This window comes from Nicotiana tabacum, chromosome 19 (genome assembly GCF_000715075.1).
Source record: "Nicotiana tabacum cultivar K326 chromosome 19, ASM71507v2, whole genome shotgun sequence".
Classification (NCBI taxonomy): Eukaryota; Viridiplantae; Streptophyta; class Magnoliopsida; order Solanales; family Solanaceae; genus Nicotiana; species Nicotiana tabacum.
In genome coordinates this window covers 68,929,133-69,001,221 of record NC_134098.1, presented here as the reverse complement: position 1 = coordinate 69,001,221, position 72,089 = coordinate 68,929,133, and the positions used below count along the sequence as shown (strand labels likewise).

The window sequence follows — 72,089 nt, the reverse complement described above, 5'->3', positions numbered from 1 at the left end:
TTACGCCTCTCCTCTCGTCGGGAGCTCTCGATCTCCAAAATCACGATCTAAAAGAAAGATAAAAAATGAGGAGTAAGAACGAAACTTTGAACTCGACATAAAAAATGGAGAGATCGAAAAGCTTACCCTAAGAGCGAAGCCGGCTATGCTCCTCGATAAAGTGGCGTCCTTAAGCATCTCAAGGGTTTTACCCTCTACTTCAGAACAGAGGGGACCAAGAGAAGGGACAACGTCCTCAGTGTCAACCAGCAAATCCCGGTCCAAGGGGATCGCAATAGTCCGTGTGGTCCCCTCCAATCTCACCTCAAGTCGGGTAAGTCCTTCCCCCATCATCCTCACTTCCTCGGCACCCATATCGGAGCCCATCTCATAACCTTTTTCAGCTACACCTTTCCTCTTGTGTCGACCCTGGAAGAAGGATCCTCGGCTGGTAGCAAGGCCGATGGCTCATTCCGCCGTAAGTCGTCAGGGACTCTCGCCGACGGCCCCTCAAAATCCATCATGATCTCAGGGGGATACGTACCCTCCTCGGCTCCTGACGATGGCGGAACCGTGGGCAGTAATTCGGCACGGTCTTCAAGTTCTATGGTCATTGTTTCTCAGATGAAGAAATCCCCCATCGCTAAACTCGCTGCCCGAACAGCTCCTTCGCCGACATCCACAGATCGCCTCTTATGGGGAAGCAAGTTATCACCACTCGGCGATGATTCCTCCTCATCTTCCTCGTCTACTAGATGATGCAAAGGGAAAGTTGAAAATCCTGCTGCATGTATAGTCGATGACCGAACAGACCTCACCGCAGCAAAAGGAATAGAAGCAACCTTACTCTTATGAAATGCCTGAGCAGGAGCCTTCGGCCTTCTCGAAGGTCCTCGGTTGAAAAACAAAAATTAGAAGACTGTCACTTCCTGTACAAAATCGTAACGAGCAGGCGACCATGAGGTCAAAACGGTATAGACAAAGGATAATAGTTATGTATAAATATATACATATAGATGAACTCACCGGTGACAGAAGGCGCATGCCCGAGTTTCTTGATAAAGGCCGGCCATTAACGAATCCCCAATGTGTGAGGCAAGACCTGGCTGACCCAGTCATAAATGTCCACGACCAAGGGAGGGGGAAAAGTCTCAGCTGCACGAAGAAGGGACGAAATGTCAGATTACTACTAAAACGGGCAAAACAAATGCTCGACAAAAAGATACTTATGGGTGTAATCCCAAGCCTCAGGGTATCCGCTCACGTTGACCACCACGTCCTCGGTCTTGATGAAGAAGTAGTTGAGCCAGAACTGGCGATTTTCCTTATCGTCCATCTTCACCACCAGACTTTTACTTCCTCGGTGGTGGAGGTGCCGCATTGTCCCTTTATAGAAACTAGGGGTGAAGAGATACATCAGGTGGCAAAGTGAGACCCCACGGCTGGTCAACTCCACATATTTCGTCAACATACGGATAAACTTGTAGATGTAAGGGGAGAGTTGGGCCGGGAAAATGCCATAGTAACGACGAAATTCCTCTACCAATGGGAGAAGAGGAAAGGAATAGCCGACATAGAATGGATACACATAGAACGCGCAATATCCTGGGCGGTGTATCTGTACCATATCGCGCCCCGCTAGAACCAGATCGATATGAGCAGGAATTTTGAACCTTGCCCTAAGCTCAGCGAGATCGACCTCGTTCATCACTGACTCTGAGTCCTCGAGATCATCTTCAGGCAACTTCAAAAAGTCGAATCTAGCCTTTTCACTATGATGGATTATTTCCTCCACCATAGAAAATTTCTCGTCTTCAAGAGCAACAGAAACATCATCGTCGTGAGGAGGCATGTGCACCGCCAAAGGGGTAGGGTTAGTCGCCATACCAGAACTAGAGGGTGCGTTAACCATATTCTTGAGGCAAGATGTTTTAAGCACAGAAGGGTTGAAAGCAACATAAATCACTGGAATCAGGGGAATGGATACATGGTGACAAAGTAAAAAGGAGACAAGGGTTCAATATGGAGAATGAAGAAGGAGACGTAGGGATTCGATATCAAGAATATGCAAAATAAACACAAATGGCCTCAGGTCCTTATTTATAAAATTTCAAGCATCAGGACCGAGAAATCAGGCCATCATTACCCATCACAGGTATCAAAATAGCAGAAGTGCAGGAAACGACACAAAGCATCGGGAAAATGCATCACAATGACGTATGATGTCATGACGTCATTCTGAAACGACGCAACCCCAAAGGTTGCGACTCACGAAAGGTCATGCTGCCACCTCATCTGAAGCGTTATTACCCAACTTTGTTACAACCCAAATTCACGTACCTTAGATCAGACCGTAAGTTAGTCGACGTAAATCCAAGAAGAGATTATCTTTGAAATGATGAGAAGTTAATCCTATTGGTCTTAAACGATACAAGGGTGTATAAGAGTGGTTAACAAGTATTAGAAGTTAAACGAATCAAGGATGTTGTAACCCGTATTTTCGGGTAAAACTAGAGGTGCTTAATTCTCCCAAGAGGTCATGTTTCAATGTATTTGAATTATATAATATCCGTATCATAAGTCTTGAAGTCAAGCGAGTTATGAAACAAAAGTCGACAAAAGTTGTCGCAACTTACGTTTATAATTTTACTTAAACTTTAGGTCAAATGTTACTACGATTTTCTCCCAATGTACTTGAAATTACGGAGTGATATACCCACAAAATTGAAGATCTATGAGTCTAGTATACAATGCATTTAATCGTTTGTCGATACGATCTCGGAATAGAGAGATATTCACGTTTTTGCAAGACTGCGCCAAGCAGCTTTCTATGGGGCCCACATAGGCGGTTTAAGACATATGGATATATATAAGATGCCTCAACCCCATTTTAAGTCATTAGTTTTCAGTATATTCATACCTTAGAACCCTAAAAACACTCTCTCAAGGTTCTCTCATGATCCAAGACCCAAACAAAGGGCAAACAACACAAATCAAGTGTCGGGAATCGCGTGGCGCTAGTAAGTTTCTTGTTCTTCTTGTTGTTGCTGATTTTTGTGTTGTTCCAGCTCGTGTGGGAGGTTGTTTTAAGTGTTTTATGTTCTGTAAATACTCCCTCAAGTTTTTAATATCAACCCTAGGTGATTTCAAGTCTTCTAAAGTAATTATAATGCCGAAAAACCCGAATTGATTGCTAGTTTCGCTTCCTTGCTATTGTGGCAGCATTGGAGGGATATTTCGTTGACAATTAAGATAAAATTGGAGTTTTTATTTCCATTTAAAGGTAATGAACCTCTTACTCTACATGTATTTAAGATTATCCAAGTTTCAGCTAAGTCGTTGAAGCTAGAACTTGTGAAATATATATATCGAAAGGCTTGGTAGTAATGTTGTTGGTTGGTGAACTATTTTGGGAGGCTCAGTATGATTATTGTTTATGTTGTTAGGGATGTTTGGTGATTTTCTTGACTTGTGGGAAGTCATATAAATAGGGGAGGTGTTGTCCGTTTCATCGTAAAATAGGCTGCGGTCGATACATAATAGTTACGACACTTAAACGATAACGATAGTGTCATTTCTCTTATTGTAGACTAAGGAGTCGTGAGATTTGTATAGCTTGAGGTTGGGAAGTTTATACAAGGTATGTGAGGCTATCCCCTTCATTCTTTTTTCACGACTCCGGTGGTACATAATGTAATGAACGAGCTTCCAAAGATACTCTACTCTTAGAAGCTAGCATTACTTACATTGCTGCCCTTCTTATGGAACGATTGATGTTGATGTTACTTCTCTTATTCTTATGTTATCAATGTTGTTGGTACTTTCCGATTCTTATAATATTCTTGATGAAGAGCTAATCCTAATAACGTGTACTAAGGATACCGACCTTACGTCACTCTGAAAGGTTCAAAATATGATTCCAATAAGTCCAACATACATCATATATATGTATCTATTTTACTCTATCGAGCTGTGCTATAGTCGGTCAGGTATGGCACCTATTGTGCAACCACTGATCAGTTGGATTTTATCGAGCTCCACGTGGCCGGGTACGATTCTACCAAGCCCTATGATGGCCGGGTACGTTTTACTGAGCCTATTACGGCCGAGTATGATATGATGATGGTGATGCCCACAGAGGCGTATGTTTTAAAAGTTTATGTATATATATGTATATATCATTTATTTCATGTCAGTAGCCCTCAGAGGTACCCAGATGTCACAGATTGTATATTCCTTATCCCTATTTATATTATTATTCTTACTTATGCTTTCCTGCCTTACATACTCAATACTTTATTCGTACTGACGTCCTTTTTATTTGTGGACGCTGCATGTCGTGCTGCAGGTCCTGATAGACGGGTTACGCAGCTCCCCCACCACAGTAGGCTGTCCAGTTCAGCGGTTATTGGCGAGATCCCTTCTCCGGACTTGCCGTGGTCTCGGTATACATTTTTGTTATAGACATTATGGGTATGTCGGGGCCCTGTTCCGGTAATGTTGCAGCACTTATGTTCCTTTAGAGGCTCATAGACAGGTGTAGACTCATGTATGGTTTGGAATGCCTTGTCGGCTGATTTTTGTTGTATAGTCTTTCATGGCAGCGTGGTAGCTCATACCTTATATATAGTTTCTTGATAGTCTTGTCGTCCCATGTTATGTATGTTCATGCCATTATCTTTCATTGTTGGCTGTTCATGATCCATGTCTACCATTTATATTGATCTCGTCGGCCCTTAAAGATAATAAGGAAGATTAGATAAAATGTACGTTGGTGCTCGGCAAGTATGGCCCGGGTGCTAGTCATGACCCTCCTGTTGGGTCGTGACAAACTTGGTATCAGAGCAAGTCTGTCCTAGGGGTTGTCTATGAGCCGTGTCTAGTAGAGTCTTGATTATGGATATGTAGCGTGCCACATTTATAATCAGGAGGCTACATGACATCTAGGGTTGTTACCTTCTTCCTGAATCTAGATCGTGCGTAGAGTTGAGTCGTAAGTGCTCATATCTAATATTCACCTTGTTTTCTTTCAGCGATGCCTTCGACTAGGAAGCAAGCGATTAGTAAATGGCTTGATACAACTGTGGGAGAGGGTACCATTCAGGTGCCTCCAGCCAGAGCAGGCCAAAGTGAGGCTCAGAGTGAGATGTCGTCTCATATCTCTCCGTCTCCTCCAGAGGATATTAGGAGGCCCCCAGTACATCCAGTTCCTCCGTCTGACACTACAGACCCTGATATGCGCAGTGCAGTGCAGTTGTTGACTAGATTGGTAGCTGCTCAGGCTCAGAGGCAGAATACCGGTGCTGCTGATAAACCGGTTAGTACGAGAGTTTATGATTTTATTAATCTAAACCCTCCAGTGTTTACCGGATCAGACCCCAAGGAGGACCCGCAAACTTTTATTGATCAGGTTCATCGTACATTGCGGGTTATGCATGCTAGTGATACGGAGGCAGTAGAGTTTGCTTCTTATCGGTTACGGGATTTAGCAGTTTTCTGGTATGATAGTTGGGAGAGATCTAGGGGTCCGAATGCTCCTCCAGCCGTGTGGAAGGAATTTTTTGAGGCCTTTCTTCGTCACTACTTGCCAGTTGAGATACGACGAGCTAGAGCTGATAAGTTATTGAACCTTCGACAGGGTAATATGAGTGTACGGGAGTATAGTATGTAGTTTGATTCTTTGGCAAGGTATACTCCCCATATGGTGGCCGAGATGAGTGATAGGGTGCACCTGTTCGTGAACAGGTTGGGACCACATCTGATAAATGAGTGCACAACAGCCTCCTTGGTAGAGGGCATGGATATTTCCCGTATTCAGGCTTATGCCCAGACCCTAGAGGATCGTAAGCGCCAACAAAGGGCAGAAAGGGAGAAGGATAGGGGCCAACATAAGAGGGCGAGATTTGCAGGGTATTATGATGAGTTCAGAGGCAGTATCATGCCCCAGTCTTCAAGGAGTTCGACGCCACCTGTAGCTAGTGCTCCTCCACAGTTTTAGAGGCCTCGGTATGATCGATTTACCTATTCTGGTTCAGGTCAGAGTTCGAGGGCATCAGGCTCACAATATCATAGGGATAATAGTCAGACGAGACCCCCAACACCTCGTTGTGATCAGTGCGGCAAGGCCCACTTTGGACTGTGTCGTCGAGGTTCCGATGTGTGCTATTCTTGCGGACAACCTGGCCATATGATGCGGGATTATCCTAACAGAGGAGGTGATGGCATGGCTCAGGTGACTGGATCTGTGTCTGGTTCTACCTCATCAATTCGACCTCCAGCACAAGGTTTTCAACAGTCGACAGATCGTGGTAGAGGTAGAAGTGTAGTGCCGAGTTTGAATGGTTCTCAAAATCAAACCTATGCTCTAGTAGGTCGACAAGATCTCGAGTCGTCTCCAGATGTTGTTACAGGTATATTGTCTGTGTTTTCTTATGATGTATATGTGCTAATTGATCCGGGATCTACATTATCATATATTACACCCTTTGTGGCTAATAAGTTTGGCGTTGAACCTGAATTGATAAGTAAACCACTTGCGGTATCCACTCCGATAGGAGATTCTGTGATTGCTAGAAGGGTATATAGAGGTTGCACTGTGATGATTTGTAGTCGTCAAACCTCGGCAAATTTATTTGAGTTAGAAATGGTTAATTTCGATGTGATAATGGGAATGAACTGGTTGGCCTCATGCTATGCAAATGTTGACTGTCATACGAAGATGGTTAGGTTTCAGTTTCCTGGTGAACCCATCATTGAATGGAAGGGGAACATTGCTACGCCGAAAGGTAGGTTTATTTCCTATCTTAAGGCAAGGAAGATGATCTCAAAAGGTTACATTTATCATCTTGTTCGTGTTAGGATGCGGAGGCGAAGCCGCCTACTCTACAATCAATCCTCGTGGTCAATGAATTTCCAGATGCTTTTCCAAATGAACTCCCAGGCCTTCCTCCTGAAAGGGAGATTGAGTTTAGCATTGATGCATTGCCTGACACTCAACCGATCTTTATCCCTCCATACAGGATGGCCCCGGCAGAGTTGTAAGAGTTGAAGGCGCAGTTGAAGGACTTGCTGGATAAGGGTTTCATTAGGCCTAGCACTTTACCTTGGGGTGCGTCAGTCTTGTTCGTGCGGAAGAAAGATGGGTTGTTAAGGATGTGTATCGATTATCGACAGTTGAATAAGTTTACTATAAAGAACAAGTATCCATTTCCAAGGATTGATGACATGTTTGACCAACTCCAGGGTGCCAAGTATTTCTCCAAGATTGACTTGCGTTCAGGGTATCATCAGGTAAGGGTTAAGGAGAAGGATATTCCAAAGACGGCCTTCCGGACAAGATATGGGCACTTTGAGTTCTTGGTGATGTCGTTCGGGCTAACAAATGCCCCAACAGCTTTTATGGATCTCATGAATAGTGTATTCAGGCCCTATCTTGATGTGTTCGTGATCGTATTCATTGATGACATTCTGGTGTATTCTCGTTCGGAGGCGGAACATGCGGGCCACTTGCGGATAGTATTACAGACCCTTCAGGATCATAAGTTATATGCTAAGCTCTCTAAATGTGAATTCTGGCTGAACTCAGTAGCATTCCTTGGCCATGTGATATCTGATGAGGGTATTAGTGTCGACACTCAGAAGATCGATGCAGTGAAGAATTGGCCGAGACCTACAACACCATCAGAAGTCCGCAGCTTCCTGGGGCTAGCAGGATATTATAGGCAGTTTGTGGAAGGGTTTTCCTCTATATCAGCACCATTGACTAAGTTAACACAGAAAGCTACCAAGTTCTAGTGGTTTGACGCTTGTGAACGTAGTTTTTAGGAGCTAAAGAATCTATTGACATCCGCGCCAGTGCTCACTCTCCCAGAAGGAACAGAAGGTTATGTGGTATATTGTGATGCCTCAGGTATAGGTTTGGGGTGCGTATTGATGCAACGTGGGAAGGTGATTGCTTATGCATCAAGACAATTGAAGAAGTATGAAAAGAATTACCCGACTCATGATTTGAAATTGGCTGCAGTAATATATGCTTTGAAGATATGGCGGCACTACTTATACGGCGTCCATGTTGACATCTACACAGATCACAAGAGTTTACAATACATCTTCAAGTAGAAGGAGTTGAATTTGAGGCAGCGTAGGTGGCTTGAATTACTGAAAGACTACGACGTCAAGATATTGTACCATCCCGATAAAGCCAATGTTGTGGCAGACGCTCTCAGCCGTAAGTCAATGGGAAGCTTAATACATATTGAGGCAGGTAGACAAGGGTTGACCAAAGAGCTTCACCAGCTGGCCAATATGAGAATCAGATTGTTGGACTCTGATGACGGAGGTGTTACTGTACAGAATACATCAGAATCATCTTTGGTAGCCGAGGTAAAAGCACGGCAATATGAAGATCCTACCTTAGTAAGACTGAGAGAGGGAATTCAGCAGTGTAAGATTACAGCTTTCAAGATCGGATGAGATGGGACACTGAGATACCAGGGCCGATTATGTGTGCCTAGTGTGGCAGGGTTGCGAAAGAAGATTATGATTGAGATTCATCAGTCCCGATATTCTATCCATCCTGGCTCGACAAAGATGTATCATGACGTTAAGGAGCAGTATTGGTGGGATAACATGAAGAAGTCTATTGCAAAATTTGTAGCCCAGTGTCCTAATTGTCAACAAGTAAAGATAGAACATCAGAAACCCGGTGGATTGCTTCAGAATATAGAGATTCCGACCTGGAAATGGGAGGTGATTAATATGGACTTCATTATTGGATTACCTCGCTCTTATCATAAGTTTGACTCCATCTGGGTAATAGTTGATCGACTTACAAAATCTGCCCATTTTCTGCCAGTTAAGACAACTTACACGGCTGAAGATTATGCAAAGTTGTATATCAAGGAGATTGTTAGGCTTCATGGTGTGCTGATATCTATTATATCAGATCGAGGAGCTCAATTTACAGCTAACTTTTGGAGGTCTTTTCAGAAGGGTTTAGGCACACAAGTAAATCTCAGCACTGCATTCCATCCGTAGACTGACGGACAGGCTGAACGTACCATTCAGACGCTTGAAGATATGCTACGAGCATGTGTTCTAGATTTCAAGGAGAATTGGGATGACCATCTGGCACTCATAGAATTCGCCTACAATAATAGCTACCATTCCAGTATTAAAATGGCCCCGTATGAGGCACTGTACGGGAGGAGATGTAGATCACCAGTTGGATGGTTTGAAGTCGGTGAGACAGAATTATATGGGCCAGATTTGATTCACCAAGCCATTGAGAAGGTGAAAGTGATACAAGAGCGACTCAGGACGGCACAAAGCATGCAAAAGTCTTATTCCGATGTCTGACGTCGTGATTTGGAATTCGAGGTTGGTGATTGGGTTTTCCTAAAGATCTCGCCGATGAAGGGTGTTATGCGTTTTGGGAAGAAGGGTAAGTTGAGTCCACAGTATATTGGGCCGTACAAAATTCTTCGATGAATTGGACAGGTTGCTTATGAGTTAGAATTGCCATCCGAATTGAAATTTATCCACCCGGTATTCCATGTATCTATGTTGAGGAAATGTATTGGATACCCTTCTCAGGTCGTCCTTATCAAAGATGTACAAGTTACAAAGGATCTATCATATGAAGAAGTCCCAGTGGCTATATTAGATCGACAAGTCCGCAAGCTGAGAACAAAGGATGTAGCTTTCGTCAAAGTATTGTGGAGGAATAAGAATATAGAAGAAATGACATGGGAAGCAGAAGAGGAGATGAAGTCTAAATACCCTTACCTTTTCCAGATTGAAGATAACGAGGATGCCGGGGGAAAGCAGGACGCATTAGAAGGTGAAACGACTCTATGAGGTAAGCAACAACTTGTGAATAATCTTTTTTTAATACAAAATGGTGATATGCACTTAATGTACATATCCATAATGCTTTGTATAGTCTTCTAAGGCCATAGGTTGGGTTTAACTGCTTGCAAGTTTGGCTAGTGTCCATTTTATAGGGGAAACTCAGCCGGAAATTTCTGTCGGAATCCACGATAAGGTAGACTCCTCATAAACCCTTACATTCGAGGACGAATGTTCCTAAGGGGGGAGGGTGTTACAACCCAAATTCGCGTACCTTAGATCACGCCGTAAGTTAGTCGACGTAAATCCAAGAAGAGATTATCTTTGAGATGATGAGAAGTTAATCATATTGGTCCTAAACGATACAAGGGTGTATAAGAGTGGTTAACAAGTATTAGAAGTTAAATGAATCAAGGATATTGTAACCCGTATTTTCGGGTAAAACTAGAGGTGCTTAATTGTCCCAAGAGGTCATGTTTTAATGTATTTGAATCATATAATATTCGTATCATAAGTCTTGAAGTCAAGCGAGTTATGAAACAAAAGTCGACAAAAGTTGTCGCAACTTACGTTTATAATTTTACTTAAACTTTAGGTCAAATGTTACTACGGTTTTCTCCCAATGTACTTGGAATTACGGGGTGATATACCCACCAAATTGAAGATCTATGAGTCTAGTATACAATTCATTTAACCGTTTGTCGATATGATCTCGGAATAGAGAAATATTCACATTTTCGCGAGACTGCGCCAAGCAGCTCTCTATGGGGCCCACATAGGTGGTTTAAGACATATGGATATATATAAGATGCCTCAACCCTGTTTTAAGTCATTCTTTTTTAGTATATTCAGACCTTATAATCTAAAAACACTCTCTCAAGGTTCTCTCATGATCCAATACCCAAACAAAGGGCAAACAACACAAATCAAATGTCGGGAATCCCGTGGCGCTAGTAGGTTTCTTGTTCTTCTTGTTGTTGCTGATTTTTGTGTTGTTCCAGCTCATGTGGGAGGTTGTTTTAAGTGTTTTATGTTCTGTAAATACTCCCTCAAGTTTTTAATATTAACCCTAGGTGATTTTAAGTCTTTTAAAGTAATTCTAGTGCCGAAAAACCCGAATTGATTGCTAGTTTCGCTTTCTTGTTCTTGTGGCAGAATTGGAGGGATATTTCGTGGACAATTAAGGTCAAATTGGAGTTGTTCTTTCCATTTAAAGGTAAGGAACCTCTTACTCTACATGCATTTAAGATTATCCAAGTTGCGGCTAAGTCGTTGAAGCTAGAACTTGTGAAATATATATATCGAAAGGCTTGGTAGTAATGTTGTTGGTTGGTGGACTGTTTTGGGAGGCTCAGTATGATTATTGTTGATGTTGTTTGGTCTGTTTGATGATTGTTTTGACTTTTGGGAAGTCATATAAATATGGGAGGTGTTGTCCGTTTCATCGTAAAATAGGCTGTGGTCGATACATAATAGTTACGACACTTAAACGATAATGATAGTGTCATTTCTCTTATTGTAGACTAAGGAGTCGTGACATTTGCATAGCTTGAGGTTGGGCAGTATAAACAAGGTATGTGGGGCTATCCCCTTCATTCTTTTTTCACGACTCCGGTTATACATAATGTAATGAACGAGCTTCCAAAGATACTCTACTCTTAGAAGCTAGCATTACTTACATTGCTTCCTTTCTTATGGAACGATTGATGTTGATGTTACTTCTCTTATTCTTATGTTATCAATGTTGTTGGTACTTCCTGATTCTTATAAGATTCTTGATGAAGAGTTAATCCTAATAACGTGTACGAAGGATACCGACCTTACGTCACTCCGAAAGGTTCAAAATGTGATTCCAATGAGTCCAGCATACATAATATATATGTATCTATTTTACTCTACAGAGCTGCGCTATAGTTAGCCGGGTACGGCACCTATTGTGCAACCACTGATTAGTTAGGTTTTACCGAGCTCCACGTGGCCGGGTACGATTCTACCAAGCCCTATGATGGCCGGGTACGTTTTACCGAGCCTATTACAGCCGGGTACGATATGATGATGGTGATGCCCACAGAGGCGTATGTTTTAAAAGTTTATGTATATATATGTATGTATCATTTATTTCATGCCAGTAGCCCTCAGAGGTACCCAGATATCGCAGGTTGTATATTCTCTATCCCTGTTTACATTATTGTTCTTACTTATGCTTTCCTGCCTTACATACTCAGTACTCTATTCATACTGACGTCCTTTTTATTTATGGACATTGCATGTCGTGCTGCAGGTCCTGATAGACGGGTAGACGCAACTCCCCCACCACAGTAGGTTGTCCAGTTCAGCGGTTATTGGCGAGATCCCTTCTCCGGACTTGCCGTGGTCTTGGTATGCATTTTTTTTATAGATATTATGGGTATGTCGGGGTCCTGTTCTGGCAATGTTGTAGCACTTATGTTCCTTTAGAGGCTCATAGACAGGTGTAGACTCATGTATGGTTTGGAATGCCTTGTCGGCTGATTTTTGTTGTATAGTCTTTCATGGCAGCGTGGTAGCTCGTACCTTATATATAGATTCTTGACAGTCTTGTCGTCCCATGTTATGTATGTTCATGCCATTATCTTTCATAGTTGGCTGTTCATGATCCATGTCTACCATTTATATTGATCTCGTCGGCCCTTAAAGATAATAAGGAAGGTTAGATAAAATGTACGTTGGTGCTCGGCAAGTGTGGCCCGGGTACTAATCATGACCCTCCAGTTGGGTCGTGACAAACTTGGTATCAGAACAAGTCTGTCCTAGGGGTTGTCTATGAGCCGTGTCTAGTAGAGTCTTGATTATAGATGTGTAGTGCGCCACATTTATAATCAGGAGGCTACATGACATCTAGGGTTGTTACCTTCTTCCTAAATCTAGATCGTGCGTAGAGTTGAGTCATAAGTGTTCATATCTAATATTCACCTTGTTTTCTTTCAGCGATGCCTTCGACTAGGAAGCAAGCGATTAGTAAATGGCTTGATACAGTTGTGGGAGAGGGTACCATTCAGGTGCCTCCAGCCAGAGCAGGCCAATGTGAGGCTCAGAGTGAGATGCCGTTTCATACCACTCCGTCTCCTCCAGAGGATATTAGGAGGCACCCAGTACATCCAGTTCCTCCGTCTGGCACTACAGACCCTGATATGCGCAGTGCGGTGCAGTTGTTGACTAGCTTGGTAGCTGCTCAGGCTCAGAGGAAGAATACCGATGCTGCTGATAAACCGGTTAGTACGAGAGTTCGTGATTTTATTAATCTAGACCCTCCAGTGTTTACCGGATCAGACCCCAAGGAGGACCCGCAAACGTTTATTGATCAGGTTCATCGTACATTACGGGTTATGCATGCTAGTGATACGGAGGCAGTAGAGTTGGCTTCTTATCGGTTACGAGATTTAGCAGTTTTCTGAAGGGATATTTCGTGGACAATTAAGGTCAAATTGGATTTGTTCTTTCCATTTAAAGGTAAGGAACCTCTTACTCTACATGTATTTAAGATTATCCAAGTTGCGGCTAAGTCGTTGAAGCTAGAACTTGTGAAATATATATCGAAAGGCTTGGTAGTAATGTTGTTGGTTGGTGGACTATTTTGGGAGGCTAAATATAATTATTGTTGATGTTGTTTGGGCTGTTTGGTGATTGTCTTGACTTGTGGGAAGTCATATAAATAGGGGAGGTGCTGTCCATTTCATCGTAAAATAGGCTGCGGTCGATACATAATAGTTACGACACTAAAACGATAACGATAGTGTCATTTCTCTTATTGTAGACTAAGGAGTCGTGACATTTGCATTGCTTGAGGTTGGGCAGTATATACAAGGTATGTGAGGCTATCTCCTTCATTTTTTTTCACGACTCTGATTGTACATAATGTAATGAACGAGGTTCCAAAGATACTCTACTCTTAGAAGCTAGCAGTACTTACATTGCTGCCCTTCTTATGGAACGATTGATGTTGATGTTACTTCTCTTATTCTTATGTTATCAATGTTGTTGGTACTTCCTGATTCTTATAAGATTCTTGATGAAGAGTTATCCTAATAACGTGTACGAAGGATACCAACCTTACATCACTCCGAAAGGTTCAAAATGTGATTCCAATGAGTCCAGTATACATCATATATATGTATCTATTTTACTCTACCGAGCCGCGCTATAGTCGGCCTTGTACGACACCTATTGTGCAATCACTGATCAGTTGGGTTTTACCGAGCTCCACGTGGCCGGGTACGATTCTACCAAGCCCTATTAGGTTTACTAGGGATATGTGTTGAATATATAAGGAAAAAGAAAACGGAAGAAGAGCAGGTAATATTCATAAGATAAGAACACTTTTGAGAAGAAAATTCTCTCTTTTATAAAAATACAAAGATTACCTTTTAATAAAGATTCTTGCTCATATTATTCCTCACCTTTCCATCAGATTCGAGGATTGTTCATACGAATCTTGAACTTTTCTATCATTCATCATTGTCAGGAGAAATATTCGTCCAATCCATCCATTATTGGGTGAATCATTCTCCTTATTTACTTAAATACTATTTATTGTTAATTACATCTCCATTAATGTTCATACTTTAAGGGTATTTTGCACTTATTGTCATCATTCAGTTACGGGATCTATCCCCATCTCCTGTACGTTTTCGAGATTAGCCTCTAGAGTTGTTATCCTTAACTAGATTTAACCTATTATTACCTAAATTTAATAGTTTAACCGGAAGTTATATTTTTTAGTCAAACACTACCATGTATCCTAATATTGAAATCAAACAAATAAATCACACAAGTCTACTTAATGTACTAGTCTCAGGGTACGCGTTTTTCGTGTGTACATGTATCAATGGATAAACAATTTTGAAAAGAAAACTTTGTAAATATTATTAGACGATGTATTGAGTTATATAAAATTATAAAAGAAAAACTTAAAAAATATTCCTGAAAATGAAACAAAATATCGTTCGTCTTTTTACCCATTAAAACTCGAGTTCATAGTGGACGAAATAGCCATTTTCCTAATATGTAGAAATAGTCATTTAATTATTTTTCTAATATGTAAAAATAGTCATTTAATTATTTCTCTAATATTTAAGAATAACCATTTAATTATTTTCTTGTATTTATAGATACTCATTTAATTATTTCTCAAATATTTAGATCTTTGTAATATCATATTATTTAATTTGAGTCCTTTACTATGAACTCCATTTTGATTTAAGAGTATTAAATTTAAAACACTTTACGAGTACTTTCAATTCCTTTCTTTTTGATTTCTTTCAATTTCTCTCGTTTATGCTCCATGTTAATCAAAACTTTAATTATAATTAATATAAATAAGTTAACTACTTATTCGAAAAGGTAATTACTTCTTCGGAAAGGTATTTAATGCTGCATAATCTATATTATTATAAAAATATGAATATAATATCGGTTTACAAAAATAACTTTATAATATTAAGCATAATAACTCATAATATAAGGACATAACTGGAATTCTAGATATTAGCGTTATAATCCTATTAGTTTTAGGACATAATACTACACGTTAGGAATCCTACATGATTACCTTTAGGAATCCTATTAGTATAATTACTTTCGGAATGTCTAATTCATATAAAATTGAACAAGTAAATATCTTTAGCCATGTAATCTTATTACTTTTAGGATATACTTCTTAAAAATTCATATAACTAATTTAATTTGAAAACGTTTTATAATGTCCTGTTACTAATTTAATTTGAGAATGTATTATATTGTCCAAATTCGATTAGGAAATGAGAGCCTATATTATTATAAAAGCATAAATACAATATTAATATACCAAAATAGCCCTAAAATATTAAGCGGAAGAACACATAGGAAAAGGACATAACTGTAATAACTTATTTTTTGGACTACAATACCTTCTATGCTAATTTTTAATATTTAAAATTTTAAATTTAATAAAATTATGTCTATTAAATTCTTATTAAAAATATGTAGGAAGGTTTAATAAAATTAATTTCATAAGAATCCTCCGTATTGGCAATACATTACCACTCCATAATGTCCAATACCAAAAAAATAATAGTAATATTAAATGGACTGCATAGAGAGTTGAAATTGAGAAAAAGATACCCCCACTTTAATATATTTTTATTTTATATTTAAACTATTTTCTTACTCAAATAATATTTTTTTAATTAAATTTTCGTGTAATATTGAAAAATACCCAATTATTAAACAACAACTAAGAAAATATTTAAGAATATAAATGTGCGAGAAAGAAAAAAAAAATAGTTGGTAAGAGTCAATACCACTAATGATTCTATAAACATAACGATCTAAATGTGAAATGTCATATCAATCTTTTATTCTTTGAGGATAAAATTTATGGTGGATAAAATTATAATTAAGAAATATTCAAAACAAGAGATGTACTAATATTAAGATCTGAATCAACATAAAATAAATTATTTTTATGTTAAAACCAAATAATTAAATCTTTTAATTAATTATTTAGCAAGAGAATCCAATTCAATTATTTTTTAAATTCATCATATGAGTAATTCTTATTCAAGTTAAAAACAATCTTAGGATACATAAATTTATTCCATAAAAAGAGCGTTAGAACACAAAATTAAAAAGGATAGTATATTATTAAGAATCAAAATGATGTACAAGTGTCTGAGGAAGCACAGTCAAAGCTAAATCTTAATCAAGAATAAGCTTTCAAGACTATATTATAAAGAGTCGACTTTGGTATAACGGGATTATTCTTTATAGATGCCTCTGGTGGAATTGAAATAATATTTCTATGTCATGCATTACTTGCAAATATCATATTAAGAGGCATGACACTATTAGCAATAATAGTCGGTGGTGTACCATCAACAATTTTATTGTGAGGCCACCCACTTTAGATTTGGTATACCTCTTCAAACAACTTAAATAACCATCACAAATATATCAAAGTAGAGCAATGGTGCTAAATTTATAAGGAAAGCAAAATTGATAATATGTGATGAAGCACTTATGGCTAAGTGTCAAACGATCGAAATAATTGCCCGGAGTTTTAGAGATATATTGGATATTAATGAACCGTTTGGTGAAAAATTAATGGTTTAAGAGCTGATTTCTGTCAAGTACTACCAATAGTTCCAAAATCGACAAAAGTAGAGACAGTAAAAGCTATCTTACCAAAGTTATACTTCTGGCCTCAAATGAAAAAGATTAAACTAACAAGAAATATAAAGTAAGAACAAATCAAGTATTCATTGTCTTCTTGCTTCGTATTGGACACGAAGAAGAGCATCCAATAAAAGATGATTTGGTTCTTACTGAACACTTGGTTATCAATCACAATAGTATGGTAGTGCATTTAATAAGAGAAATATTTCTATCATTAGATTTAAACGCAATTCGTGCAAATCGCACGATAGAATTAAAAAGATATTTTAGCCAGAAGAAATGAATATATTGATCAACTAATAAAAGGTTGATTGCAAAATTTTATAGTAAAAATAAATATTTTTCAACTTTTGACTCAACAGAAAATGATATCAATAATTACTACCAAGAAGAATATTTAAATACTTTAATACCAAATAGCCTTCTATTATACATGTTTGTTGTCAAGTTTATTATTTCTTACGTATGTTTGTTTCACCGTATATATAATAGATTAAGTTAAAATTGATCTTCCATTGTATACAGGTTAATTTTGAAGAAAAATATGCCCATCATACTATTGAAAACTTAGATACGCTGAATAGCTTATGTAATAGCACACAGATGGTATGTAAAAGTTTTAACAATAACGTGCAAAAATTATGATACTAGTCAATGTACTTCTAAGTATATTCTTTCCATGAATTCAACTTTCGTCTTCCGAAACTAAGGAATTTCCTTTTAAATTTATGTGAAAATAATTTTTAGTATGTTTATATTTTGCAAATATAATAAATAAAGCACAAGGCAAACATCCTAAATATTGGACTATATTTACCGCAATATATTTTCTTGCACGAACAGCTGTATTTTGCACCTTCAAAAGGGATATTAAGATCGACCTCATAAATTGTCGCAACCTTCAACATCAAATATGTGGAGTTCCACTGTCACGACCCAATTTTCCCTCCGTTGGGTATCGTGATGGCACCTAGTCTTAGGGACTAGGTAAGCCTAACAATAATTAAAACAACAACATTATTTAAATAGAATCTCTTAAAATTTCTAAAATCAGTAGTACAAGTCATAAGCTCTACAGAGTATTTTCTAGAAAACTTCTAAATACAACTGTCCAGAAATAAGAATAAACAGTGCAAAACGAAAACTGGAAGGTGACTCCGAAGCCTGCGAACGAAGCAGCAGGTTTACCTTGAGTCTCCACAGCAACAGTCCACATAGCTAGCTAACGAACAAGTACCTGGATCTGCACAAAAATGTGCAAAAGAGTAGCATGTGCACACCACAGCGGTGCCCAGTAAGTATCAAGACTAACCTCGGTGGAGTAGTGATGAGGAATAATCAAAATACCCACTGGTCTAATAAACTGAACAGATATAAGTACATGAATAACAGAAGTATGATGTCTGCATAAAGACTATGCAATATGACTCACAATACAGTAATGGCATTAAAGCAAGAAACAACAAGTATCAGCGGAATATTATGAAAATGACGCAGACAAAGTGAATGGAACACAACCTAAATCCGGAATCACGAATACAACAAGGACAAGTAATAACTCAGTAATTACAACCGCTTTTATATCAGGTTTTAGTCAACAACTCCACGAGGTACCGAACCTCGGACAATTTACAATCTCACGGGTCTCAATAACTGAACCCTAACACTTGGCATCCTGTGCCCTCATAACACCTCATAACCACACTGACGACTCACGTGCCAATAGAGCCATTCTCACATAGAAGGTAAGTAAACAAGGGTGAGCATCTATGATCAACAATATCAGGAACACCTCTTATCCGATAAGAGTGCTTAACTATGTGTATGCTTGTGCAAGTGTCCTAACATAGTCCATACCAGCAAATAAGTATAAGGAAGAAGAAGAACGGACAACACGTAGAATATTTTCTCACAGCTTTCACAAGATCAAGCTCACACAAGTACGTATACCACTACACAAATATCAACAACAAGAATGCCCCCAGGCCATAAATCATCACAAATCAATCACTGACACAGCCCACCTTGTTTCGCCACGTGTGCAATAGTAACATAAATGCCTGCCTTGTCTCGCCACACGTACATAATAATGTTGCAATAGTAAAATAAATGCCCGCCTTATCTTGCCACACGTGCATAATAATGTTTCCACCTTGTCTCACCACATGCGCAACCCACATATATCCCGGCTTGTCACGCTGCATGTGCAAATATCAATGGTAACAATAGCACGACAGAAACCTCGTGCAACCCCATAGTAACAACTGCACGGCAGAAACCTCGTGCATCATAATAATAACAACCGTATGGTAGAAACCTCGTGCATCACCACAACAAGTACCACAATAACAATAACAATAATACAAAGTACGACAAGTAAATCAACTCAAGAACATTTAAATCACAGGAAAATATGGGACCAAATCACAAGGAATAACCACAGTAAAGAATGCTAGGCGTAAAGAGAACAACTCAACAAAGGGAAACTAATGTGTATCAACGATCCCATAATATATATTTCAATAACAGGGAAACGAACACGAATCAAATAATTTCAAATAAAATAAGTCGACGAAGATATAGGATATCTAAAACTTCTTTTAAGGTTGAGGAATTACTAAGGATTTTTAACAATTTAATTAAGGATAAGCAGCGGAAAGATAATCATAACCTCAATTAAGACTAAACAAATTATAAGATGATATAATAATAATTTTAAATAAAGATAAGCAGTTATGAAAAGATAGCATGACAATAGAGGAGGTAAAATCTTCAGTTAAGTCAAATAAGAGTCAAACAGGCAATAAGAGTGAATCCTGAAAGCAATTAATTCTAATTAAAGCATGTAGAGGTGAAACTAGTAAATAGGAACTTAATCATATCAAGAACAATTTCATACTCAGTGAATATAAGGACCTAAAAATCCTAAGGGGCCAACTTTTCACAAATAAGTCCGAGCACGTACTCGTCACCTCACGTGCATGGACTACAATCAACATAGAAGACTCAATCCTAAGGGAAAAATCCCCCACACAAGGTTAGGCAAGATACTTACCTCAAACCAAGCTCAACCAGTCTGTAAGAATGCCCTTTTTTCAATTATCCGACTCCGAATGGCCCAAATCTAGACAAATACAATTGCATAACATGAATACAACCATAATAGACTAATCTAATTAATAAAATCAATACTTTAATAAAAATCCCGAAATCCGCCCTAAAGGTCGACCCGGGCTCATATCTCGGAATCGGGTAAAAGTCACAAAATACGAACACTCATTCACTCACGGGTCTAACCATACAAAAATCATCAAATTCCGATACCATTTCATCCCTCAAATCGTGATTTTTCATTTTGAATTTTTCTTTCAAAAACCACCATTTTCCTCAACTCAAAACACAAATTAAATAATAAAAATAAAGATAGAATCATGAAAATAAATAAATTCTAGGTGAAGAACACTTACCCAATCGATTTGCATGAAAAACCCACAAGGAAACGCTCAAAACAGAGCTCTAGAACTCCAAAAATGGTGAAAATGACAAACCCTCGGAATAGAGGACTTTATATTCTGCCCAGGGGTTTTGTGCATCGCGAACGCGGAGAAAGGGACGCATTCATGAAGAAGAGAAACAAAGTTGCCCAGTTATTCTTCGCGAACGCGACAACACGTTCGCGAACGCGAAGAGGAAAAATATGATGGCCCAACGACTGCTCTTCGCGAATGCGTGAAGTAGTACGCGAACGCGAAGAATGTAATGGAATAGCTACGCGAACGCGCAAGTGACACGCGAACGCGAAGAGGAAAATGATCACCAGTGCCCAGGGCCTGGTTTGCACTTCGCGAACGCGAGATAGGGAATGCGAACACGAAGAATGGGGGTGGCAGAACTTCGCGAAGAGGAAATATTTCACCCTCTAAAATAACACTATGCGAACGCGAAGGCAAGGACGCGAACGCGATGAAGGAAACCAGATGGCAGATAACAACAGTTCAAAAATAGGAAAAAAGACCCGTAGCCCATCCGAAACTCACCTGAGGCCCTCGGGACCCTGTCTAAACATACCAACAAGTCCCATAACCTAACACAGACTCGCTCGAGGTCTCAAATCACATCAAACAACGTCGAAACTACGAATCGCACCATGAATCGAACTTATAAATTTTAAATCTTTCAACTTCTAAAATTCGTGCCAAAACCTTTCAAATCAACCCGGAATGACGTCAAATTTTGCAGACAACTCCCAAATAATATAACGGAGCTGTTCCAACTCTCGGAATCGCATTCCGACCCCGATATCAAAAAGTCCACTTCCGGTCCAAATTTTCAAAAATTCGACTTTCGCCATTTCAAGCCTAAATCAGCTACAGACTTCGGATTTACAGTCCGGACACGCTCCTAAGTCCAAAATCACCCAACAGAGCTAATGGAATCGACGGAACTCCATTCCGGAGTCGTCTTCACATAGTTTCGACTACGGTCAAAATACTAAGACTTAAGCTTCCGTTTTAGGGACTAAGTGTCCCAAATCACTCTGAATCATCCGGTAACTGAATTCAACCACGCACGCAAGTCAATACACATAATATGAAGCTGCTCAGGGCCTTATGCCGCCGAACGAGACTTAAATTCTCAAAATGACCGGCCGGGTCGTTACAAAATATTTATGAGGAAACTAAGGGTAATTGACTAGATAGGTGCACGATAACTAACTTTTAAACTATAATACATAATTATCTAACTAACATGACAAAATTGATCATTTGTGTAAGTTTTGATGATGTTCGTTTATTTTAAATTCATGTATTATGCTAATGTAATAATATTTTTCGACATTTAGATGATTGTTGTATTATTAAACATAAAATTTCTCTCATTAATTAAATTTTATTGTTCCTTCACATAAATGATATTTAAATTATCGTGTGCCATTATTAACGTGCAACGCACGTTCGTAGATATTAGTATCTAAAACTATTAAGTTGATACTCTAAGTATTGATAAATTAGGAAAACCTTGGCATTCCTAGGATTGTGGTAAATTATGCGCCAAAAAGTTTGTATCGTATGGAAACTTTAAGTTGGTGTAAATTACTTATCGACTAATATTTTAATTTCTTTTTAAAAAAATGAAAGAATTATTTTTAGCCAAAATCAATTGAATAGGCCGTATATATGAATGAGTATGTTCACAAAATTGTAAAAAGCTATTGACTGAAAACTTAGAGAAGGCCGTATATATGAATGAGTATGTTCACAAAATTGTAAAAAACTATTGACTGAAAACTTAGAGAAGCAATTTTTTATAATAAAAAACCTATTTTTTTTTAAATAAATAGTTTACGCCCTCCCCCCAAAATATTTCGAACAAATATCAATGATCTTTTGATTTCTTTTGAACCACTTTAGTATTTGTACATTGAATGATTTTTTAATATATTGACAGATGATTGAGAATTTTTATGCGGCAATTTCTTTTTTGATTGAGTTATGTATATATGATCGATATTTTTTTTTTATTTTTAGGGACTTACACTTTTATTTATAATAAATTAAATCTAATTTTTAATATAATATTTATATGATTATTAAAATAATTAATCATTTCGATAGGATACACGCACAACGTGCAAAATTTTAAGTTGAATATAATAACTGAGATACGAGGATTTCTATGAGGTAGAGTTTTTTCATTGATTGTGTTAGTAGGATCAACAATCATCATTATTAGGAACTATACTTTTTTTCTTTAACTTTTATTTTCTAGTGAAAATATAATTCATTATAATATTTATTTGATTTTATAAAATTTTGTACTCATTAAGATGAGGTAAACGCGTATCTTGGGGTGACTCGAACTCACAACCTCTTGGTTGAAAGAGTACTTACCACTCCACCACGATAAGTTTATATTGTTCGAAATTGTACAGGAACCAAAATCTTTTTGTACCTTCAAATATGTCATACTTGTACGGTGACATTTACTTCTGAAAGGGAGTAAGAAGCGTGTATAGTGGGTAAGAAATTGGGCATTAAAAGTGTGATGATCCAAAATGTCATCGTTAAATTTAATAAGTAATTCTATGTTCTAAGACCTCGAAAAGCACCATTTATCATTCCTCGACTTACGTGCGCAGTCCGTTCATTTTTTCGAAAAGTTTTTATGCGAAAAATAGATTAAAATGGGAAATAGAGCTTTAAAACTCAACTAAGTTGACTTTGGTCAACATTTTGAGCAAACGGATCTGGATCAGTATTTTAAAAATTTTAGTAGGTCCGTATCTTAATTTGGGACTTGGGTGTATGTCCGAAATCGAATTTCGAGGTCCCTAGCCCGAGTTATGGAATTTTGATGAAAAATTAAAAGCTTGAAAGCTTATTGATTTTTAAGAAATTACTGATGTTGGATTTATTGATCTCGGATCCGTATTTTAGTTCTGGGGCTCGGTATAGTTTCACTATAATATTTATGACTTTTATGCCAAATTTGGTGAGAATCGGAGTTGATTTGACGTGATTCGGACGTCCGGTTGTAAAAATATAAGTTTTAAAGTTTTCTTAAAAACTTTCTTTGATTTGGTGTCCGATTCGTAGTTTTAGGTGTTATTTTGGCGATTCGATCGCGCGAGTAAGTTCGTATGATGTTTTAGAACTTGTGTGCATGTTTGGTTTGGAGCCCCGAGGGCTCGGGTGAGTTTCAGATAGGCTATGAGATGATTTCGGACTTAGAAAATGTGGTTTTCTGTAGATTTTAGGCTTCTGGTGTGTTCTTCTTCGCGTTCGTGAAGGTACTCCTGCGAACGCGAAGAGCAAATTGGGCTGGCATGTTTTGTGCTTCGCGTTCGCGACATAGTGACCGCGTTCGCGAAGGCTTGAGGTTCAAAGCTTCGCCTTCGCGATAGAAGCCTCGCGTTCGCGAAGGGAAAGAGATTGGTCAGGAAAATTAGCCTTCGCGTTCGCGAAGGCCAAGCCAGGCATGCATCGCGTTCGCAAGGTAGCCCTCGCGTTCGCGAAGAGTAAAATTTGACAACACATAATTGTGCTTCGCGAACGCGAGGCACTGACCGCGTTCGCGAAAGGTAAAAATCCCAGAAACATAACTTAAGTTCTCGAAATGGGGTTTCGACCCATTTTCAATTCTTTCCCATTTTGGAGCTCAGGTAAGGCGATTTTTGGACGATTTTTACGGAAAAATATTGGGGTAAGTGTTCCTTATCCTATATTGATTATATTTCATGATTTCATACTCATTTATATCATGAATCCGTGAATTTATGGAAGAAAAATCAGATTTTTATAAAATCTTCCAAAAACGAAAAATTAAGATTTGAAGGTGCATTTGATATCGGAATTAGACAAATTTGGTATGGTTGAACTCGTATTGGAATGAGTGTTCGGATTTCGCGAGTTTTTTCAGAATTTGAGACGTGGGTCCCACTGTCGAATATTTTAATGAATTTTGAATTTTTATCCGGAAAATTTATAAATTCATATGGAATTAATTCCTATGATTAGTATTGAATATATTGAATTATTTGTGAATAGATTTGAAGCTTTCGGAGGCAAATTTAAAAGGAAAAGCTGTGATTGAATAATTGATTGGAATTTGCAAAGCGAGGTAAGTGTCGGGGTTAACGTTGACTTGAGGGAATAGAACCCTTAAATTGTTTGTTATGTGAATCGCATGTAAACGACGTATAGGCGAGGTGACGAGTGTCTATACGTCGTCAAATTAATTGTTTGCCTGCTTACTTGAAAAATCATAAATTATTTTTAATCATAAATTAATTATTATAATAATTGTTTCTCTCTTATTCTTTGCAAATATAAATTCTTGAATTCCTGCATTAATTGTTACATGCTATTTGAATTATGTGCCTTAATTGTTATTTGACATTTAGCATAATAAATATTAAACTGCCTATTTGCTCCCTGATTTTCATAATAATTTGCTATTTATCATTGTTTGCTTCATAATTAAACCATAATTATTGTATGCTTGTTGTCTTGTAATTTTATACTAATTGTTACATTTATTGAGAAAATTTCTTCTATAAGAATTGGTAAATAAAAATGTTGGAGGAGCGGGTTGCACGCCGCAACATGATTGATTATAATGAATATATTGATGGATCGGGTTGCACACCGCAACCGACTTATTAAAAGTCAATATTGGAGGATCGGGTTGTACGCCGCAACAGATTTATTAAAAGTCAATATTGGAGAATCGGGTTACACGCCGCAACAGACTTATTAAAAAGTTAATATTGGAGGATCGGGTTGCACGCCGCAACAGACTTGATTAAAATGAATATGTTGGAGGAGCGGGTTGCACGCCGCAACAGAACTGAATGTGGATATATTGTGAGAGCGGGTTGCACGCTGCAACAGAAATAATGGAAATGATAATTGGTTATGACTGCTGAGTTGCCTTCAATTATTATAAATGAATTACCCGATTCTATTATTGTTATTGTTACTAATATTGCGTACAGGTTAATGTAAGTGAACCGCCTTAGCCTCGTCACTACTTCGTCGAGGTTAGGCTTAACACTTACCAGTACATGGGGTCGGTTGTACTGATACTACAATCTGCACTTCTTGTGCAAATTTTGGAGTTGGTCCCAGCGGCGTACCATAGACTTGCTCGGATTTCAGTTATCAGAGGATACTTGAGGTATAACTGCATGGTGTTCGCAGTTTTGAAGTCCCCGTCTATTGTACTTTAGTTGTGTGTTTATTTCCAGACAGCTTTATTCTATTCAGACCTTTATTTATATTTATTCTAGAAACTCGTGCACTTGTGATACCAATTCTGGGATGGTATTTAGACACCGTTATTATTATGGATTATTTCAAAATTGCTTCCGCATTTGCTTCCTTATTATTAATAAATTTAAAAATTATTTTAAAAATGGATAATGTTATTCTAACGTTGGCTTGCCTAGCAAATGAAATGTTAGGCGCCATCACAGTCCGGAGGTGGAAATTTCGGGTCGTGTGACAAAAAGTTAGAATACACATTGTTAAAATACGAAAACCAACTTTAATTCCTAAATTAAGAATGATTAATTTGATGGGTGGAATCCTCTTAGTTTAGGGGCAAGATGTTATAAATTACATAGTATGAGGATCACGGTGACATTTACTTCTAAAATGGCGTAAGAAGCGCGTACAGGGGGCAAGAAAAATAAAAAAAGATAAAAGTAATATTTTTAATAAAAACAAATTGCAATTAGCTGGACGAGCTTATAAATTGTGAGGGCTTCTATTTCATTCTTCACGACCGAAAACTAGAAGACAGCTCCAGCTCCAGGAGGACGAGATCTGTGGTTTCTGTCATTTCTCTCCTCTTTCTCAGGTATTCTTTTTTTCTCCGATTATGATTTAAAGAAACATTATGTGCGGACTAGATTTTTGCCATCTTCAAATTTGAAGCGAATCAAATGTCTATAATCCTAGATCCAACGACTGTGATTGATTAAATTCTGTTTCTCAACGGTGATCTGATCTCACGTTAGTGTCTTGATTGTTTTACGTAATGTTGATCGTGTTTTATCCTCTTAATGGATTTTGTTTTGGATCGCGTAGCTGATCTGAAGTTCTCTTACTTTGATATGTGTGCCAGTGTTTTGATCTGATCTCATACATCAAATGTTTCATTCTTACGTTATATTGATCAATTTACACTAGATTGATCTGATCACCGGCTCATTCTCCATAACAGTCATTACGTTTGTTTTTATCTTACTTGATTTATTTATTTATTTATTTATTTTTACCTCAACAACTACGGATTATTTGACACACTTACTCTGATTGATAATACGCATAACTTGATATTTTTTATGATCTTATTTTAATAGTATCTATTTGCCTCTCTGTGAATTTTGCAGCAGATTCGAAGATGGGGCTGTCTTTCGGCAAGCTTTTCAGTCGGCTTTTCGCCAAGAAAGAGATGCGCATACTGATGGTGGGTCTCGATGCTGCTGGTAAAACGACCATCTTGTACAAACTCAAACTGGGAGAGATCGTCACCACTATCCCTACCATTGGTATGATACTGATGTTTGTTCTCATTTTTAGAAGTTCTGTAAGAGGGCATCTGAGTTTTCTTTCATTGGCTTAATTGTTTTAATTTCTTGTACAAAGAATTGTGTGTTGATTGCAATTTGTCGTTTTTGTTGTATCTCCAATCAACTCTGGCTAAATGGCTTTTCATTGTGCAATTCACCAGAATTTATGTTTATTTCTTAGATTTATTCGTGATGTGTGTTTGCTGTTATCTATCCAATCAATCAGTGGCTTTAAGATGGCTTTTCATTCTAGAATAGTAATCCCACCAAGAAAAAGGATGGCTTTCATTCTACTCCAGTGTTGACAAAGGCGAAAAGCTCTAAAAAGCGTTCCATGTGTTTTGGGGTTTTAAGCGCAAAGCGCAATTTAAGTGTCGGTTTTAGTAAAAATATATATGTATTTTAAGAAAAAAATAACAAATTCATTCATAATGTTTTCCTTAATAACTAATATACATACACTTATTTGCCAATTATATTTGTTGTTTAGTACCGTTCTATTGAAGATAGAATTCATGGGCAAGGAGTGTGCACGCCTTAGTGCCTTGCCTACACTAAAGCGCAGCTTAAGCTCCGTGAGCTTTTTTGAGCTTCAGGGCTTAAGCACGCCTTAAATGAGCCTTTGACAACACTGTTCTACTCCTATAATTTATTAATTTTTGAATTTATCTGCTTGTTTTTTATAAATATATACCTCAATTCCTGTTAGTGTCTTTATGCTTGTCATTGATGCCAACACCTTATATTTTAGGTTTCAATGTGGAGACCGTGGAATACAAAAACATTAGCTTTACAGTTTGGGATGTCGGGGGTCAGGATAAGGTAAGTGATCTGGAAGCCTTTCAGCATTCTCCATCCTTTGGTTTGTTTTGAAAACAGTTAAGAAAAATAAACTAACTTTAACTTTAAGGGAAGTATGGGAATTTAGAAAATCATACATGGTAGATGGTACCTTAGTTAAAGTAAGTTGTTACCAGGCTATGCTGTTGTTAAACGTAATATGGCCTTGGATTCGGACCAAGGTTAATCAATCGCTTTGATTGGATTGGCCATTCATGGGGTAGGAGTTTGATGTTTGAGGCATAGGGTGAAAATGAGTGGAGCGAGCTTGTCAGGTTGGTTCAGATTAAACCAGCTCAAACTGTTAATTCCAAGGTCGAGCCACTCTTTTTGAGTTTACCATCAATCTTTCCTTCTGATTAAGCGGCTTGGTCAAAGAAATAATTGATATTTTGTCTCATTTTTGCCCCGATCAAATCTACTTTTAAATGTTTCAACCTCCCTTGCTCAAGATTTTTTCTTCAACCTCGAGCCAGGAAAGTTGAGGCTTGATGAATCTCAAGGCAAGCTCAAGCTTTTGCCTAATGCATGAGTCTTTCCTTCTGATTAAGCGGCTTGATCAAAGAAATAATTGATATTTTGTCTCATTTTTGCCCCGATCAAATCTACTTTTAAATGTTTCAACCTCCCTTGCTCAAGATTTTTTCTTCAACCTCGAGCCAGGAAAGTTGAGGCTTGATGAATCTCAAGGCAAGCTCAAGCTTTTGCCTAATGCATGAGTCTTTCCTTCTGATTAAGCGGCTTGATCAAAGAAATAATTGATATTTTGTCTCATTTTTGCCCCGATCAAATCTACTTTTAAATGTTTCAACCTCCCTTGCTCAAGATTTTTTCTTCAACCTCGAGCCAGGAAAGTTGAGGCTTGATGAATCTCAAGGCAAGCTCAAGCTTTTGCCTAATGCATGAGTCAAGCTGGCATATCATACCAAGAGCTTGCCTCGGCTAAGCTCGTTTAATCCCCTAGTGAGGAGTCAAAAAAAGTACAGGCAGGTTTAAAGGCTTAATATACCTCTCCTTTTGATTGTAGATCCATATCTTTATTTGATGTTTAGTCTTGGAAGAATTTAACCAAGTAAATTTTATAAAAATATGAATTGCATGCCTAGAGGTGGCCAAGTGGGTTGGGCTCGATTAGCTTTGGGTCAGTTTTATTAGGGCTTTAACTTTTAAAAACTGGTTGAAGCATTGTTTTCCAAGCAAAATCACATTGTTTTGGGTTTAAATCAGTATGAATGGGCATGGCCACTCCTTTTGATTATTATACGGGTTGATTCCTTTAAATTATAATGCATCTTTAACTGTAGAAACTATGCCATTTCCTTTTTTTTTTTATGTTATAAAAAGTGGTGTCTCATAAACTGACAAAAAAGGAGGATTGTGTGCTAGTCAACTAGATTTTGATGCTTTTTGTCTTGCTATTGTCATAGTGATTGGCAAAACAGTAACTCCCAAATTCATGGAGTTTTAAGGGTAGAGTTAATCATATGGGTGAAGGTGCTAATATTAAATGTATATGTGATCTGCAGATTCGTCCTTTGTGGAGACACTACTTCCAAAACACCCAGGGACTCATCTTTGTGGTTGATAGCAATGACAGAGATCGTGTAGTTGAAGCTAGGGATGAGCTTCACAGGATGTTGAATGAGGTAGATTTCAAGTGTTTCTTCCGATTTTGATGTAACAATTTCAAGTGTCAAATCTGAACTGCTTCTCATAATTTCCAATTCCAATTTGCAGGCATAGAGACAGAGCATCTTTGTTCTCTGGATAATGGAGTAGTGAGACGGACAGAATAGGCTTCGCCAATTACTTGTAAACTTCATCTGTTATTTTTCTTCGTACAACTTTTTGTTTCTCAAGGATTCATTCACGTGTACTTCTGCAGTGTCAAAATAATTTTTAAGTTTTAACTGGTCTTTGTTCGTCTTTGGATTCCTAGCTCCATTTTGTTGGGTAAATCCTCTGGTTCTTCCCTTGTTGATGGGGGACGGTGGGTTAATTCCAAGTATTCATTGGTTACATGTCTGACTGATGTACTGTGTTTTATATACAAGAGGAGCTTTTTATAATATTCAATATGTACGAATCATGTTACTGCTTTGATAGAAGGTGAGCTAATTTGGTTGGATACACAGCGGTACAGTCCATATTGGGTGCTTATTCTCTTCCGATACTCTATTCAGATTTGCAATAAGCCTATTTCCACCATGTACACATTCTAATCAACCAGGTAGCACCTGCTTACGGTTGAATTAATGGATTTAACCGCTTCTCTATCCGCTGCGTAGTAGAACTGCGGCACGATAAACACAATTAAGGCACAAATGGTTTCTTGTTACTCTAATAGGGGAGGATCCATACCAGCTGAGCCCTCAAGAGTACAATGTAAAAGACAAGACAGCTTCCATCACAGATAATATAAGCAACTAAAAGGCTGGTATGGAAAAGGACCAGAAACATTTCCAGTGAAGTAAAAGAAAAAAGGTCATGAGTAGGAGTGGCAAACGGGCGGGTCGGGTGGGATATGATTCGGGTCGAAAACGAGTAATGAAAAAACGGATAAATTATCCGACCCGATCCATATTTAATACGAATAAAAAACGGGTTAATCGGCGGATAATATGGTTACCCATATTATCCATGACTTCTTGAGTATAATCACTTTTGGGAGAATTTTTAGTTTTCAAAACTTAAGGAACCCCAATTTGAGGCTTTACTAATGTAAAGGTTAAACTCATTGGTTATCCATTTGTTATATATTGGTTATTCATTTTTTAAATGGATAATATGATTCTTATCCATATTTGACCCATCTTTAAAAAGTTCATTATCCAACCTATTTTTTAATGGATAATATAAGTGGTTAACTATTTTCTTTTAACCATTTTGACACTATTAGTGGATACAGATATCCAAAATCTTGAAGAGAGAAGGCCAATGTACAATAAAGAAGAAAAAAACTGAAGTTGTATAATTGTAACAAGGCAGATCCGCTAGAAATAAGATGGCTACTGTATACACAACGAAAAATAGTGGAGTACAGTGATTATCGAAAAACTACCCCGGAACAGTTAAACATATGAGTTTGTACTGGCTAGCGACAGAGAATCACATGGAATTTCTCGTCTTCTGTTTTGAGACTGGGCGCCTCTTTTCAGCGCACCTAATAAGAAAAATTAGTTTAGAGCTAATCGAATCCAACTGACGGACTCCACCATATTTCATATTGACGATCGGTGAAAAGCAGGGCGGATCCAAAATAGCGGTATCGGATTCATTTGAACACATTACTTTCATAAATTTATGTGTAAAAATTATCTAAAATAGGTATGAACCCATTACTTTAACAATATAAATTCAACCCATAAAATTCAAATTTGTGTGCGAAAAGCTATTTCATGTCATACTACTTTAATTTATGAAAAACCCCTCTCCCTCCCCAACCACATGGAAGCCCCTTTTCTCATCTTTTCCTATTGGTAATCACATTCCTTAAGAGAGGGCGAAAAGAAAAAGAAAAAGAAAAAGAATGGAGATGTAATCTGCAAGACTGCAATCAAGAACACAGCCAAATTCATGCATTACACCAAACGCAAATATACACCTTACACTACTTTGTACCACAGATTTCACTTCAAAAATACAACGATATCGGAAGTAACAAACGAATCATCCAACTTCACTTGAGGAAAGAACCTGCAAAAAGATTAACAACTTCCTCTGCCATCTACCTCTGGAGAAAATCCAGGACCTCTTTTAGAGGTCCGCTTGCAATTTTGAGATAGAGGAATGGAAATACAAGGGAGATTAATCTAATCTAAGAGCTATTTGGCGTAGTCCATAACTAAGCAGCAGAGGGAGCAGTCACGTATTTGACCGCGCCAGCCTGGGACATAGCAGCAGCAATCAATGGTTGCAGCTGGTTCACTGCTTCAGCTGCATCAGCTGTCACCTGATTATTAACAGCAACCGCATTCTTGTAGTCCAATGATTCGTCGTTGTAAATGTCCCACCACTTCTTCATCAGTAATTTTATGTCCTCCCTTTGCATATTTTCTTCTTTCCCCGTGTATTTCCATGGCTTTGATCCCTGCTCCATCACTTAAAAAATCAGCACTAATGCTCTTTCCCATGTACGAAAATACTAACAATATATATGAATTGGAAAGTGCAGCTACTCACCGCTGCACAATAGTGTACAACTTTCACTTTATCCAATTCAACATTCTCGGGATGCCGCCATAACATTGCTAGAACAAGATTGTAAACTAAAGGTATTGGTCTGTAAATGTCCTTGAAATAAATATTCAAGAAGTCCTGCGATTCACAATATCGATCAAAATTAGCACAATCAGCTACCTTATTAATCAAGAACAATTCTTTAATTACCAATAAAGAGTAGAGTAGCACACTAAATTAATTGTACCTGCTCTGCAAAAGGAGTAGAAGGGGTGATCTGAAGAGTCTTTAATAGGTCATCATAAATATGAAGGCTGGGCTCAAACACAAACATTCCAGCGTTGAAATAAAGGGAAGGAGGCTGACCCAATTCCTCAGTAGGCCACTTGACCTTGTCCGGACACTGTTGGCAGTAGCCGATCTTATATTGAGGAGTGTGACTCCATGTTTTCTCACAGAAACAGTCCATTACTGCGTAGAAATAACCATCTGGCAAATCAAAGAGATGATCAATGTTGTCATACACCTGAATGTCACCGTCTAGGTATATCGTCTTCTTGTACTCCACAAACTGCATCCATGTAAATTTAAATATATTAATTAATAATTCTCGATCAACTAACTATGCTTCGACTGATATACAATCTTTACGCTATTAATGTATTTAAACATATAATACTAACAGGTTAACTACTTTATTTTTTAAGTTACTAGTCGCTTATTGTGAATCAATTAGTCGGAATCACCTATATAATGAGACAATAATCAGCTATGTTATTATCTTCATCTCCTACAGGCTACAGGGTATGTTTGTACGTATAGAAGCCTAACGGGGCCAACCACGAACCAGAAAAATGTGACGTAGCAACACTAGTAACGTGACGTCTCATCCACGTGTAAGTACAATGTGACGTAGCCATACTAAAAACATGACACGTGTTAAGAAACATTTACCTCCCAGATACGAAGCTTGGAGTAATTTATGACGTAATAAGCCATGGCGAATCGAGTTTGGTTCTCAGGTGGGTAAACTGGCTCAATCTCCCTAACTATGCAGCCTTGCGCCTCCAGTATACGGCGGTGCTCCGCCGGCACATCCGGCAGAACCGCCACCACCAGCGGATACGCCGATTTGACCTTTCTTAGCCCCTTAGCTAACCCAACTACACCCTTCACGTAGTCACCATTACCAGCCAAAAACGTCACGTAAGCCCTCTCCCCACTCGTTACAATTCTTGGTTTCACCATTGTCTCACTTACTTTCACAATCTCCGGAGCCATGCAAGATCAAGAAAGGTGATGAAATTTTTTGTATTATTTATATTTATATAAACAAGAAAACAAGAAACTGGAATTGTTAATTTTCTCTTAGTTGTGTGACCTGAAGAAAATGGTTAAGGGGAAGTGGTGTAATATATAGAGGTGAAGTGAAATGGAGAAGGTGCGAAGAAGTAGGGGTGAATTAGAAGTAACGTAAGGGTTGGATTCTCGTGATATTGGAATGGTTTAATCTGACGGTTGAGATTGAAGGTGCGGGAAGATTCTGGAACTGGGGAGTTGGGGTTGGGGGAATGCTCTCATTTATTAAGTTGTCATTTGATTGGGGGATTATTGCATGGAGTGGAATACGCTAGAAGAAACCAGTCCTGCCCCGAAGTTAAGTGGACGCTTAAGTCCGTGTTTTGATGTAAATTAATGAAAATTTTAAGTTTTTAAAATAAAATTATATTGAAAATACTATAAGTCGTAATGGTAATGTACTATGCATACATTTTCAAAACAAAGGAAGTGTATATTTATATTTGAGGGTGGGTTGGGGAAAGAGATTTCACAACTGCGAGCACCATTATGGTTAAAGAATTCTCATCATTAGAATCACACGAAAAATTATGATTTCTAACCTCATGAGTTCTAAATTTTAGATGACGACTTTAAGTATTAATAATTTAGATATAAATTTAATATTTATTCAAAATTAATGAATTCTAAACTTCAAAAATATTGTTATTTGGTTCGCCCCAACCCGTAAATCGACTTGTGCCTCTGCCCCGCCCCTTAATGAATTCTAAACCTAAAAAATACTGTTATTTGGTTCGGCCCAACTCATAACTCGGCTTGTGCCTGCCCCGCCCCTGATTAGAACCTGCTTTAGCATCATCGCAACTCATGACTGTTTATTTAGAACCAATGCACTTAATTAGTTTTACCATACAATGGATTTATCGTTATCTTGAATACACAACTTATCACATTACAAATTACATAATGGTGAATATAAGCATTAAAGTGAAGGTAACAAAACCATTTGCACAGATGCAAATTGTATAGTAGAACAAGAGAAAACTTTCATTATCGTATAGGTCAAAATATGCTCTAGAATATTTTAGGCAATATAGCATTGGGGAAGGGGTTAGTCGAGGTCGACCAGGAAGCAGCGAGGTTCGTGGTCGAGATTTCAACAATGATAATACCGAGCACCATTAGCAGAGCTGTAACGGCTAGTTTTCAAAATAAAATATTAGAGAGAATATTCTAGTGAATATTCTCTCCACTTGTACTATTAGGGTTTGTTAGGGATATGTCTCATATATATATATATATATATATATATATATATATATATATATATATAGGAATAAATATGGGGGATGATATTCATTTGTAAGAGCACACTTTGATAAAAAGATTCTCTCTTTCTTACCAAGAGACAAACAACACCTTTTTATCAAGATTTTTGTCCACATTATTTCATACTTCCCACCGAATTCGAGGATAATTCGAACATTCAAGGATTTGTCTGCCATTCATCATTGTTAGAAGGAATAATATCTATCTTCTCCTTTATTGTCGTTTCATTATTTACCCAAATGCCATTTATTATTGTTCATTGCTATTTATTGCTCATTTATTATTCACGCTATTTGGGATGATTGTCACACGCCATTATTATTTGTCTACCAGATCTGTTCAACATTAATCACGTTTTCATAACTCGCATCTAGAAATATTATTGTTAATTAGATTTAACTCTTTAATATGTAGATTTAATATTTGAGCCAAGAACCACTCTTTTGGGTCAAACAATTTGGCGCTGTCTGTGGAGATTTCCTAGTTAAATTTTTAATTTTTTCTAGATCTATCACTGACGCGGATCCCGAACACACACAAAAAACAAGATCTCTTTTCTTTGTGTGCACAAATCACAACATGGCAGGTAACAGGGAAGATAGAGCGAGGATAATCAATGACCTCCTAACTAACCCCATGAACGTCATCAACGAAAGCTGCGAAACAGCAGACGAAGGCGCAACGCCCAATGCCTCCCCTAGGCTAGATGGGTCACCGCCCCCTCATTGCAGCATCATAAAATCCCTCGGTAAGGGAGCCTCGACATCTGTGGGGGAAGAGACGCCCCAGCTGTAAAAAAGCTCCTCGGAGCATGGCTAACCGACGCGCTAACTGGCATCCTTAACAAGTCCACTCGAGATGCGGTTGTAGAAAATGCAAGTATTTGCACTGTACAACAGGTGGACGAACAGTGTAACCAACTCCCTCCACCTCCAACGACAGGTATTACTCACAACGTCAATGATAATGCAGGTGATAACGCTCTTGCAACCATTTTGAAAAGGATAGATGAAATGGAGAACGGGAATAAGGTACTCCGAGATCAAATGAAAGAACACCAGGAAAGGGTCGATAAATTACCGGGTGCCCCCAAACTGCTGCCGAAGAGAGACGCCGACCGGTTCTTCGAGAAGCCATACAATGACGATGCAGCCCTGTATGCCATACCGAAAACCTTCAAAATGCCGCCCTACCTAAAAATATATGATGGCATGACTGACCATGAAGATCATGTGACTCACTACGTCACCGCCGTGAAAGGCAATGATCTCGCCAAAGAATAAGTATCCTCCATCTTGTTGAAGAAATTCGGTGAAACCCTAACGGGAGGGGCGTTGACATGGTATTCACAGCTACTTACGCGCTCCATTGAAACTTTTGAAGAAATGGACGACAAGTTCGTAACGGCCCATGCTGGGGCCAAGAAGGCCGAGGCAAGAGTGAACGACATATTTGCTATTAAGCAGTCTACGGGAGAGGGACTGAGGGACGTCCTCGCCCGTTTCAAGCGAGTAAGGATGACCCTGCCGAACGTGTCAGAAGGGATGACAGTCGCAACCTTCCAGAACGGGCTGAGTAGGGACGGTTCAAGGGCGAATAGAAAGCTATTGGGTCGACTGATAAAGTATCCCCCAACCACTTGGGATGAAATACACAACACATATTGTGCCGAGGTACGAGCAGACGAGGACGACCTCAATGGACCAACTGATCGACTGACCTCGGTACAGGCTGAATCCAGAAAATATCAAATAAATGATACCAGAAGGGACCTCGCAGCTTCACGACCCAACAAGGAACGACATCAACCATATGTCAGAGCGGCCATTGCGCCCTCCTCCCACTATGAAGAAGGCCCACCCAGATCAAGGACAGGGACTCACCGGAATGAAAGAGGTATGCCTCATTTATTATCCGCTCACAACTTTTGTGTATCACCTACAGAAATATTCTATGCCTTGGAGAAGCTTGGACCAAACGTGAAGTGGTCACAAAAGATGAGGTCAGACCCGAGTACCATAAAATCGGACGCCCTTTGAGAGTTCCATCAAGAAAGAGGGAACATAATCAAAGATTGCATCGCCCTAAGGCAGGAGGTCGTAAACATGTTACGACAGGGACACCTCAAAGAGTTGCTGAGCGACCGGGGAAGGACCAACTTTACCAGAGGACGTGAACAACATCAAGGACCGCCAAAACCTCCCTCACCAACCCACATCGTCCACATGATCATCGGTGGTGGCGAAGATGCTTCCATCAATAGCGTAAAGTTCACCACTACCCACAAGCTCAAACGGTCAATCACCCGCGAACGGTATGAAGAACTCGAAGAAAGTATCATCTTCGATAAGTCAGATACCAATGGCTTGGTTTTCCCTCACTATGATGCCCTTGTTATTTCTTTACGAATTTTGGATAACGATATGAGATGCATTATAGTAGACGATGGGAGCGGCGCGTGTATTGTCCACCCTTGAGTACTTGCACAAATAAAACTCGAAGATAAGATAGTGTCGTGTTGCATCACGCTAACTGGTTTTAACAATGCAGTCGAGCGAACATCTAGCGAAATCACACTCCCTGTTTTGGTCGGTGGCATCACTTTGGAGACCACGTTCCACATCATGGACCAAGACACAGCGTACAACACCATAATAGGGCGACCATGGATACACACCATGGGGGCCATCCCCTCCAGCTTATACCAGGTCATCAAATTCCCGACTCCATGTGGAATATTCAGCATACGAGGGGAACAACGCATATCCCGAGAATATTACCGCATCGCCCTAGATTGCACGGTCACTCAACAAACAAAGGAGAAATAAAAAGATGCATAGCAATCAACTGGGTCGAGGTCAATATGTGACGATAGCGAAGATGTCATCAGAGACCCCGATACGGTCAAAGCTGTGAAATCGACCATAGAAGACCTCAACCCCATTCAATTAGACACTAATGATCACAGCAAGAAAGCTTACATCGGCTGCAAACTTTAGGAACCAGGTAAATTTCGTCAGTTCTTAACTACTAACGCGGATTTGTTTGTTTTTCAGCCATGCAGATATGCCGGGTATCCCAAAGGAAATCGCCACGCACAAACTGAATGTCAACCCATTCCACCCCCCGGTGAGGCAGGTCAGGCGTAAGTTCAACTCCGCGATTAATGATGCGGTACGCGAAGAAGTGGAAAACTATTGGAAAATGGCTCCATCAGGGAGTCGAAGTATCCCCAGTGGGTCACCAACGTGGTGATGGTGAAAAAGAAGAGTAGGAAATGGCGGATGTGCGTGGATTTCATAGATTTGAACAAAGCATGCCCCAAGTATTCGTTTTCATTACCCCATATCGACCAACTCACCGACTTGACGACCGGGAATGAACTACTGAGCTTCTTGGACGCATATTCGGGCTACAATCAAATCCTCATGGAAGAAGAAGATCAAGGGAAAACCACATTCATCACCCATCATGGGATGTACTGCTACAGGGTCATGCCCTTCGGGCTGAAAAACGCAGGGGCAATTTACCAAAGGTTAGTGATGAGGATGTTCAAAGACCAGCTCGGAAAAATGATGAAAGTCTATATAGACGACATGCTAGTCAAGTCAAAAAGGAAAGAAGATCGCATCGACCATCTGAGAGAGACCTTCGACATACTCAGACGATACAGAATGAAACTGAACCCCGAAAAATATGCGTTTGGCGTGGCCTCAGGAAACCTTTTGGGTTTCCTAGTATCATAGCGAGGAATTGAGGTCAATCCTGATTAAATCAAAGACATCGAGGGGATACCAGAACACTTGACCACCAAAAAGATAGGTTCAGAGGTTGACAGGGTGTATCGCCGCCCTTTCAAGATTCATTTCATGATCATCAGATATGTGTCACAAATTCTTCGGCGTATTCAAGATGGATAACAGCCTCCAATGGACTTCTGAGTGCGTCCAGGCCCTGAAGGAGTTGAAAGCATACCTGTCGTCACCACCACTACTTTCAAAGCCGAAACCAGGGTAACATCTCCTTGTTTACCTCGGTGTATCCGAAGTAGCTGTGAGAGCAGTCCTAGTTTGAGAAAATAAATTTACATAGTCTCCCATCTATTACATTAGCAAAACATTAGTCGACGCCGAGATGAGGTACCCTCACCTAAAAAAATTAGCCCTGGCCTTAGTCATAGCTTCGCGAAAGCTTAGACCGTATTTCTAGTGCCACCCCATCTCGGTCGTCACGACTTTCCCCCTAAGGAGCATTTTTCATAAACATGAGTTGTTGAGAAGGTTGGCCAAATGGGCCATTGAACTAAGCGAGCACGATATCACATATCAGCCGCGAACAATGATAAAGTCACAAGTCCTCGTTGACTTCGTCACCGACTTCAGCGCAAAAGTAATGCCCGAAGTTGAAAGAGAAGCCGCCCACGCTTCTCCCCAAACACAGCACCTCTGGGTCCTGTACATAGACAACATGTCTAACGCGTCAGGGTCCGGACTGGGACTCATACTCGAAGTCCCAACCAATAAAGCGATTCGCCAGTCCATAAGATGCCCAGATATAACTAACAATGAGACTGAATATGAGGCCGTAATTGTAGGGTTAAGGCTAGCACTCAAGTATGGGGCGAAACGGTTAAGACTACGCTGCGATTCTCAACTCGTAGTCAACCTAGTCACAGGGACTTTCTAAATAGGTACAAAGGTTACAGAAATACCAGACCGAAATCTACAAGTTGCTGCCCGAGTTCGATGAATGTCAACTCGACCAGATTCCATGAGCACAAAACGCCAAAGCGGACAGTCTCGCCAAGCTAGCCGCAACCACCAAAAACATTGCAACCAGAGACAGAAGTGTGGTCTACCTTCTCAACTGGTCGCTAGACCAAATCAAGGTAAGAACCATAAACTTGACTTAGGACTGGAGAAACCGTATTGTTACCTACTTGTAGGACGGCGTACTCCCAGATGAAAAAAAAGGAGGCCAAGAAATTGAGAATGCAAGAGGCCAGATACAACATCATCCACAATGACCTATATAAGAGAACGTACGACGATCCTATGGTGAAATGCTTGGGCCCAAATCAGACACGGCGCGTTCTTAAAGAGGTTCACGAAGGACATTGTGGAGCTCATTCTGGCAATCGGGCTTTGGTCAGATACCTCATACGGACAGGGTATTACTGGCCCACCATGAAAAAAGAGGCTGCATACTTCGTGAAAAAATGCGAGCAATGCCAAAAGTACGCCCCAATAATTCACCAAGCAGGCGAACACCTCCATTCGGTCACCTCACCTTGGCCGTTCATCAAATTGGGAATGGAAATCGTGGGCCTCCTCCCGACAGGGCGAGGTAACATACGATTCCTTCTGATTTTAACTAACTATTTCTCTAAGGGGGTAGAAATAGGAGCATTCGCCCAAATACATGAACAGGAAGTGATCGCCTTTATATGGAAAAACATCGTATGACATTTCGGCCTCCCCAAAGAGATCAGCTGCGATAACGGACCCTAATTCGCAGGGAAGAAGGTCACTAATTTTTTGTAGAAGTGGCATATCAAAAGAATACTTTCGACGCCATACCACCCCGCAGGCAACGGGCAAGCGGAGTCCTCCAATAAGTCGATACTGAACATCATGAAGAAAAATCTTGAAGAAGCCAAGGGGGTGTGGGTGGAAATCTTACCAGAAGTATTGTGGGCCTACCGAACAACGTCGAAGACAAGCACATGAGAGAGGCCTTACTCTTTAGTCTATGGGACTAATGCAGTAATACCAGTCGAGGTCGGGGAGCCCAGTCTAAGATACTCCCACGAGAGCGGACCAAGGAAGGATGAAAGCAGAAGGCAGGAGCTCTGTGAAGTTGAAGAACTAAGAGACATGGCCTACATAAGAATGATCGCTCAAAAATAACAAGCAGAACACTATTAAAACAAGAAGGCAAAGGTCAGGCCGCTCAAAGTCAGGGACTACGTGCTCAAAGCTAAAATACAAGCAAGCAAAGACCCGCGGGAAGGCAAACTAGGAACAAATTGGGACGGCTCGTACAAAATCACGGGAACAACGAACAAAGGGTCATTTCAGCTAGAAACAATGGAAGGAAAGTAACTACCAAACAACTGGAATATTACCCACCTCAAGTACTTTAACTTTTAAGAGATAAAGTGTCCCCCAAGTCGAACTCTTTTTTCCCTCACTTGAGTTTTGTCCCAATTGGGTTTTCTCAGTGAGGTTTTTAACGAGGTGACGAAGGGAACACTCCAAGTCGAAGTACACAAAGACGGAGGCACGGGACAGCTAGTTTATTGCTCGACCTCTCAAGCACTCTCCAGTTCGACCAATGAAGGGACTAGATAGACCGGGACTGGAACGCTAGTCAACGCCCAAAAATTTGTAAATTTCTCCAAGTATATGAACAAAGCAGCAATGCATGAAATTTATTTCTATTTCTCCAAGTGTACAATCAAAGCAACAATGCTTAAAGTTTACGATGTCGACAAGCTCCGCACCTAAAGGCATATCTTTCTAAACATAGGTTACGTTCGTCCTTGTTCGAATGAACACCTATGGGCCCTCGGCCATAATTTAACATAGGTTATGTTCGACCTTGTTCGAACTAACACCTACAGGCCCTCGACCATAATTAAACATAGGTTACGTTCGACCTTGTTCGAACTAACACCTATCAGACCTCGGCCATAATTAAACATAGGTTATGTTCGACCTTATTCGATCTAACACCTACCGGCCCTCGGCCATAATTAAACATAGGTTATGTTCGACATTGTTCGAACTAACACCTACTGGCCATCGGCCATAATCAAACCTAGGTTTTAATTTGACCTCGTTCGAATTAACACCTACTGGTCCTCAGCCATAATTAAACTCAGGATATGTTCGACCTTGTTCAAACTAAGTGATTACGGATAGAAAATCAAGGCAACCAAGCGACAAAATTAAAAAACATACAATTACGAACTACAAGAAAAGAATCAGATGCAAATAACGAAGTTAGCATTTCATACTTAGAATAGTTTTTAAAAAGGCTCATGAAGACGGCACCATCTACATACAAAAATAAATAAAGAGTGAAAAAAGAAAACTACTGGCCACCACCATCACGGTCTGCGACATCCTCGTCGACTTGGCCCCCAACAACGTTGCCCTCCTGACCTTCAACATCCTCGCCTTCGCCCTTAGGATATGCAATATCATACCAGGCATTCTGCTCAAGCTGATCTACACCTTTGTCCCCCTCATCCTCGCCGACCTCTAGCATAGCAGGGTCGTACCCAAAAGCAACTCGAGCTTCGCGAGCGTTAACATGATAATCTTCAAGGGCGGTCCCAGAAACAGATCCCGCCGTATGCAAATCTCGAAACACGTCTAGCTAGGCCTCGACATGAATCCATTCCTCGTACAACTCTCGAGGAATATTAGGAAAGTCTGAGGTATGGGAAGAGGATAGTTGCACCAGTAATTGGGCTTTCTTGGCCTCAAGAGCAACAACTCGATCATAGAGGTAAGAAGTTTCTTTCTCTGACTCTCTCATCAAGCCGCTCTTCTTTTAGACTTGCCGTTTCCAAGTCATTCTCCTGCTTAGAACGGAGAGTCCGGATCACCACCTCAAGGTCCTCCGTCTTTCTCGAAGCCTCCGACTGAGCGAACTCCGCCTATCTAGCTCGTTCTGTTTCTCGATGATCTCGCCATAAAGAACCTCCATCTGCAAGCGACACTCCTCCAATTGCCTGCGCAACTCGACCACCTGCATCTGGAGGTCGCCACATTGGACCTCCACGGCCTCGCTGACGTCGAGCTTTTCTTCTTTGTTTCTCAATGTCCCCTCAAGGACACTGCACTTCTTGATGACCTTCAACAGCTTGTCGTCCTTTTGCTTCAGCTCATCCTGAAGGGCCTGCAAATTGTCGTCCTCACCAAATCACCTGTGGATCTCCCGATACTTGCCATGGTACTCGAAGTATTTGTGTTGCAGCTTATTGATTATACCCTTACGCCTCTCCTCCCTTCGGGCACTTTCAATTTCCAAGATCATGGTCTGCAGTCACTAAAAGAAAGAGAATAAAAAATAAGAACGCATCCGCTGACAAGAGCAAAGCACTACAACGAAGCCTAAAACTTTGAATATAATAGACAGGGAAATAAAAGCCTTGAAAAAATTTACCCTGAGGGTTTCATCCTCCACGTTGGAGCAAAGGGGACCAAGGGCAAGGACCACGTTCTCTATGTTATTCAACAGATCACGATCCATAGGGATCGCGATGGTCCGCGTAGACCCCTCTAACCTCACCTCGAGCTAAGTAAAACCTTCTTCCATCATCCTCAGCTCTGTAGCATCGAGGTCTGAGCCGTCTCATAGCCGTCCTCGGCAACGCCTTTGTCTCTCTCATCGGCTGGCGAAAAAGCACCATCAGCTGGCTGCGAGGTCGATGGTCCCTCTTGTCGTGAAGTATTGGAAACCCTAGCAGCTGACCCTTCGACTTCCATCATCGAAGAAGGAAGATATACGCTCTCTACGTATTCCGCCGATCTCGGAACCTCGGACTGTAACACTCTTCAAATCTATAAAAGTTTCAAGACGCACTAAATATAGAATTTAAATTTTTTTTTATCTTAAATTATACTTCTATTACGGATTTAAATACTTGTGATTGATTTTCGAGTTACTTTTCTATTTATAAATAATTGGATATACAATTAGGGAAATATTAATAATTTTAATATTATTAATTATTAAAAATGGGTATCATTAATTATTAATTAAGTTATAAAAAAAAGAAAAAAAGGAAAAAGGGCCTAATGCCCATAAAATGGGCTGTTGGAAAACAAAGGCTTCAAGCCTTAAGAAAAAACAGAACCTTGGTTCTGTCATTCACCCAAAAGGGCAGAAGGCAAAAGCCTTAGACGAAAAACAAAACTAGTGTTCTGTTCGCTCACGAAACAGAGAGCCACGAAACAGAGGCTGCTTACTCATGCAAGCAACAAAAATTCTAGGGTTCTTTACAAATCATTAATTCTTGAACTCAAGTATATAAAATTCCCTATTGTCAATTACCCTACAGTAGTAATAGGTAAATATTGAATATTTAATTCCCTTCTTTCTCTATATCAACAATGAATTCCATGTTTAGGTGTGAAACTCTAAAATTAATTAAAATACATTGATTGTTGTAGAATCAATTGTTTGACGGATATAAATTGGACTGGGGCCTACGTATTGGCTCGACGAGTTTTGAGGTGAGTTGATATAACCCTTTACTAAAGTGGTTTAACTCACAAAAGCACGCATACAAGGTGTTTGATGAATTGCTTAAAAGAGTTTATATGTACTTAATTGGAGCTAGTGAGTACCTATTAACTTAGAATTGTTCTAGCTAAAGTTTAGATGATTTATTATGATATATGTGCATAAATTTTCAGATTTTTATGTTATTCTTATATGCCATTTTCATGTTGAAAATTCATGAAGAAGCAAGAATCTTTAGATATACTTTTGAATATTTATTTCATTCTTATGCCATGCTTTACAATTAAGGATACCAGTATGAGTATGTATAGGATGTTTCAGAAAAGATTTAAACTTGAAAAGTCACAAGAAGAAGTTTTAGAAAGAAAAGATTTTTGGGAGTATCCTCTATTCTGAGAAGGGGTCATCGTCCAGGCTGAGGGTCCTGATCAAGACGTTGACTTCCTGAAATTACTTGTGCCAAAGTAGGGAGCACACGAGCCGAGGGTCTCGTTGTTGAGAATTTACCTAGCCATCTAAGGTATGACACATAAGCGCTGAGAACCATGAAGCGAGTGGCACCTCGTGGAGTGGGCCTATTCGGTCAGGTTGGGATCGAACCCATGCCGATCACACGGTGACTGAGACAGAATTAAGTCAGGATAGTTGGAACTCCCGAAGTATAAAGTGAAGTATTTTTTTTATAAGAAAGAAGAAGAAAAGAATTTCTTTTAGAATATTCATAAACTGCTATTATAAAATTATTTTAGAAATCTTCTTAGAAGCTTTATGTCTTCCATGCATTTAGAATCCTTGCTCGTAATGTATACTTTATTAAAGTTTAATCCCTTATCGTTGAGACTCACTGAGTACAATGGATGGTACTGACATTCTCTTTTGGGAACCTACGTTGGTCTGCGGTACAACGTAGGAACCGGTTTTGCAGGCGAGCAGGCTACGAGTTAGGACTTTTCTCACTTCCAGTGCTATTGGTGAGCTCCGCTTTTGTTCGTGGAGTACTCCTTTGAGTCGTAATTATTTAGCTATTTCTTTGCTTACTTAGAGAACTGGCTAGAAAATCTCATGTCCTAAGCAGTGCGTCAGTTTATTAGTAGAGGCTTCATAGACACAGTCGGTGGGTTAAGATTCAGATGTTTTTGACAATAACTTAGCAGTATTTCATTGATTACTACGAATAAAGTTTTGGAGTTGGTCTATTTTAGATATTTAAATTAAATAAAAGTATTTGGTTAAAGTATTGCCTGGTTGAATATAAAGTTTGAAGTTATAATAGATTTGATAGGCGCAGATGGTTCAGTCGGTCACGTTTAGTGATCGGGTGCTGGTCTCGGCTTGTTCAGAAAATAGGCTATGACACGGACGCCAGATCGACATCGCTTTCAAGAATTATGGTCGCCGTCTCACTTAAAGTAAAATCATCCATCACAGAATCCACGACCCGGTGGCCCCGTCGCCAGCGTCCACTGACCTTCTCTTACGGGGCACCAAATCCCTATCACTTGGCGATGATTCCTCCCCCTCATCCACAAGACGATACAAAGGGGAAGCCGGAGGCTCCACTGTCGGAATATCCATAGGTGGAGAAGAGATTGATACTGAAGTAGCAGTAACTAGAACCGAAGAGCGAGCAAACCTAGCCGTGGTCGTAGACAGAGCAGAAACCAAAGAACGAGCAGACCTTACTGGGGTCATAGAGGGGGAAGACACCGAAGAAGAAGCATTTTTTCTCTTACGGAATGAAGTTGGGGCAGCTCTCGGCCTCCTCGAAGGTCCTTGGGCTGGAATTAAAAGAAGCGCAAAAGAAAATAGGGTCAGCTAGTGCAAACTATAAAATGGTAAGCGACTAAGAGGCCAAAACGAAGAGACTCACCCGTTAAGAAGGGAGCAAGCCCAAACTTCCTAAAAAAGCCCGGCCACTCGCGAATTCCCACAATATGAGGGAGGAGCTGGCTGACCCAATCAGAAATATCCCTGACCAAAGGAGGGGGCGTAGTCTTGGTTGTATAAGAGATAAGCAAGAGATCAGAACTCACGACTAAGCAAGTAAATCAAATGCCTCGACAAAGAGAGGTTAGACACTTACGAATATAATTCTAAGTTTCGGGGAAGCCTTCTGCGTTGGCCACCACGTCCTCGGTTCTGACGAGGAAAAAATTGTGCCAGAACTGTCGGCTCGCCTTATCATCCATCTTCACCACCAGGCACTTGCCCCCTTGATGGCGAAGGTTTAACATTGTCCCCTACATAAACTAGGGATGAAGAGATGCCTTAAATGTCAAAGCGTGATCTCAACCCCATCCAATTCCGCAAACTTAGTGAACATCCTAATGATCTTGTATATATATGGCGCGAGCTGAGCAGGGAAAACACCATAGAAACGGTAGAACTCCTCCGCCAAGGGGAGAAGGGAAAGAGTGTAGCCAACATGAAAGGGGTAGGCGTAGAACGAACAATACCTGGGGCGGTGGACTTGTACCACAACCTGCCCTGTAGGGACCAACTCGATGTGAGCGAGAATGTCGAATTTAGCCCTAAGCTCTAATAAATCGGCCTCTTTCATCGCCGACTCATAGATCTCGGGCTCAGCCTCAAGCGCCTTTGTAAAATCAGACCTGACTTTCTCGCCACGAGGAATTATCTATTCTACTGTGGGAAAGTTCTCATCCTCCACGACAACAGAGACACCCTCCGTTTGAGGAGGCAAAACTATCGCCAAGGGAACTGGGTTATTTCCCTCACTGGAACCAGAAGAACCATAGTTCTGAAGAAAGAGAGGATATTCAAGTAACGAAAAGTTAAACACAAAGAGGATCGCTAGAGCAGGAAAGGAAGATACACAAAAATGGAATAGGAAAAAGAAGGCACAAGGTTTCGATATGGGAAATCTGTAAAATACGAGTGTGTGCCCTCACATCCCTATTTATAAGAATTCGGGCATCGAAACCAAGAAGTTATGCCATCATTGCCTAGCACGGGTATCAAAGCGGCAAATCTAATCAACAGACGCACGCAAAACGATGCAAGCATCGGGAAAATGCACCATAATGACGTATGACGTCACTTTGATCCAGAAATGACGTAACCCCAAAGGTTGTGGCTCGCGAAAGGCCACGTCGCCATCTCGTCCCAAACATCACGACCCGACCCACTCGTCCAATCTTCTCGACCACGACAAACAGAATCTGCTCATCAAGGCCGTTTGAGGCCGACCTCAATAAGCGGAGGGACTAACTGTATAGGTCAATATTTTTCCTTGAATATTTAGGGCAATATAGCACTGAGGAAAGGGTTAGTCGAGGTTGACCAGGAAGAAACGAGATTCGTGGTCGAGATGTCAACAATGGTTGAGACCGAGCACCATTAGGAGAGCTGTAACGACTAGTTTTAGAAATAGTATATTAAAGAGAATATTCTAGTAGATATTCTCCGCACTTGTACTATTAGGGTTTGTTAGGGGTATATCTCATATATATAGGAAAAGAGACAATGATGTAGGGCATGTGATATTCATTTTTAATAGCACACTTTGATAAAAAAGATTCTCTCTTTCTTACCAAGAGACAAACAACACCTTTTTATCAAGATTCTTGTCCACATTATTCCATACTTCCCACCAGATTCGAGGATAATTCGAACATTCAAGGATTTGTCTGTCATTCATCATTGTTAGAAGGAATAATATCTATCTTCTCATTTATTGTCGTTTTATTATTTACCCAAATGCCATTTATTATTGTTTATTGCTATTTATTGCTCATTTATTATTCACGCTATTTGAGATGATTGTCACATGCCATTAATATTTGTCTACCAGATCTGTTTAACATTAATCACGTTCTCATAACTCGCATCTAGAAATATTATTGTTAATTAGGTTTAACCCCTTAATACGTAGATTTAATTATTTGAGCCAAGAACCACTCTTTTGGGTCAAACAATTATGACCTCTCATTATTCTCCAACAAATTAAAAGACTTTCTTAATTACTTTAAGATATAAAAAAATAGGCTTCAACAACCCTCGTTTCTTCTAGGTTTTTCTAGCGGGGTGTAATATATAATATAATGGATCAAGCATGACATCGGTCCAACTGTGGAGCTTTTATTCGATTTTTTTGGTTAAGGCTTCTGCTGCCAATGGTTCCATCGTTGAAAGTAACACAAGATTTCTTTTAAGTACTATGTTAATACTATGTTAATTTCTAATATCATTTTTATGAACTTACGCGTCACGAATTCGTATAAATCGGGGCCAAAGTGGCTACCGAACACGGAATAGAAAAAACGTTGAATACAATAAGAAAATGTACTACAGTTATATATTTGCTCCTTTTGGTTTTCATGCATTTACAAGTAGAATGTTCTGCATTCCTATTTCAAAATCAAAAGTAACATATATTACATAACATGTCCTCTTTGAGAGTTGAAGAAAAGGTATGTGCAATATTCGTTTGCTTCATCTCGAGTTTGGAATTATCTACCTGATTATGCGCATCTATATCTCTTATAATTGTTTATTTATATTTCCCTTTCTCACATTGAAACACTACCTATCTTCATATGATATCAAAGTTATGATATGTGCATAACACCATACAAGTAGGTGAGCTGTGCGTTCAAATTAATGCGAATAATGTTGATAGAAATAAGCTTTTAGAAAAGGAAGGTAGGGAGAAATTAAACATGTTATAGTTCAAAGAATTTGAACATTTTAAAATCAAGCTACCTACCAAAGTAATTCATGTGCGTACGTAAGCTAAGGGGTTTAAGTTTATTGATTTTGTAGATTTTATAAGTATTTTGTAGTAAGAAGAGAAATAATGTGGCAAAAGATTTCAACGGCCTGCCGGGCTGAGACCTAAAAGGTTTGCAATTTAAAATGGAAACTGTCACGACCCAACTCCTATCGGAGCCGCGACGGTGCCAAACACTACTTATTAGGCAAGTCAACAGTCACATAATAACTATAAATTCGAATGAATATGGTTTAATAACTCAACAACGGAAAATATCATGAAATATCCGATGAAAACAACTAGAATACCGCTACAAGTACATGAGCATTAGCATTACTGAATATCAAAATACAAGTCAAAACCTCTGATACAACTGTCTGAATGGTAGCACAGTAATAATAAAAATAATGAAAGAGAACTTCAAGGTCTGCAGACGACACAACAGCTATCTCGTAGTCTCCCAAAAGCTGGTAGCAATAGAACTCTAGAGATCACCTCGTCCGGAATTACCTGGATCTGCACACGAAGTGCAGAGTGTAGTATGAGTACAACCGGCCTCATGTACTCAATAAGTAACAAAACTAACCTTGTGCTGAAAGTAGTAACAAGCTCAGAAGAAACAGTTAGAGACCAATATTAATAACTAATAACAGCTCATGATATAAAGAAAAACAGTGTAAGCATGTAGCTCAATGATATCATGTTCAGCTCGTTCAGATATCAGGAATCTTGGCATGCTTTCCATATATAACAGTTAAAGTCCAACAAGGATAAAATATTTCATTTACCAGTTAGCATGAGAAAAGTGCATCTTTATGCCTGCATGTCAAATATACATGTCGAATCAACAATATCATAGTGGATCCATCAAGAATAATCACACTTAGCACTGTATGGGTGCCTGGCATAACTGCCCATCAACAAGCACGTATATAAAATATTGTGCATGTGCCCACTGCTGGCATGTCAGACTTTGGAGAGGTGGATCCTTCCCAAGTGCTAATCATAATCATATAGCCCAATAGTGAGGCCTGGTGCACGTTTCGCCCCAAATAAATAACACTTAGCTCAATATGAGTCTGGTATACACGTTACCTCAAAATCAATACCAAATCGACTCTATAGCCCAAGCTCAGTCATCAACTCGTCAAGTCTCGTTAACCATATTCCACAATATTCAATTCAACAATGTTAAACATATGAGTCATCAACAACATGTGAGAAATCAAATAAGAAAGTATTGAGACAAATATATTATTCACGGATATAGTATCATGACCGAGAGCATGTGTACAATTAAGCAAATAGCTTAAAAATAACAAGAATAGCCCTATCAAGTCTTAAACAAATAGCGCATAATATAGACATCATTTCTAGCATGAATCAAAACTCAAATAATCATACAGGTTCAGAAATACGGATATAACGAGGCACGATAGCAAACTAATCCCATAATAGTCTAAAAGTCACCTCAAAATATGAACACATCGGTACATGCACCCACGCCCGTCGCCTAGCGTATACGTCACCCCAATACCTTTCATATAACATAGTTCCAAGGGTTAAATACCCTCAAATCTAAGTTTAGATATGTTACCTCAAAACGCATAAATCAATGCTCCAAAAAACCTTTTCCACGCGAATTGGCCTCCGAGCGACTTGAATCTAGCCAAAGTAACTTAATACCATCAATAATAGCCATAGAAAATAATTTCAAATGATAAAGCTAAAGTCTTGAATCAAATATGTAAAGTCAACCCAAAAGGTCAACCCCGGGGCCACATCCCGGGACCCGACAAAATTTACAAATTCTGAATACCCATTAAAATACGAGTCCAACCATAATAATTTCATCCAATTCCAACCACAAATCGACCCTTAAATTATCAAATCTCAGTCTCCAACAACAAAGTCTAAAATCTCCCAAATTTCACCTTAAACTCACATAAACTAGGTATAATAATTAATGGGTAATCAATATCTAACATCAAAAGTTACTAAACTTCACTTACCTCTTCAATTGTGGCAAAAAGTCTCCCAAAAATCTCCCTTAGTCGAGCTCAAATAATCCAAAATGAGAAAAATGACCAAACCCTCATTTTAACACTTTTGCCCAGCAATTCTCGCATCTGCGAGTCCCTCAGTCGCACTTGTGACGCCGCTTTTGCAGTAAAATTTTTGCATATGTGGAAACCACTTAAGTCCCGACCATGCACATATGTGGTACCCTCTCCGCACCTGCGGGACAGCTTCTGTGATCAACCTTCCGCATCGGCAGACTCCCAGGCCTCCGCCCAACTTCGCTTCTGCGCTCACTTACCTGCATCTGCGGGCTCGTAGATATGGAAAATCCCTCGCACCTGTGCCCCTCCCCAGCTCCGGCCAACCTCGCTTCTGCGATCACCATGATACTTCTGCAATCTCGCACTTGAGGTCAAATCCTCGCAGTTGCGATTGCACCAGAGCCTGCAACCTTCATCAATTCTTCTAAGTCCAAACATGATCCGTCAACCATTCGAAATACCCCCGAGACCCCTAGGACCCCATCCAAACATTCCATAGAGTCCTAAAACACAATACAAACTTACTCAAAGACTCAAATCAGATAAAATAATACCAAAATCATGAATCGCACATCAATTCAAGCCTAATGAACTAATGAACTTTCAACTTCCTAAACTCGTGCCGAACCATATCAAATCAACTCCGAATGACCTCAAATTTTGCATGCAAGTCGAAAATGACACAACAGAACTATTCCAACTCTCAAAACTAAAATTCAAACCCGATATCAACAAAGTCAACTTCCGGTCAAACCTCTCAACCTTCCAAACCTTCAACTTTTCTACTTTCGCCAAAAAAACCAAATCAACCTACGGACCTCCAAATCAACATACAGACATACGCATAAGTCCAAAATTACCATATGAAGATATTGAAACCATCAAAATACTATTCCGGAGTTGTTTACATAAAAGTCAAATCCTGGTCAACTCTTTCAATTTAATCTTCCAACCTATGGACTAAGTATCCTAATTCACTCTGAAACTTCTCCAAAACTAATCCAACCATCCTGGTAAGTCACATAACCACAAATAAATATATAAGAGGCAGTAAGTAGGGTAATGGGACTATAATACACAAAAACACCGGTCGAATCGTTACATTCTCCCTCGCTTAAAATGAACATTTGTCCTCGAACGGGTCTAGAATCGTACCTGGAGTCTCCAATTAGTGAGGATATCTGCTCCGCATCCCCTGCTCGGTCTCCCAAGTAGTCTCCTCGATTTGCTGACCTCTCCATTTCACCTTCACTAATGCTAAATATTTTGACCTCAACTTCCGAACTTGTCGATCCAAAATGGCCACCGACTCCACATTATAAGTCAAATCCCCATCTAACTGCACCGTGTTGAAATCTAAAATATATAACGGATCACCATAATACTTCCAGAGCATAGAAACATGAAATACTGGTGAACACCTGATAGACTAGGTGGCAAGGCAAGTCTGTAGGCTACCTCTCCAACTCTCTCAAGCACTTCGAAAGGACCAATATACCCAGGGCTCAACTTACCCTTCTTCTCGAACCTCATCACACCCTTCATGGGCGAAACTCTGAGCAGAACCTTATCACCCACCATGTAAGCTACATCTCAGACCTTCCAGTCTGCATAACTCTTCTATCTAGACTGAGTTGTACGAAGCCGCTCCTGAATCACCTTCACCTTCTCCAAGGCATCATGGACCAGTACCCAACAACCTAGCCTCTCCAACCTCAAACCAACCAACCGGAGAATGTAAGCACGTAATTTTTGACCAGCCACGTTTTTGAGCTATTTTAGTGTTTAAAATATTTATTTAAGTTAACACTAATTTTTTATGGAGTTTTAGTCTATTTTTACTTAAAATTACAATTTCTTTTTTTAAAAAAAAAAAGAAAAAAAAACAAACAAAAATAATTTTAATTTTTATCTTTTTATCTTTCTATTTAAGTTAAGGCCATTAGTCTAATTTTTCTATCACACTAATTCACTCTTTCTCTACTTTCATTTTAATATAATCTTTGAAAAATAGTGGTTTCATATCAATATAAATTTTATTTTAGTTAAAGTTAATTACCAGTATTCTAGTAATATTTTGCTATTTATTTTATTTTTATCTTTGGAAAGGAGAGTGAATTTTTGTTTTGTTTTGTCTCATTTTAATTAGGGAAGTCCATTTTCAGCTCATTTAATTCGTTCAGCCCATAGGAGTTGAGCTCAAAATAACTAACTTAACCCACTACCCATTTTCCCTAGCCCAATTCCCTTTGACCCCTGCTGACCCGCCAACACCCATTTTAATCTTAGCCATTTGTTCAAATCAATCATATGGCCAAGATCTTTCCCTCATACCATATAAAAACCTAATTATAACACCCCAAACCTAAACTTAATCCCCTATCTCCATCCGCCTCACCCCAAATTCCCTCGCCTCTGCCGCCGCTTCACTACCCAAATCCGCCGGAACTCGCCCCACGTGCTTCCACCTCTCTCCTCTTGCCACGTAGCCTAACTAACTCTGACAACAAGAAGATTCCTTCCCAATTTTCATGCGTCCATAGCATCTTGAGCGATCTATTGGATGAATAGGAGTCGTGGATTGATGGACAATCAATCCATGCCCTCCATTTGTCCCTAAAATCGTTCACAAAAGAGATTTGAGGATTTTTGAATTTGGGAGAAGGGGAGAAGGTTCGAGAATTTGGAGGGGGGGGGGAGGGTATATAAGGTTTGGATTTTCAGAAGTTTGGGGAAGAAGATTTTTTGAGAGAGATTTTGGAAAGAAAATTTTAGGGTTTAGACAGAAAAATCTGAAAAAGTTTGAGAGTGGAAAAGAGTTCTAGGATTTTTGCTTGTGATTTTCGATCTTCTTCTTTTGATTTTCCTAGTTATTTCATATAAAAATTACAAGCTTCTTCAGTTTATTTTTTTACTTCAAAAATCAGAAGAAAAAAAGAGATTTCAGTTTCTCTTTGATTTTTGGTTTTCAAACATGGGTTGCGGTCGAGTTTGGAGGTGTTTTGAGTTCGCTTCTTGTTCGAGTCTGTTGATTTTCGGTTGCCGTTCCTGTTTATTGCCAGATTCTGGCAATTGTTTTCTTTTCTTTTTCTTGCAAGTCTATTCAGGTTCATTTCTGTTTGTCTATTCCCCGTTTGATTCATATCACTCTATGTGTCGCTTTCTTTAATTTCTTTGTTGAATCTATTTAGCAGTTGAATGAGCTTAAATGGTATTCTGTTGTCTAATTTTGTATCATTTCTATACTAAATCTTCAAGAATTTGTTTAAAGTTAAACAATTGATCTTCATATATTTAAGAAGGCCTGTTCTTTCTGTTTCTTTTACTACTTTGTTCTAATTATCATGTTGCCTTACTTTATTGTTTGAATTAATGTTCAATCCATCTCCCATTATTGTTCTTTTACTGTTATTATATTTTATTTAATGACTACTTGAAACCATACTACTGTTTCCTTTGATCTTCTCTTATTGAAATGTTGATTGGATTATTAGCTTCTTCTTTTTTTGCAAGAATATTTTGTTCTAATGTAAATATCTGAAAAAACAGTTGCTAGGAGTAAGTTGAAGGTTTGGGCTTTTACATTGGTTATGGGTTTAGTTTTGTAGGAAAAGAATTTTGGGCCTATAAACAGAAATAATGCCAGGCCCATTTCCATAATAACATTGTTGATCCATTTTTAGAGTTAGCTCATTTTCATGACAATTCATAAACTAGCTCCTCTTACCATGATCAATCCACTTTGTTCCTTCTACAAAAATTTCTTAAACTTTAGATTTCCACAAGCAGATTCAAACGCATAGGAAACAATTAACTCTTGAAACATTCGTAGAATAATTAGGCGCGCATCTAATTTACTATCGTGATCGTGTACACGTTGGCGTGACATAATTATGATTCTAAAAATAAATCAAGGTACGCGTTCGCGCGACTTTGACCAAACAATATTAATAATAATAAAGTGTTATTAATTATATACATGTACGCGTGACATGATTTTTGACGCACCAAATAAAAAGAGTACACGTACGCGTGGCTTGTTTCAAGATAATTTCATAATCACGAATAATCAAGCAATTAAAGGCGGTAAAAGATAAAACGCACATAGGTTCTTAAATATATAATAATTAATTAATTAAGCCAGGTATGATAAAAGAGACTGTGCTAAAACTACGGAATCCTGGAGTGCCTAACAACTTCCCTCGGGTTAACAGAATTTCTTACCCGGTTTTCTTGTTTCGCAAACTTTAAATAGAATAAAATTTCCTTGCTTTGGGATTTAAAATAAACTGGTGACTTGAGACACCATAAATTATCCCAAGTGGCGACTCTGATCTAATAAATAATCTCATTTCGATTAATATCACTTCAATTGGAAAAACTCCCTGTCCCCTCGAAAAAAAGGAGGTGTGACAGCTCTGGCGACTCCGTTGGGGAACGAACCCAGAATCTCTGATTCAGGGTTCAGAATTCGAGCTTGTAATGTAATCTATACTTGGATTTATCGTTTGTTGATATTACTGTGTTTGTGGGCTCAATGTGCTAATTGCCGCTCATTTACCGCTTTGATATTATTTGAACTGTATAAACTGCCTTCTTACGCCTCCCTTCTGAATCTTCTGAACTATTGGTGCACACGTGCGCGTGACCCACTTTTCTATGAGAGGTCATACCAATTAGAACGAGGCTGGGTCAGTGACTAGGCTGGGTAGACTTTCGTGCTCTCGATACGTTTCCCCCACCTCGGCTCGAGCTATCCACTTGGGTAAGCCAAGTCTAGAATATACCCCTAGTGTTTCAAACCTAGAATAACATAGCCTCATGCCGGATCCCTAGTAGGAACGTTTGTTTGCATCACGTGCATTTGACTTTGGAGACTCAACACAGGGGTTGGGTCCGTCTAGGACAGGTATACCCAAAAATAAAAGACCATCCTAATGCACTCTATGTGCTACATGTTGCATTCTTCAAGGGTAAAAGGGGTCATTTGGCGGACCAATGATGGTTGAAGGTAAATGAGAAAGAAAAGAGGATGAAGTGTAAAAATGAAGCAAGTAGGGCCTAGTTATATTTTTCTTTCACAATTTGTTTCCAAGAAAAAGACCCAAAAAAAATAAAAATAAAAATCCGAAAAGATTTTGCACTTTCCCATCTTTTTTCAAAAAATCAAAAGGCAAATAATATGTTTTCTCCAAATCAGTTGTTTTTTTTTAATTCTCGCCCGTATCCAATCCTCCCGAACTACGCATACCTGATTCTCGTCTTTCGGGGCGGGACACGTAGGCAACCTACGTAGGGTCCGGTCTTCTTAGTGAGTCTTAAGTTCTTGGCTTCGAGGGTCGTAGCCAAATCTTGCATGTCTAGCCACTTTTGGTCACATAGGCCATTTTGCAAAATAGGGCTATTTTTGCAAAGTGACTTGTTGAATTGTGTCTGGAAAGTTTTGAATCCACAATCAGCTTTCTCCTAACTTTAAGGTCCGTCCTTGTTGAATTTGCATGTCTAGCCACTCTTGGGCCACATCGGCTGTCTTGCAAAATGTGACCATTTTCGCAAAAGTGGTTCAGTGACATATGTCTTAGAATCTTGAGTTCGAAACTAGGTGTCATATTACTTTAAGGTCCGTCCTTGTTGAATTTTCATCTCTAGCCGCGTTTGGCCATATCGGCCGTGTTTTGCAAAATGGGTCATTTCTGCAAAGTAATTGTGAGGGTCATTATTATTGGGAGTTTGAAGCCATATAAGCGTTAGTGAGGCATTTTTCCATGTCTTAGAGGTCAATATTGTTGATTTTGCACTTTTAGCCACCTCTTGGCCACATAGGCTATTTCGCAAAAATAGCCTCAATTGTGTCTTGCATGTGTCCAATAGGAAATGTTTTGGTCTTACCTAGTGTCTCGAGTCACTAACTCTATTTGGTCTTATTTTTCTCATTCAGGTATGAATCCATTTATCAAAGCTCGAGCATGACAGACGCCCCAAGATCATCGATTCAGGATCACTGCATTCAGGAGCTGCTTAAGGAGACTTTTACTTTTTGAGTCTGTTTTTTATATTGTCTTTTACTTTCTAGTCATGTCCAGTAGTATTGAGTCTTTTAGATGGTGTCAGAGGCTGTCGTAATCAAGTTAAGTTTGTTGAGGTTTTTGTTACCGTACTTCCTGTTTTGTATTTATGAAGAAAAAAAAAGAAGAAAAAAAATTATAAATGGAAAATCCAAAAAGATTTTGTTTTTAGTTTATTTCGTCCATTACTTTTCCAAACTATGCTTGGTCTGATTCATGTGGAACATGATACGTAGGCAACCTACATAGGGTTTGATCGAATTGTTTTTGAAATTAAAAAAAAAAGAGATGAAATTATGGGATGTGAGAAGTGAGAGGAAAGAAAAGAGTGATAATCAGAAAGAAAAAGAAAGGAAAGAAATGATCAAATCAAGGAGTGCAAGAGAGGAAATGAAGAAGAAAAGGGCAAGGAGAGTAAAATTGAGATGATGCCATATGACCTTCATACCCTCGGAGTCATTTTAGAATCGATAAATGTGACTAGGTGCATTGAACATAATGTGAGATTATCTTATGTTAAATGCCCTAACGCTAACATGATGACTTCATTTTGTTCCTCTTTGTTATCTTCATTACAAGCAGAAGGGTGGTTAGTTTGTGGTTCTTAAACTGTGACTTTTCCCCACAACATAAAGTCGAAAGGCAATGACAGACGACAACGGAATTGAGTTGGTTGATACTGGTGCCCAAAAGCAATTGGTTCAACAAGACACTGGGTCAGTTGAAGAGGTAGGGATGTTAAGACAACATATGGCGGATATGTATCAGGCTTGGATGACTGGGAAGGCACTACCCCCGCCACCACCTAGCTTCCTAGATGCTACACCCACCCAAGCCCTGGGCATATTGTCAGATGATCTACCATATTCTCCAGATTTTTCCGCTTATCATAGCTTTCCTAACCTCCCTAGTAGCTCCATTGTTCATCCTCCAATTACATTTCTCAAAAATAGCCCTCCTGTCATGCCCACTATTCCCACCATCACAACTTCTCAACAACCTCTCCTCAGGTCCAACAGTGAACACCAGTTCAAACCTCATGATGCCCAATACTACCCCCCCCCCCCCAGAGTTGGTCCACCAGATCCCGGACTCGTATAATCGTAACCCTCAGAATAAGCCTTATGTTGAAAATGAAAAGTCCGCAGGAAAAGAAGGGCGGGATGTTATATCCAGAAAGCTTAAAGGCATAGAACAGTCCTTAAAGAGCATGCAAGGGATGGGAAATCAGATTAACATGTCTTACAATGAATTGTGTATGTTCCCTGACGTTCACCTGCCCTCGGGGTTTAAAATGCCAAAGTTTAACTTGTATGGCAGGCGTGGAAATCTAGTAGCCCATCTTAGGAGTTATTGCAGCGAAATGAGAAGTGTTGGAGGGAAAGATGAATTGTTGATGGCGTATTTCAGTGAAAGCTTGAGTGGGGCAGCCTTGGAATGTTATACTCGTCAAGATGTCAGTGAGTTGCATGCACGGGATGACATGGCTTAAGATTTTATTCGACATTTTTAGTACAATATAGACATTATCCCAGACCACTTCTCCCTATCTAAGCTGGAAAAGAAATCCGAGGAAAATTTTAGGGAGTTTGGGCTCAGATGGAGGGGACAAGCTACCCGGATCAGTCCTCCGATTGATGAAGAAGAAATGGTTAAGCTTTTCCTACAAGCTCAGGGACCCACCTACTTCAGTCATTTGATCCTAGCTTTAGGTAAACCTTTCAATGATGTGATAAAAATAGGGGAAATGGTAGAAGAAGGAATTAAGTCAGGCAAAATCATGAGCTATTCTGCATTGAAAGATACTACAGAAGACATTCAGAACATCTAAGTGAACTTGGGGGGAAGAAAGAGAAATAGAAAAGATATTGTTGAGCCCCGCCAATGACAGGATCCGGTGGGCATTCATGCGCAATGCTTTCAGCCTCAATATCGACCCCATGAATATCCCCGTACTCCAGATAATCCTCCCCAATACTATTTCTCTCCACAAAATCCCCAAAATCATACATTACCTTCCCAGTACTCTGTCCACAATGCACCGCCATATGCTTCACCTCATCAAGACCCGCAATGGCCTGCACCACTTTCACAAATGTCTTACCCGCCTCCTCAAGCATGTCAACCACCTACCCGCAAGAGGTTCCAACCGAGTCCGAAGTACAAAATGAAAAGGCAGCAGCAAAGAGAAAAGTCTTTCACTCCTATTGGAGAATCTATGCTAGTTTGTTCCAAAGGTTGAGGCAATTGGACATGTTGAAGCCGATTCAGATAAAAATACTGAATCCCCTTCCAAAGAATTTTGATTTTTCGCAAAGGTGCGCATATTACTCTAATGCCCCGGGGCACAGTATAGAAAAGTGTTGGCATCTGAAAAGAGCAGTCCAAAAGCTTGTTGATGCAGATAACAATACCGTGCAAAATCCAGATACAGCGGATACTAGCCATATTCCATTGTCTGTTCATAATGAGACGCATATAGTGGGCATGATTTGTGTTGAAAAGGAATATGAGAACTCTTTTGAATCCCTTGGAGGGCCACTTGTCGCGAAATTTTCAACGCTATCAGTCTCGGTTCCAGAAGTTGATTTTAAGAACGAATCGGCAAAAAGGACCCAAAAGCTATTTGCTGAGGTCAATGTGATTGAAATTGGTAATGGTCTTGGTAATATTGACGTGGAACTCAGTGGCTAAGATGTCGGGCTTGGTAATTGGAAAGACGCTCCTTTCTTGGCAAGCCAGGGGGAGTCTTGGTGGTTTATTTTGTTGTCATTTCTGTTGTCCGGGTTATTTCAGGGTTGTAATTCGGATATTGTCTTGTAACTCAAGCCCTTCTATCCTTTTATTTTGCTTAGTTCGTTTAGTCGTAGTAACCCGTTTAGTGTTATCTAGGTTTATTCCAGGGTTGTAACCCTAGTTTATTTTGCTTGTTTTGTTGTTCAAACCCTTTCACCGTCTGTCTAATGCAATCTCCTGTTTTCTGTTATTTTTAGTCAGTTTTTGTTTAGTTCTCTTTTTCTTTTATAGTTCTTTTCATGCCGACTCTAGTGACATGACATGCACGCATAATTCTCAGCCTGGTCTTAAAAGTTAGTCTAATCATGAAGCAATAAAACAAGTTTTGAAGATGAATATTTGAGGAAAATAAATAAAGATTTGGACATTTTGAGATCATTTAAAGCCTGAATTGTGTGAAACTGGGGCAGATAGTTTGGGAAGTTAAGAGGATTATAGGAATTTGTTACAAGAGAGTGCGTCCCAGGCAATTTTAAGCGAGCAACATTGAGTTCAAGTGCATCTCAATTTACAAGATAAATCCAAGGGAGTTTGCTCCAAATTGATGGAGTACATCCATTGTGAAGAAGAAATCACCCAACAAGAGTACTGTACTTGACAAGGCACTAGAGAAAGGGGGCAGACATATCTGTGATATCAATGTTGATGCTGCAAAAGAAATGTTGTGCAAGATTTTCAATTTTCCATCCTCAAGTTGCATGTGTTGTACTTGGCATTTTCAGAGACTGGAAGGCTCTCTTTCAGCTACGCAAACACTTTATACTCTCTAGTATCCTTTTGAGCCTGTACTGATTTCTTTGACCTTCCCTCTTTTGGAGTCAAGTTAGAGTCATAAAAAAAAAAAGAGAAACAAAAATCATGCCCCATAGGTTTGTTTTAGAAAGTTCATTCCAAAAGAAAAATTCAAAAAGGAAAAAGAAAAAGAGAGATAAAGAAGAAAAAAAAGAAGAAGAAGAAGAAAAAGGAAAGAAAAAAGAAAAATAGCAACAAAAGAGAAAGTATTCTTTTGAACTACGTTCAACCTGATTCTTGTCACCACAAGATACGTAAGCAGCCTTACGGTTCGGTCACACCAAATAAAATATTTCATAATCCCACGAAATCAAGAGTGGGGCAGTTTTCTTAGAAATTCCATCTCAAAAAGGAAAAAAAACTCAAATTCTCTCGTTTCAGAAACTGGGGCAGAAGTTTTGTTTTCTATAAAAGGCAATTCCAAAAGTTGTAAAGTTATACCCCGTTTGGTCTTAGTTTGAATTTAGCCTTCATGTCTTTCTTTCTTTCTAGCCCTGTCCAAAAGCCACATTACAGTCCAAAAAAGACCTTCCAGATAATCTTTGAGAGTGCCGAGTTAGCCATGCCTGGAGCATATGATATTTTTACCATGGTTAATGCCTTGTCATCTGCAGAATCAAAGAAAATAAAAAGAAAAGAACAAAATGAGAGTCTTATCGGCGAAAACTGTCACAGACACCATAAGGCGACGGTGAGTTGAGAGAAAGAGCAAAATGAGAGATGCTTGATGGTGAAAACCCTTCGGGCACTACAAGTCGAATAAGGATCATGAATCAGACAGGATAATTGGAGCATTGAAGCCCAGTTTCACGGCTTAGAGGTATAACAAGAGTCGAACATTAGACTTACTGGACAGATTAGGCTACATAATCCAAAATGCGTGTCATGGTCATTAGAGTTGGTATCCACATCAGATAAGTTTCTACTTTGTAATTCTCTTGTTAGATATCATCTCTTTCCATCATCCCCTCACTATGTTTCTCTTGCTTTGTTTAAGTCCTCTTTTTGAGTCTGTTTGGTTAGAACAAGTGAGAAATGACTTCAAAATTTACTACCAGCTTTCCAATTGCACAAAGCGGAGTCTGGCTAGCACATCAAAGTGGCATAAGTCAGGAAAGAGCAGTATGCACGCTGAGTCGGTGACAATTGACGTTCTTTGGGATTCATGTGAAATGCAAAGGTTCGATAAATGTCGAGTCATAAAGCATAATGCAACAGATAAAGGGTATTGGGCTTGAACGGATCAGAGGTGTTTTCTGTGATAAGGGTGATAGATAAAGTGATTAGCCAATAATAATCAAGGTCTTCCAAGTTGAAATCAAAGTTATCATGCCAAGTGTAGGAGCAATCGCCCTCAAGATCAAGGCCACAAACCAACCACCATATTTTAAACTCACAAGTTTTCTTTGTTTGAAACAGGGACGAAGACTATGTCCAAATCAAAGCTTGGAAGCTTGAAACTTTCGGGTGTCGTGCCCAGATTTGTCAGCACAAAGGCTGTTTGAGAAGGTTCTTACCTCTTATACATTACCTTAGTTGAGAAGACCATTACCTCCCAAGCATCTTTCCTAGTTGAAAAGAATCGTACCTCTTAGGCAGTCTCCCTAGTCGGAAGAGTCTTTAGCTTTCTTTAAGTTCAGGATCCCGCCTGAAAAATAGGGTCAATTTCTAGTTTCCTATGTTGTTAATCTTTAGTTTTTCTTGAGTTCAGGGGTCCCGCCTGGAGAACAGGGTCATGTCTTAGTTTTCTTAAGTTGTTAATCTTTAGTTTTTCTTGAGTTCAGGGGTCCCGCTGGAGAATAGGGTCAGGTTTTTAATTTTTCTTAAGTTGTTAATCTTTAGTTTTCCTTAAGATCAGGGATACCGTCTGGAGAATAGGGTCAGTTTTTAGTTTCCTTAAGATGTTAGTCTTTAGTTTTCCTTTAGTTCAGGGGTCCCGCCTAGAGAATAGGGTCAGTTTTTAGTTTCCTCCAGTTATTAGTCTTTAGTTTTCTTAAGTTCAAGGGTCCCGCCTAGAGAATAGGGTCATGTCTTTGTTTTCTTAAGTTGTTAATCTTTAGTTTTTCTTGCGTTCAGGGGTCCCGCTTGGAGAATAGGGTCAATTTTTTAATATTTCTTAAGTTGTTAATCTTTAGTTTTCCTTAAGATCAGGGGTCTCGCCTGGAGAATAGGGTTAGTTTTTAGTTTTCTTAAGATGTTAGTCTTTAGTTTTTCTTAAGTTCAGGGGTCCCTGGAGAATAGGGTCAGATTTTAGTTTTCTTAAGTTGTTAATCTTTAGCATTCCTTTAGTTCAAGGGTCCCGCCTGGAGAATAGAGTCATAGTTTCCTCCAGTTATTAGTCTTTAGTTTTCTTAAGTTCAGGGGTCCCGCCTGAAGAATAGAGTCAATTGTTAGTTTCCTTAAGTTTTAAGCTCTAGTTTTTCTTGAGTTCAGGGGTCCCGCCTAGAGAATAGGGTCAATTTTTAGTTTAGTCAAGCTCATTTTATAGTTTTCCTCAAGCTCAATCTTAAATCTAGAAGACGCACTTCCTAGTTTGGGTTTTTCAGATTTTATTTCTTTAGGAGACGCACTTCCTAATTTTAGGTTAAAGGTTTCACCCCTAGGAGATGCACTTCCTAGTCTGAGACTTTCTGGTTATACTTTTTAGGAGACGCACCTCCAAAATTGAGATTTCACCCTTAGGAGACGCACTTCCTAATCTGGGTCTTTCAGGATATACTTTTAGTAGACGCATTTCCTAAATTGAGATTTCACCCCTAGGAGACGCATTTCCTAGTTTGGTTCATTCAAGTTTTACCCTTAGGAGACACACTTCCTAATTTGGGTCTTTTAGGTTATTCTTTTAGGAGACGCACTTCCTAATCTGGGTCTATCAGGTTATTCTTTTAGGAGACGCACTTCCTAGTTTGGGTCGTTTGAGTTCATCCCTAGGAGACACACCTCCTAGTTTGGGTCATTCACGTCAGACGCATTTGCTAGTCAAATTTACATGGTTTTACTCACAGGAGACGCACATCCTAGTCGAGTCTTCAGTTTTACTCTCATCATTGCATCAATAGCATAGGTGATTTATAGTTTTGCTAACAACTCACAAATCCTCCTAGTGCAAACTGGGACAGAAAATTTTGTTCATTTTGTTATTTTGATTGCAGGCACCCACTTGGAGAATGAGGGTCAGTATTTCAGAAATCAATTTTAAGTTCAAATCAGAGAAGCATCAGGAGCCCGCCTGAAGAATAGGGTCAACGTTCAGTTTTCAAGTTCAAGTTAGATCAAGCAGGAGGATCCCGCCTGAAGAACATGGTCAACTTTCAATTTTCAAGAAGCATCAGGAGCCCGCCTTAAGAACAGAGTCAACGTTCAGTTTTCAAGTTCAAGTTAGAGAAGCATCAGGAGCCCGCCTGAAGAACAGGGTCAACTTTCAGTTTACAGGTTCAAGTCAGAGAGGCATCAGGAGCCCGCCTGAAGAACATGGTCAACTTTCAATTTTCAAGTTCAAGAAGCATCACTAGCCTGCCTGAAGAACAGGGTCAACGTTCAGTTTTCAAGTTCAAGTTAGAGAAGCATCAGGAGCACACCTGAAGAACAGGGTCAACTTTAAGTTTTCAAGTTCAAGTCAGAGGCAACATGATCCCGCTTGAAGAATAGGGGTAACCTCCAATTTTTTTTTTAATTCAAATCAGAAGTAGTACGAGCCGCCTGAAGAACAAGGTTTGCAAGCTCCAGTCTACTCCAAGTTCAAGTTTATTTTAAGTGCAAGCAGCAGGATGCCCGCCTGAAGAATAGGGTCAACTTTCAGTTTTCTTCAAATTCAAGTCAGCAGGATGCCCACATGAAGAATGGGGTGAATTTTCAGTTTCATGTTGAAGGATCAAGTGGAGATTCAAGGAAGAATCAAGACAAGAAGTAGATGGGATCTAGTATTTTTTATTTTTTTTGCTGTAATTTTTCCTTTTATTTTTTATGTAATGGCAGGAACTGCGGACCAGAACCTCGACGGTACTTCAATCGGCTCTCCACCTCGGTATACTCCATCGCTCTTCTCACTTCTGAACTACACGTAGCCTGATTCCTTTATAGCCAAGGATATGTAGGTAGCTCAGATACCAGGGCTCGATTACAATCTTTTGTCCATCATTGTTTTGTTTTGAATAAGTGTCGGGTCAGAAATCAATTACGTCGCTTACTTCATTCTTTGCTCAAAAACACTTCGTGTTTTCAAGCAAAGAAAGGCAGCTGTAAGCACGTAATTTTTGACCAGTCACGTTTTTGAGTTATTTTAGTGTTTAAAATATTTATTTAAGTTAACACTAATTTTTTATGGAGTTTTAGTCTATTTTTACTTCAAATTATAATTTTTGTTTTAAAAAAAAAAAATTTAATTTTTATCTTTTTATCTTTCTATTTAAGTTAAGTCCATTAGTCTAATTTTGCTATCATTCTAATTCACTCTTTCTATACTTTTATTTTAATATAATATTTGAAAAATAGTGGTTTCATATCAATATAAATTTTATTTCAGTTAAAGTTAATTACCAGTATTCTAGTAATATTTTGCTATTTATTTTATTATTATCTTTGGAAAGGAGAGTGAATTTTGATTTTGTTTTGTCTCGTTTTATTTAGGGAAGTCCATTTTCAGCTTATTTAATTCGTTCCGCCCATAGGAGTTGAGCTCAAAATAACTAGCTCAACCCACTACCCATTTTTCCTAGCCCGATTCCCTTTGACCCCTGCTGACCCGCCAACACCCATTTTAATCTTAGCCATTTGTTCAATTCAATCATATGGCCAAGATCTTTCCCTCATACCATATAAAAACCTAATTATAATACCCCCAAACCCTAAACTTAATCCCCTATCTCCATCCGCCTCACTCCAAATTCCTTCGCCTCTGCCGCCGCTTTACTACCCAAACCCGTCGGAACTCTCCCCACGTGCTCCCTCCTCTCTCCTCTTGCCACGTAGCCTAACTAACTCTGACAACAAGAAGATTCCTTCCCGATTTTCATGCGTCCTTAGCATCTTGAGCGATATATTGGATGAATAAGAGTCGTGGATTGATGGACAATTAATCTATGCCCTCCATTTGTCCCTAAAATCGTTCACAAAAGAGATTTGAGGATTTTCGAATTTGGGAGAAGGGGAGAAGGTTCGAGAATTTGGGGGGGTTATATAAGGTTTGGATTTTCAGAAGTTTGGGAAAGAAGATTTTTTGAGAGAGATTTTGGAAAGAAAATTTTAGGGTTTAGACAGAAAAATCTGAAAAAGTTTGAGAGTGGAAAAGGGTTCTAGGATTTTTGCTTGTGATTTTCAATCTTCTTCTTTTGATTTTCTTAGTTATTTCATATAAAAATTGCAAGCTTCTTCAGTTTTTTTTACTTCAAAAATCAGAAAAAAGAGATTTCAATTTCTCTTTGATTTTTGGTTTCAAACATGGGATGCGGTCGAGTTTGGAGGTGTTTTGAGTTCGCTTCTTGTTCGAGTTTGTTGATTTTCGGTCGCCGTTCCTGTTGATTGTCAGATTTCGGCAGTTGTTTTCTTTTCTTTTTCTCGCAAGTCTATTCAGGTTCACTTCTGTTTATCTATTCCCCGTTTGATTCATATCACTCTATGTGTCGCTTTCTTTAATTTCTTTGTTGAATCTGTTTAGCAGTTGAATGAGCTTAAATGGTATTCTGTTGTCTAATTTTGTATCATTTCTATACTGAATCTTCAAGAATTTATTTAAAGTTAAACAATAGATCTTCATATATTTAAGAAGGCATGTTCTTTCTGTTTCTTTTACTACTTTGTTCTAATTATCATGTTGCCTTACTTCATTATTTGAATTGATGTTCAATCTATCTCCCATTGTTGTTCTTTTACTGTTATTATGTACATAATAACATTGTTGATCTATTTTTAGAGTTAGCCCATTTCCATGACAATTCATAAACTAGCTCCTCTTACCATGATCAATCCACTTTGTTTCTTCCACAAAAATTTCTTAAGATTTAGATTTCCACAAGTAGATTCAAACGCATAGGAAACAATCAACTCTTGAAACATTCGTAGAATGATTAGGCGCGCATCTAATTTACTATCGTGATCGTGTACACATTGGCGTGACATAATTACGATTATCAAAATAAATCAAGGTACGCGTTCACGCGACTTTGACCAAGCAATCTTAATAATAATAAAGTATTATTAATTGTGTACACGTACGCGTGACATGATTTTTGACGCGCCAAACAAAAAGAGTATACGTACGCGCGACTCGTTTCAAGATAATTCCATAATCAAAAATAATCAAGCAATTAAAGGCGGTAAAAGTTAAAACGCACATAGGTTCTTAAACACCTAATAATCAATTAATTAAGCCAGGTGTGATAAAAATGACTATGCTAAAACCGCAGAATCCGAGAGTGCCTAACACCTTCTCTCGGGTTAACAGAATTTCTTACCCGATCTTCTGATTTCGCAGACTTTAAATAGAGTCAAATTTCCTCGATTTGGGATTTAAAATAAACTGGTGACTTGGAACACCATAAATTATCCCAAGTGGCGACTCTGATCTAATAAATAATTCCATTTCGATTAATGTCACTTCAATTGGAAAAAATCCCTATCCCCTCGGGAAAAAAGAGGTGTGACAGAGAACGTCATCTCCTCCCACATAGGTCCTCATAAGGAGCCATCTAGAACTCGATTGAAAGTTGTTGTTATAGGCGAACTCTGCTAATGGAAGAAATTGATCTCATGATTCTCCGAAATAAATAACACAAGCATGTAGCATGTCCTCCAAAATCTGAATAGTGCACTCGGACTGCCTGTCATTCTGAGGATGAAATGCTATACTCAGCTCTACCCGTATGCTCAAATCTCCCTACACCACTCTCCAAAACTCTAACATGAACTGAGTGCCTCGATCCGAAATGATAGACATGGGCACACCATAAAGGAAACAATTCCATGAATTAAATCTGAGCGAATCGCTCTGAAGAGTTGGTAGTCACAACTGGAATGAAATATGCAGACTTGTCAGTCTGTCCACAATAACCCATACTGCATCAAATTTCCTCAAGGTCCATGGAAGTCCAACTATAAAATCCATCGTGATACACTTCCACTTTAACTCTGGAATATCAAGCCTCTGAAGCAACCCCCGGATCTCTGATGCTCGTACCTCACTTGATGACAATTCAAAACACCGAGCAACATACTCAAAAATATCTTTCTTCATCCTCCGCCACCAATAGTGCTGCCTCAAATCCTGATACATCTTCGCGACACCCGTATGGATGAAATACCGCAAACTATGGGCCTCCTCAAGGATCAAATATCTAAACCCATCAACATTTGGAACAAATATCTGGCCTTGAAGCTGCATAGCACCATCATCACCAATCACAACCTCCTTAACACCACCCCGCTACACCATATCCCTCAATACTATCAAGTGAGGATCATTAAACTGACGAGCCTTGATACGTTCCAATAACGATGAGTGTGCCACCACGTAAGCAAGAACCCAGCTAGGCTCTGTAACATCCAATCTCACAAACTGGTTGGCCAAAACCTAAACATCCATGGCTAGTGGCCTTTCTGCTACCGGTAAGTATGCCAAACTGCCCATACTCTTAGCCTTCCTACTCAATACATCGGCCACCACATTAGCCTTCCCCGGATGATATAATATGGTGATATCATAGTCTTTCAAATCCTCAAACCATCTCTGTTGTCGCAAATTAAGGTCCTTCTGCTTGAACAGGTGCTGGAGACTCTGATGGTTGGTATAGACCTCACATGGAATGCCATATAAATAGTGCCTCCAAATCTTCAATGCGTGAATAATGGCTGCCAACTCTAAATCATGTACAAGGTAATTCTTCTCTTGAACCTTCAACTGCCGAGACGCATAGGCAATCACCTTACCATCCTACATCAGCACCGCGCCAAGCTAAATGCACGACGCATAAAAAAACATGGTATACGATCCCAAACATGTAGGCAACACCAACACTAGGGCTATAGTCAATGCAGTCTTGAGCTTCTTGAAGCTCATCTCACACTCGTCGGACCATCTGAAAGAAGCACCCTTTTGGGTTAATCTAGTAAAAGGTGCAACAATGGACGAGAAACCCTCTACAAAATAGCGATAATAACCTACCAAATCTAAGAAGCTCTGAATCGCTGTGGCTGAAGACGGTCTAGTCCAACTCTGAATTGCCTCAATCTTTTTCGGATCCTCCTTAATCCATACACCACGTGCCCCAAGAACGTCATCGAATCGAGCCAAATACACACACTTAGAGAATTTAGCATATTGCTTCTTCTCTATCAAAGTTTAAAGTACGATCCTTAGATGCTACTCATGATTCTCTTAGCTGCGTGAGTACACCAATATATCATCAATGAATACCATGACGAAAGAATTAAGATATGGTTGGAACACACTATTCATCAAGTGCATAAAGGTTGTCAGGGCAATGATCAACCTAAAAGACATCACTAGAAACTCGTAGTGACCATTGCGGGTCCTAAATACCATCTTCGAAATATCTGAATCGCGAATCTTCAATTGATGATACCCCGACCTCAAATCAATCTTAAAAAATACTCGAGCACCCTAAAGCTGATCAAATAAGTCATCAATATGTGGTAGTGGGTACTTGTTCTTGATAGTAACCTTGTTCAACTTCTTGTAGTCAATGCACATCCTAATAGAACCATCTTTCCTCTTCACAAATAGTACCGATACACCCCAAGGTGACATACTAGGCCTGATGAAACCATTACCTAGCAACTCATGCAATTGTTCCTTCCACTCCTTCAACTCAATAGGTGCCATGCGATACAGTAAAATAGAGATGGACTGGGTTTCCGGTACCAAGTCAAAACCAAAATCAATATCCATGTCGGGTAGCATGCCCGGAAGGTCTACTGAAAACACATTCGGGAAGTCTTTCACTACCGGAACTGACTCAATGGTAGGAGTATCATCACTAACATCCCTCATGAAGTCCAAGTATGCAAACATCCATTCTCAATCATTCGTTGAGCCATCAAATGTGAAATCACTCTACTAGGAATATAATATAGGGAGCTTTTCCACTCAAACCTCGGCACCCCCGGCATCTTCAACATCACAATCTTAGTGTGACAAGGATAGCGTGATATGGAGACAAACAGTCCATGCTCAAAATTAGTGTTGTTAAAAGCAAAAAGCGCAAAAAAGTGCTAAAGCCCTGCTGAGGCTTAAAGCGAGGGCTTCACTAAAGAAAAAGTGCAATAAGAAGAAAACTACTTAATATGTAAAGATATGAAAAGATAAATTTATATTTAGTCTTAATATGAAAGCTAAACCCATATTTAAGTCTTAATATGAAAATTAAGCCATACTACTTCTAACCACTAATATAATCATATTCTTCTTTGTAATTTTCCTTAGAAGGGTGACCCTCATCGGTATCACTTGACTTATAGCCTTCAATCTCTTCTTCATCTAACTCTTCGAAATCACTCTCATCTTCAACTACATCAACACGTAGAGCCCGAGAGCTAGAGGCATTAGTTATACTAACTTCGTATTGTCTGTTTTGTCGCCTTATGTATGTCAACATGTCTTCATTCCCCGACTTGCGACATCACCCCAAGTTAAGTTGTCATCGTCAAACACCAATTCATCTTCTGCCTCAACATTAACACCCATCTTCCCGATCAACCACTCATTGTTGTGATCGATGTAATCCAATGAGATTGGATCAATGACACTCTGCAAGTCATAAAGAATTTTTAACGCATGATTGTACTTAACGTACACTAGATCATTCAGTCTTTGATGCTCCAATCTGTTCCTCTTTTTGGTATGTATCTGTTGCATATATAATATGAATGTGAATAATATAGTCTAATTGATTAACTATACAAAGAAAAGTAGAAAATAAAAGTATACCACTATGAATACTTATATGCTCAAATACATTCCAATTATGCTCACACCCAGCATAACTAGTTATTAAGCCCAAAATTCTAATGGCTAACTTTTGAAGACGTGGAGCTGAATTTCCATATAAATTTCACCATTCAACTGTAAAAAGTATTATGTTGATTGTAGATAATCATTTTAATTTGTAACTTAATGTAAATAATAAATAGAATTTAAACATAAAATAATAATAAAGAATTTATAGGTCAATATTTTCACTAACTAGGAGATCTTATCATTCTTGATCTTTTTTCGATTGGAAGACCAAATTGTTGTTCAGATCTAGTATAAAGTGGCATCTCAGATATGATCTTGTCTTGTGCTTCAATGCTTGGAAATAATTTTTTTATACAAGCATACAACTCCTCTGTTACTTCTTTATAATTTTTAATGGTTGGATTTTGATAGAAGTGCCCGGGATTTAAATAATGCCTAACTGCATGTAATGGATGATGCAACTGGCATGCCCATATTTCATCAATGATCTTAAAGATATCTTTATACTTCGTAGAATTCCTATCAAATGCCTTCACAATAGCCTCCTTCGCTCTATCCATAGCTTCATAAATGTATCCCATGACAGTTTTTTTCTCATTGTCAACTAACCAAAATATTTTAATAAGAGGCCCCATTATCTTAAAAATATAATCAACCTGGTTCCAAAATGTAGTCATCAAGACAGAATGAACTACACTTTTTCCCTTATAAGTTTTTGACCAACTACTATTCACCCAACATTCAGATGTAAACATTGCCCGCAAATTAGTTTTTTGACAATGCAACCGTTGCAAAGTCAGGAAACTTGTTGCAAGTCGAGTAATCCCATATTTCACCAACTCTTTATTTTTTGTGAACTATGATTTCTTCTCTTATTTAATGATTATGTATCTTATTGGCTATTTTTAATAATCATGGCTTAAGGATTGGTGAGAGACTTTTTATAATTTAAAAAGGGTATCTAAAGGGGCCCTTTTGGCACATGAGCTTCACTTGAGGCAGTGCAAAATGCTGAACAGTCTATGTGCCTCGCTTTAGCGCTTTAAGAACGCTTTTAATTTCACTGCCCAAAATCACGTCAAAATCAACCATGCAAAGCAATAAAAGATCAATATGGAGACAAACAGTCCATGCCTAAAATCATGTCAAAATCAATCATGCTAAGCAATAAAAGATCAACTCTCATCTCATATCCCCTAATAGTCACCACACATGACTGATATATACGGTCAACAACAATAGAATCACCTACTTACATAGATACACGAACAATCATAGCTGAAGAATCACCAGTGATATCCAAATAAAGAGCAAAGTATGATGACTCATATTAATAAGTTGAACTAGGTTCAAATAATACTGGAACATCCATGTGGCACACTGAAATAATACCTATGATCACAACATCAGAAAAAACTGCCTCTGGTTTTGGCGGAAAATGTATAGAAATGAGCCTGACCACTACCTGACTAACCTCCACCTCTGGGGCGACCCGCACGACCTTTACCCCGAGCTGGCTGAGCGGGTGGTGTAGCAACTGGTGCAAGAGTCATAGTCTGGCCTCCCTGCTGCACTGGACCTCTATAATGATAGAGAAAATACTTTTTTGGCATGCCCCAACTCTCCATAATCGTAGAAACCTCGAACTGGAAATGACTGTGGA

General features: G+C 39.1%; 3 protein-coding genes across 5 annotated transcripts; 1 reads left to right on the top strand and 2 right to left on the bottom strand.

Moving 5' to 3' along the window:
- Positions 1–26,242: 26,242 nt before the first annotated feature.
- Positions 26,243–30,006, top strand: LOC107794005 (ADP-ribosylation factor 1). Of its 2 annotated transcripts, none has more exons than XM_075237911.1 (5): positions 26,243–26,382; positions 26,918–27,076; positions 27,849–27,919; positions 29,464–29,583; positions 29,675–30,006. In XM_075237911.1, exons 2-5 carry the CDS (start codon positions 26,929–26,931, stop codon positions 29,678–29,680), a joined length of 345 nt encoding a protein of 114 aa, XP_075094012.1. In that variant the 5' UTR covers positions 26,243–26,382; positions 26,918–26,928; the 3' UTR covers positions 29,681–30,006. The 2 variants fall into 2 exon arrangements, with proteins under 2 accessions (XP_075094012.1, XP_075094013.1); XM_075237912.1 differs by having other exon boundaries at positions 26,259–26,382; positions 26,921–27,076.
- Positions 30,007–31,479: 1,473 nt separating this feature from the next.
- Positions 31,480–33,579, bottom strand: LOC107794006 (galactinol synthase 1-like). 2 transcript variants are annotated; one of them, NM_001325571.1, is given in 5 exon segments: positions 31,480–32,027; positions 32,120–32,254; positions 32,364–32,687; positions 33,071–33,498; positions 33,541–33,579. In NM_001325571.1, coding segments are annotated over 4 exon segments (1,032 nt in total). In that variant the 5' UTR covers positions 33,398–33,498; positions 33,541–33,579; the 3' UTR covers positions 31,480–31,781.
- A 36,269-nt stretch (positions 33,580–69,848) lies between these two features.
- LOC142173535 (uncharacterized) lies at positions 69,849–71,061 on the bottom strand. Its single transcript, XM_075239141.1, has 4 exons — positions 70,653–71,061; positions 70,425–70,501; positions 70,093–70,315; positions 69,849–69,976 (listed from the first exon to the last, which is right to left on the bottom strand). The coding sequence occupies exons 1-4, from the start codon at positions 71,059–71,061 to the stop codon at positions 69,849–69,851; spliced, it is 837 nt and encodes a 278-aa protein (XP_075095242.1).
- Between the last annotated feature and the right edge of the window lie 1,028 nt (positions 71,062–72,089).

What these genes read in the sequence shown, in the direction of transcription:
- LOC107794005 (XM_075237911.1), top strand. Translation starts at nt 26,929, where the DNA reads ATGGGGCTGTCTTTCGGCAAGCTTTTCAGTCGGCTTTTCGCCAAGAAA. An exon ending in CACCACTATCCCTACCATTG is followed by an intron (nt 27,077 to 27,848) that starts GTATGATACTGA and finishes CTTATATTTTAG; the next exon opens with GTTTCAATGTGGAGACCGTG. An exon ending in ATGTCGGGGGTCAGGATAAG is followed by an intron (nt 27,920 to 29,463) that starts GTAAGTGATCTG and finishes TGTGATCTGCAG; the next exon opens with ATTCGTCCTTTGTGGAGACA.
- LOC107794006 (XM_016616453.2), bottom strand. Translation starts at nt 33,397, where the DNA reads ATGGCTCCGGAGATTGTGAAAGTAAGTGAGACAATGGTGAAACCAAGA. An exon ending in CTACTCCTTTTGCAGAGCAG is followed by an intron (nt 32,255 to 32,363) that starts GTACAATTAATT and finishes TGTGAATCGCAG; the next exon opens with GACTTCTTGAATATTTATTT. An exon ending in TTGTACACTATTGTGCAGCG is followed by an intron (nt 32,028 to 32,119) that starts GTGAGTAGCTGC and finishes GTGATGGAGCAG; the next exon opens with GGATCAAAGCCATGGAAATA.
- LOC142173535 (XM_075239141.1), bottom strand. Translation starts at nt 71,061, where the DNA reads ATGGGGCCTCTTATTAAAATATTTTGGTTAGTTGACAATGAGAAAAAA. An exon ending in AAGAATGATAAGATCTCCTA is followed by an intron (nt 70,502 to 70,652) that starts GTTAGTGAAAAT and finishes ATGGAAATTCAG; the next exon opens with CTCCACGTCTTCAAAAGTTA. An exon ending in CGATGACAACTTAACTTGGG is followed by an intron (nt 69,977 to 70,092) that starts GTGATGTCGCAA and finishes GTGTTGATGTAG; the next exon opens with TTGAAGATGAGAGTGATTTC.